Source organism: Nerophis lumbriciformis, linkage group LG11 (genome assembly GCF_033978685.3).
Source record: "Nerophis lumbriciformis linkage group LG11, RoL_Nlum_v2.1, whole genome shotgun sequence".
Classification (NCBI taxonomy): domain Eukaryota; kingdom Metazoa; phylum Chordata; class Actinopteri; order Syngnathiformes; family Syngnathidae; genus Nerophis; species Nerophis lumbriciformis.
Genome location: NC_084558.2, coordinates 48,543,340 through 48,615,428, shown reverse-complemented (window position 1 = coordinate 48,615,428; position 72,089 = coordinate 48,543,340). Strand labels below are relative to the sequence as shown.

The following is a 72,089-nucleotide window of genomic DNA, read 5'->3' as shown; positions in this document are numbered from 1 at the left end:
GAAAAACCACAAAATGTTTGAAGTAACTGGAGCCTTAAATAGGTCAATAATTCATAACATTCATAATTTTTTTGATTTATTATTATTTTTTGAGCAATGATTGTTTAAAAATAAATACATAAATAAAAATCAGACTAAAGGTCACAGGGACCAAAAAGGGTCTCAGTCACTAAAGTGTTAAAAATAAGTCATAAAAAATGTTTTTCTTTCAAATATGCAAACATTTTTCCCCAAAAAATGTTTTCAAAGTGGAATATTTGATGTATAAATAAGTCAATAATTCATATCACGGATTTTGGTTCATTATTTTTTTAGCAATGACTGTTAAAAAAACAAAAAATCTGACTAAAAGTCCCAGGACTCAGCAGGATATCTGTCATTTAAGTGTTAACATTTTTATTTACTTTCAACACTTAAATGTTTGTAGATCAACTGCAAATGTACTTCTTTTTTTTTTTTTTTACATTTTATGCAATTTTGTCAAAACCCTCTAGTTGAAACAGGAAAAACCACAAAATGTTCAAAGTAATTGGAGCCTTAAATAGGTCATTTTCAATAATTCATAACATTCATTATTTTCATTCATTATTATTTTTTCAGCAATAATTGTTTAAAAATAAATCCATAAATAAAAATCAGACTAAAGGTCAAAGGGACCAAAAAGGGTCTCATTCTCTAAAGTGTTAAAAATAAGTCATAAAAAATGTTTTTCTTTCAAATATGCAAACATTTTTCCCCCAAAATTTTTCTCAAAGTGGAATATTTGATGTATATATAAGTCAATAATTCATGACTGATTTTGGTTCATTATTTTTTGAGCAATGATTGTTAAAAAAACAAAAAAATCTGACTAAAAGTCCCAGGACTCAGCAGGATATCTGTCATTTAAGTGTTAACATTTTTATTTACTTTCAACACTTAAATGTTTATAGATCAACTGCAAATCTATTTTTTTTTTTAACATTTTATGCAATTTTGTCAAAACCCTCTAGTTGAAACAGGAAAAACCACAAAATGTTTGAAGTAACTGGAGCCTTAAATAGGTCAATAATTCATAACATTCATAATTTTTTTGATTTATTATTATTTTTTGAGCAATGATTGCTTAAAAATAAATACATAAATAAAAATCAGACTAAAGGTCAAAGGGACCAAAAAGGGTCTCATTCTCTAAAGTGTTAAAAATAAGTCATAAAAAATGTTTTTCTTTCAAATATGCAAACATTTTTCCCCAAAAAATGTTTTCAAAGTGGAATATTTGATGTATAAATAAGTCAATAATTCATATCACGGATTTTGGTTCATTATTTTTTGAGCAATGACTGTTAAAAAAACAAAAAATCTGACTAAAAGTCCCAGGACTCAGCAGGATATCTGTCATTTAAGTGTTAACATTTTTATTTACTTTCAACACTTAAATGTTTATAGATCAACTGCAAATCTATTTTTTTTTTTAACATTTTATGCTATTTTGTCAAAACCCTCTAGTTGAAACAGGAAAAAACTTAACGTTCAAAGTAATTGGAGCCTTAAATAGGTCAATTCATAACATTCATTATTATTTTTTGAGCAATGATTGTTTAAAAATAAATCCATAAATAAAAATCAGACTAAAGGTCAAAGGGACCAAAAAGGGTCTCAGTCTCTAAAGTGTTAAAAATAAGTCATAAAAAATGTTTTTCTTTCAAATATGCAAACATTTTTCCCCAAAATTTTTTCTCAAAGTGGAATATTTGATGTATATATAAGTCAATAATTCATGACTGATTTTGGTTCATTATTTTTTGAGCAATGATTGTTAAAAAAACAAAAAAATCTGACTAAAAGTCCCAGGACTCAGCAGGATATCTGTCATTTAAGTGTTAACATTTTTATTTACTTTCAACACTTAAATGTTTGTAGATCAACTGCAAATCTATTTTTTTTTTAAACATTTTATGCAATTTTGTCAAAACCCTCTAGTTGAAACAGGAAAAACCACAAAATGTTTGAAGTAACTGGAGCCTTAAATAGGTCAATAATTCATAACATTCATAATTTTTTTGATTTATTATTATTTTTTGAGCAATGATTGTTTAAAAATAAATACATAAATAAAAATCAGACTAAAGGTCACAGGGACCAAAAAGGGTCTCAGTCACTAAAGTGTTAAAAATAAGTCATAAAAAATGTTTTTCTTTCAAATATGCAAACATTTTTCCCCAAAAAATGTTTTCAAAGTGGAATATTTGATGTATAAATAAGTCAATAATTCATATCACGGATTTTGGTTCATTATTTTTTTAGCAATGACTGTTAAAAAAACAAAAAATCTGACTAAAAGTCCCAGGACTCAGCAGGATATCTGTCATTTAAGTGTTAACATTTTTATTTACTTTCAACACTTAAATGTTTGTAGATCAACTGCAAATGTACTTCTTTTTTTTTTTTTTACATTTTATGCAATTTTGTCAAAACCCTCTAGTTGAAACAGGAAAAACCACAAAATGTTCAAAGTAATTGGAGCCTTAAATAGGTCAATAATTCATAACATTCATTATTTTCATTCATTATTATTTTTTCAGCAATAATTGTTTAAAAATAAATCCATAAATAAAAATCAGACTAAAGGTCAAAGGGACCAAAAAGGGTCTCATTCTCTAAAGTGTTAAAAATAAGTCATAAAAAATGTTTTTCTTTCAAATATGCAAACATTTTTCCCCAAAAATTTTTCTCAAAGTGGAATATTTGATGTATATATAAGTCAATAATTCATGACTGATTTTGGTTCATTATTTTTTGAGCAATGATTGTTAAAAAAACAAAAAAATCTGACTAAAAGTCCCAGGACTCAGCAGGATATCTGTCATTTAAGTGTTAACATTTTTATTTACTTTCAACACTTAAATGTTTATAGATCAACTGCAAATCTATTTTTTTTTTTAACATTTTATGCAATTTTGTCAAAACCCTCTAGTTGAAACAGGAAAAACCACAAAATGTTTGAAGTAACTGGAGCCTTAAATAGGTCAATAATTCATAACATTCATAATTTTTTTGATTTATTATTATTTTTTGAGCAATGATTGTTTAAAAATAAATACATAAATAAAAATCAGACTAAAGGTCACAGGGACCAAAAAGGGTCTCAGTCACTAAAGTGTTAAAAATAAGTCATAAAAAATGTTTTTCTTTCAAATATGCAAACATTTTTCCCCAAAAAATGTTTTCAAAGTGGAATATTTGATGTATAAATAAGTCAATAATTCATATCACGGATTTTGGTTCATTATTTTTTTAGCAATGACTGTTAAAAAAACAAAAAATCTGACTAAAAGTCCCAGGACTCAGCAGGATATCTGTCATTTAAGTGTTAACATTTTTATTTACTTTCAACACTTAAATGTTTGTAGATCAACTGCAAATGTACTTCTTTTTTTTTTTTTTACATTTTATGCAATTTTGTCAAAACCCTCTAGTTGAAACAGGAAAAACCACAAAATGTTCAAAGTAATTGGAGCCTTAAATAGGTCAATAATTCATAACATTCATTATTTTCATTCATTATTATTTTTTCAGCAATAATTGTTTAAAAATAAATCCATAAATAAAAATCAGACTAAAGGTCAAAGGGACCAAAAAGGGTCTCATTCTCTAAAGTGTTAAAAATAAGTCATAAAAAATGTTTTTCTTTCAAATATGCAAACATTTTTCCCCAAAAATTTTTCTCAAAGTGGAATATTTGATGTATATATAAGTCAATAATTCATGACTGATTTTGGTTCATTATTTTTTGAGCAATGATTGTTAAAAAAACAAAAAAATCTGACTAAAAGTCCCAGGACTCAGCAGGATATCTGTCATTTAAGTGTTAACATTTTTATTTACTTTCAACACTTAAATGTTTATAGATCAACTGCAAATCTATTTTTTTTTTTAACATTTTATGCAATTTTGTCAAAACCCTCTAGTTGAAACAGGAAAAACCACAAAATGTTTGAAGTAACTGGAGCCTTAAATAGGTCAATAATTCATAACATTCATAATTTTTTTGATTTATTATTATTTTTTGAGCAATGATTGCTTAAAAATAAATACATAAATAAAAATCAGACTAAAGGTCAAAGGGACCAAAAAGGGTCTCATTCTCTAAAGTGTTAAAAATAAGTCATAAAAAATGTTTTTCTTTCAAATATGCAAACATTTTTCCCCAAAAAATGTTTTCAAAGTGGAATATTTGATGTATAAATAAGTCAATAATTCATATCACGGATTTTGGTTCATTATTTTTTGAGCAATGACTGTTAAAAAAACAAAAAATCTGACTAAAAGTCCCAGGACTCAGCAGGATATCTGTCATTTAAGTGTTAACATTTTTATTTACTTTCAACACTTAAATGTTTATAGATCAACTGCAAATCTATTTTTTTTTTTAACATTTTATGCTATTTTGTCAAAACCCTCTAGTTGAAACAGGAAAAAACTTAACGTTCAAAGTAATTGGAGCCTTAAATAGGTCAATTCATAACATTCATTATTATTTTTTGAGCAATGATTGTTTAAAAATAAATCCATAAATAAAAATCAGACTAAAGGTCAAAGGGACCAAAAAGGGTCTCAGTCTCTAAAGTGTTAAAAATAAGTCATAAAAAATGTTTTTCTTTCAAATATGCAAACATTTTTCCCCAAAATTTTTTCTCAAAGTGGAATATTTGATGTATATATAAGTCAATAATTCATGACTGATTTTGGTTCATTATTTTTTGAGCAATGATTGTTAAAAAAACAAAAAAATCTGACTAAAAGTCCCAGGACTCAGCAGGATATCTGTCATTTAAGTGTTAACATTTTTATTTACTTTCAACACTTAAATGTTTGTAGATCAACTGCAAATCTATTTTTTTTTTAAACATTTTATGCAATTTTGTCAAAACCCACTAGTTGAAACAGGAAAAACCACAAAATGTTTGAAGTAACTGGAGCCTTAAATAGGTCAATAATTCATAACATTCATAATTTTTTTGATTTATTATTATTTTTTGAGCAATGATTGTTTAAAAATAAATACATAAATAAAAATCAGACTAAAGGTCACAGGGACCAAAAAGGGTCTCAGTCACTAAAGTGTTAAAAATAAGTCATAAAAAATGTTTTTCTTTCAAATATGCAAACATTTTTCCCCAAAAAATGTTTTCAAAGTGGAATATTTGATGTATAAATAAGTCAATAATTCATATCACGGATTTTGGTTCATTATTTTTTTAGCAATGACTGTTAAAAAAACAAAAAATCTGACTAAAAGTCCCAGGACTCAGCAGGATATCTGTCATTTAAGTGTTAACATTTTTATTTACTTTCAACACTTAAATGTTTGTAGATCAACTGCAAATGTACTTCTTTTTTTTTTTTTTACATTTTATGCAATTTTGTCAAAACCCTCTAGTTGAAACAGGAAAAACCACAAAATGTTCAAAGTAATTGGAGCCTTAAATAGGTCAATAATTCATAACATTCATTATTTTCATTCATTATTATTTTTTCAGCAATAATTGTTTAAAAATAAATCCATAAATAAAAATCAGACTAAAGGTCAAAGGGACCAAAAAGGGTCTCATTCTCTAAAGTGTTAAAAATAAGTCATAAAAAATGTTTTTCTTTCAAATATGCAAACATTTTTCCCCAAAAATTTTTCTCAAAGTGGAATATTTGATGTATATATAAGTCAATAATTCATGACTGATTTTGGTTCATTATTTTTTGAGCAATGATTGTTAAAAAAACAAAAAAATCTGACTAAAAGTCCCAGGACTCAGCAGGATATCTGTCATTTAAGTGTTAACATTTTTATTTACTTTCAACACTTAAATGTTTATAGATCAACTGCAAATCTATTTTTTTTTTTAACATTTTATGCAATTTTGTCAAAACCCTCTAGTTGAAACAGGAAAAACCACAAAATGTTTGAAGTAACTGGAGCCTTAAATAGGTCAATAATTCATAACATTCATAATTTTTTTGATTTATTATTATTTTTTGAGCAATGATTGCTTAAAAATAAATACATAAATAAAAATCAGACTAAAGGTCAAAGGGACCAAAAAGGGTCTCATTCTCTAAAGTGTTAAAAATAAGTCATAAAAAATGTTTTTCTTTCAAATATGCAAACATTTTTCCCCAAAAAATGTTTTCAAAGTGGAATATTTGATGTATAAATAAGTCAATAATTCATATCACGGATTTTGGTTCATTATTTTTTGAGCAATGACTGTTAAAAAAACAAAAAATCTGACTAAAAGTCCCAGGACTCAGCAGGATATCTGTCATTTAAGTGTTAACATTTTTATTTACTTTCAACACTTAAATGTTTATAGATCAACTGCAAATCTATTTTTTTTTTTAACATTTTATGCTATTTTGTCAAAACCCTCTAGTTGAAACAGGAAAAAACTTAACGTTCAAAGTAATTGGAGCCTTAAATAGGTCAATTCATAACATTCATTATTATTTTTTGAGCAATGATTGTTTAAAAATAAATCCATAAATAAAAATCAGACTAAAGGTCAAAGGGACCAAAAAGGGTCTCAGTCTCTAAAGTGTTAAAAATAAGTCATAAAAAATGTTTTTCTTTCAAATATGCAAACATTTTTCCCCAAAATTTTTTCTCAAAGTGGAATATTTGATGTATATATAAGTCAATAATTCATGACTGATTTTGGTTCATTATTTTTTGAGCAATGATTGTTAAAAAAACAAAAAAATCTGACTAAAAGTCCCAGGACTCAGCAGGATATCTGTCATTTAAGTGTTAACATTTTTATTTACTTTCAACACTTAAATGTTTGTAGATCAACTGCAAATCTATTTTTTTTTTAAACATTTTATGCAATTTTGTCAAAACCCACTAGTTGAAACAGGAAAAACCACAAAATGTTTGAAGTAACTGGAGCCTTAAATAGGTCAATAATTCATAACATTCATAATTTTTTTGATTTATTATTATTTTTTGAGCAATGATTGTTTAAAAATAAATACATAAATAAAAATCAGACTAAAGGTCACAGGGACCAAAAAGGGTCTCAGTCACTAAAGTGTTAAAAATAAGTCATAAAAAATGTTTTTCTTTCAAATATGCAAACATTTTTCCCCAAAAAATGTTTTCAAAGTGGAATATTTGATGTATAAATAAGTCAATAATTCATATCACGGATTTTGGTTCATTATTTTTTTAGCAATGACTGTTAAAAAAACAAAAAATCTGACTAAAAGTCCCAGGACTCAGCAGGATATCTGTCATTTAAGTGTTAACATTTTTATTTACTTTCAACACTTAAATGTTTGTAGATCAACTGCAAATGTACTTCTTTTTTTTTTTTTTACATTTTATGCAATTTTGTCAAAACCCTCTAGTTGAAACAGGAAAAACCACAAAATGTTCAAAGTAATTGGAGCCTTAAATAGGTCAATAATTCATAACATTCATTATTTTCATTCATTATTATTTTTTCAGCAATAATTGTTTAAAAATAAATCCATAAATAAAAATCAGACTAAAGGTCAAAGGGACCAAAAAGGGTCTCATTCTCTAAAGTGTTAAAAATAAGTCATAAAAAATGTTTTTCTTTCAAATATGCAAACATTTTTCCCCAAAAATTTTTCTCAAAGTGGAATATTTGATGTATATATAAGTCAATAATTCATGACTGATTTTGGTTCATTATTTTTTGAGCAATGATTGTTAAAAAAACAAAAAAATCTGACTAAAAGTCCCAGGACTCAGCAGGATATCTGTCATTTAAGTGTTAACATTTTTATTTACTTTCAACACTTAAATGTTTATAGATCAACTGCAAATCTATTTTTTTTTTTAACATTTTATGCAATTTTGTCAAAACCCTCTAGTTGAAACAGGAAAAACCACAAAATGTTTGAAGTAACTGGAGCCTTAAATAGGTCAATAATTCATAACATTCATAATTTTTTTGATTTATTATTATTTTTTGAGCAATGATTGCTTAAAAATAAATACATAAATAAAAATCAGACTAAAGGTCAAAGGGACCAAAAAGGGTCTCATTCTCTAAAGTGTTAAAAATAAGTCATAAAAAATGTTTTTCTTTCAAATATGCAAACATTTTTCCCCAAAAAATGTTTTCAAAGTGGAATATTTGATGTATAAATAAGTCAATAATTCATATCACGGATTTTGGTTCATTATTTTTTGAGCAATGACTGTTAAAAAAACAAAAAATCTGACTAAAAGTCCCAGGACTCAGCAGGATATCTGTCATTTAAGTGTTAACATTTTTATTTACTTTCAACACTTAAATGTTTATAGATCAACTGCAAATCTATTTTTTTTTTTAACATTTTATGCTATTTTGTCAAAACCCTCTAGTTGAAACAGGAAAAAACTTAACGTTCAAAGTAATTGGAGCCTTAAATAGGTCAATTCATAACATTCATTATTATTTTTTGAGCAATGATTGTTTAAAAATAAATCCATAAATAAAAATCAGACTAAAGGTCAAAGGGACCAAAAAGGGTCTCAGTCTCTAAAGTGTTAAAAATAAGTCATAAAAAATGTTTTTCTTTCAAATATGCAAACATTTTTCCCCAAAATTTTTTCTCAAAGTGGAATATTTGATGTATATATAAGTCAATAATTCATGACTGATTTTGGTTCATTATTTTTTGAGCAATGATTGTTAAAAAAACAAAAAAATCTGACTAAAAGTCCCAGGACTCAGCAGGATATCTGTCATTTAAGTGTTAACATTTTTATTTACTTTCAACACTTAAATGTTTGTAGATCAACTGCAAATCTATTTTTTTTTTAAACATTTTATGCAATTTTGTCAAAACCCACTAGTTGAAACAGGAAAAACCACAAAATGTTTGAAGTAACTGGAGCCTTAAATAGGTCAATAATTCATAACATTCATAATTTTTTTGATTTATTATTATTTTTTGAGCAATGATTGTTTAAAAATAAATACATAAATAAAAATCAGACTAAAGGTCACAGGGACCAAAAAGGGTCTCAGTCACTAAAGTGTTAAAAATAAGTCATAAAAAATGTTTTTCTTTCAAATATGCAAACATTTTTCCCCAAAAAATGTTTTCAAAGTGGAATATTTGATGTATAAATAAGTCAATAATTCATATCACGGATTTTGGTTCATTATTTTTTTAGCAATGACTGTTAAAAAAACAAAAAATCTGACTAAAAGTCCCAGGACTCAGCAGGATATCTGTCATTTAAGTGTTAACATTTTTATTTACTTTCAACACTTAAATGTTTGTAGATCAACTGCAAATGTACTTCTTTTTTTTTTTTTTTACATTTTATGCAATTTTGTCAAAACCCTCTAGTTGAAACAGGAAAAACCACAAAATGTTCAAAGTAATTGGAGCCTTAAATAGGTCAATAATTCATAACATTCATTATTTTCATTCATTATTATTTTTTCAGCAATAATTGTTTAAAAATAAATCCATAAATAAAAATCAGACTAAAGGTCAAAGGGACCAAAAAGGGTCTCATTCTCTAAAGTGTTAAAAATAAGTCATAAAAAATGTTTTTCTTTCAAATATGCAAACATTTTTCCCCCAAAATTTTTCTCAAAGTGGAATATTTGATGTATATATAAGTCAATAATTCATGACTGATTTTGGTTCATTATTTTTTGAGCAATGATTGTTAAAAAAACAAAAAAATCTGACTAAAAGTCCCAGGACTCAGCAGGATATCTGTCATTTAAGTGTTAACATTTTTATTTACTTTCAACACTTAAATGTTTATAGATCAACTGCAAATCTATTTTTTTTTTTAACATTTTATGCAATTTTGTCAAAACCCTCTAGTTGAAACAGGAAAAACCACAAAATGTTTGAAGTAACTGGAGCCTTAAATAGGTCAATAATTCATAACATTCATAATTTTTTTGATTTATTATTATTTTTTGAGCAATGATTGCTTAAAAATAAATACATAAATAAAAATCAGACTAAAGGTCAAAGGGACCAAAAAGGGTCTCATTCTCTAAAGTGTTAAAAATAAGTCATAAAAAATGTTTTTCTTTCAAATATGCAAACATTTTTCCCCAAAAAATGTTTTCAAAGTGGAATATTTGATGTATAAATAAGTCAATAATTCATATCACGGATTTTGGTTCATTATTTTTTGAGCAATGACTGTTAAAAAAACAAAAAATCTGACTAAAAGTCCCAGGACTCAGCAGGATATCTGTCATTTAAGTGTTAACATTTTTATTTACTTTCAACACTTAAATGTTTATAGATCAACTGCAAATCTATTTTTTTTTTTAACATTTTATGCTATTTTGTCAAAACCCTCTAGTTGAAACAGGAAAAAACTTAACGTTCAAAGTAATTGGAGCCTTAAATAGGTCAATTCATAACATTCATTATTATTTTTTGAGCAATGATTGTTTAAAAATAAATCCATAAATAAAAATCAGACTAAAGGTCAAAGGGACCAAAAAGGGTCTCAGTCTCTAAAGTGTTAAAAATAAGTCATAAAAAATGTTTTTCTTTCAAATATGCAAACATTTTTCCCCAAAATTTTTTCTCAAAGTGGAATATTTGATGTATATATAAGTCAATAATTCATGACTGATTTTGGTTCATTATTTTTTGAGCAATGATTGTTAAAAAAACAAAAAAATCTGACTAAAAGTCCCAGGACTCAGCAGGATATCTGTCATTTAAGTGTTAACATTTTTATTTACTTTCAACACTTAAATGTTTGTAGATCAACTGCAAATCTATTTTTTTTTTAAACATTTTATGCAATTTTGTCAAAACCCACTAGTTGAAACAGGAAAAACCACAAAATGTTTGAAGTAACTGGAGCCTTAAATAGGTCAATAATTCATAACATTCATAATTTTTTTGATTTATTATTATTTTTTGAGCAATGATTGTTTAAAAATAAATACATAAATAAAAATCAGACTAAAGGTCACAGGGACCAAAAAGGGTCTCAGTCACTAAAGTGTTAAAAATAAGTCATAAAAAATGTTTTTCTTTCAAATATGCAAACATTTTTCCCCAAAAAATGTTTTCAAAGTGGAATATTTGATGTATAAATAAGTCAATAATTCATATCACGGATTTTGGTTCATTATTTTTTTAGCAATGACTGTTAAAAAAACAAAAAATCTGACTAAAAGTCCCAGGACTCAGCAGGATATCTGTCATTTAAGTGTTAACATTTTTATTTACTTTCAACACTTAAATGTTTGTAGATCAACTGCAAATGTACTTCTTTTTTTTTTTTTTACATTTTATGCAATTTTGTCAAAACCCTCTAGTTGAAACAGGAAAAACCACAAAATGTTCAAAGTAATTGGAGCCTTAAATAGGTCAATAATTCATAACATTCATTATTTTCATTCATTATTATTTTTTCAGCAATAATTGTTTAAAAATAAATCCATAAATAAAAATCAGACTAAAGGTCAAAGGGACCAAAAAGGGTCTCATTCTCTAAAGTGTTAAAAATAAGTCATAAAAAATGTTTTTCTTTCAAATATGCAAACATTTTTCCCCAAAAATTTTTCTCAAAGTGGAATATTTGATGTATATATAAGTCAATAATTCATGACTGATTTTGGTTCATTATTTTTTGAGCAATGATTGTTAAAAAAACAAAAAAATCTGACTAAAAGTCCCAGGACTCAGCAGGATATCTGTCATTTAAGTGTTAACATTTTTATTTACTTTCAACACTTAAATGTTTATAGATCAACTGCAAATCTATTTTTTTTTTTAACATTTTATGCAATTTTGTCAAAACCCTCTAGTTGAAACAGGAAAAACCACAAAATGTTTGAAGTAACTGGAGCCTTAAATAGGTCAATAATTCATAACATTCATAATTTTTTTGATTTATTATTATTTTTTGAGCAATGATTGTTTAAAAATAAATACATAAATAAAAATCAGACTAAAGGTCACAGGGACCAAAAAGGGTCTCAGTCACTAAAGTGTTAAAAATAAGTCATAAAAAATGTTTTTCTTTCAAATATGCAAACATTTTTCCCCAAAAAATGTTTTCAAAGTGGAATATTTGATGTATAAATAAGTCAATAATTCATATCACGGATTTTGGTTCATTATTTTTTTAGCAATGACTGTTAAAAAAACAAAAAATCTGACTAAAAGTCCCAGGACTCAGCAGGATATCTGTCATTTAAGTGTTAACATTTTTATTTACTTTCAACACTTAAATGTTTGTAGATCAACTGCAAATGTACTTCTTTTTTTTTTTTTTACATTTTATGCAATTTTGTCAAAACCCTCTAGTTGAAACAGGAAAAACCACAAAATGTTCAAAGTAATTGGAGCCTTAAATAGGTCAATAATTCATAACATTCATTATTTTCATTCATTATTATTTTTTCAGCAATAATTGTTTAAAAATAAATCCATAAATAAAAATCAGACTAAAGGTCAAAGGGACCAAAAAGGGTCTCATTCTCTAAAGTGTTAAAAATAAGTCATAAAAAATGTTTTTCTTTCAAATATGCAAACATTTTTCCCCAAAAATTTTTCTCAAAGTGGAATATTTGATGTATATATAAGTCAATAATTCATGACTGATTTTGGTTCATTATTTTTTGAGCAATGATTGTTAAAAAAACAAAAAAATCTGACTAAAAGTCCCAGGACTCAGCAGGATATCTGTCATTTAAGTGTTAACATTTTTATTTACTTTCAACACTTAAATGTTTATAGATCAACTGCAAATCTATTTTTTTTTTTAACATTTTATGCAATTTTGTCAAAACCCTCTAGTTGAAACAGGAAAAACCACAAAATGTTTGAAGTAACTGGAGCCTTAAATAGGTCAATAATTCATAACATTCATAATTTTTTTGATTTATTATTATTTTTTGAGCAATGATTGCTTAAAAATAAATACATAAATAAAAATCAGACTAAAGGTCAAAGGGACCAAAAAGGGTCTCATTCTCTAAAGTGTTAAAAATAAGTCATAAAAAATGTTTTTCTTTCAAATATGCAAACATTTTTCCCCAAAAAATGTTTTCAAAGTGGAATATTTGATGTATAAATAAGTCAATAATTCATATCACGGATTTTGGTTCATTATTTTTTGAGCAATGACTGTTAAAAAAACAAAAAATCTGACTAAAAGTCCCAGGACTCAGCAGGATATCTGTCATTTAAGTGTTAACATTTTTATTTACTTTCAACACTTAAATGTTTATAGATCAACTGCAAATCTATTTTTTTTTTTAACATTTTATGCTATTTTGTCAAAACCCTCTAGTTGAAACAGGAAAAAACTTAACGTTCAAAGTAATTGGAGCCTTAAATAGGTCAATTCATAACATTCATTATTATTTTTTGAGCAATGATTGTTTAAAAATAAATCCATAAATAAAAATCAGACTAAAGGTCAAAGGGACCAAAAAGGGTCTCAGTCTCTAAAGTGTTAAAAATAAGTCATAAAAAATGTTTTTCTTTCAAATATGCAAACATTTTTCCCCAAAATTTTTTCTCAAAGTGGAATATTTGATGTATATATAAGTCAATAATTCATGACTGATTTTGGTTCATTATTTTTTGAGCAATGATTGTTAAAAAAACAAAAAAATCTGACTAAAAGTCCCAGGACTCAGCAGGATATCTGTCATTTAAGTGTTAACATTTTTATTTACTTTCAACACTTAAATGTTTGTAGATCAACTGCAAATCTATTTTTTTTTTAAACATTTTATGCAATTTTGTCAAAACCCACTAGTTGAAACAGGAAAAACCACAAAATGTTTGAAGTAACTGGAGCCTTAAATAGGTCAATAATTCATAACATTCATAATTTTTTTGATTTATTATTATTTTTTGAGCAATGATTGTTTAAAAATAAATACATAAATAAAAATCAGACTAAAGGTCACAGGGACCAAAAAGGGTCTCAGTCACTAAAGTGTTAAAAATAAGTCATAAAAAATGTTTTTCTTTCAAATATGCAAACATTTTTCCCCAAAAAATGTTTTCAAAGTGGAATATTTGATGTATAAATAAGTCAATAATTCATATCACGGATTTTGGTTCATTATTTTTTTAGCAATGACTGTTAAAAAAACAAAAAATCTGACTAAAAGTCCCAGGACTCAGCAGGATATCTGTCATTTAAGTGTTAACATTTTTATTTACTTTCAACACTTAAATGTTTGTAGATCAACTGCAAATGTACTTCTTTTTTTTTTTTTTACATTTTATGCAATTTTGTCAAAACCCTCTAGTTGAAACAGGAAAAACCACAAAATGTTCAAAGTAATTGGAGCCTTAAATAGGTCAATAATTCATAACATTCATTATTTTCATTCATTATTATTTTTTCAGCAATAATTGTTTAAAAATAAATCCATAAATAAAAATCAGACTAAAGGTCAAAGGGACCAAAAAGGGTCTCATTCTCTAAAGTGTTAAAAATAAGTCATAAAAAATGTTTTTCTTTCAAATATGCAAACATTTTTCCCCAAAAATTTTTCTCAAAGTGGAATATTTGATGTATATATAAGTCAATAATTCATGACTGATTTTGGTTCATTATTTTTTGAGCAATGATTGTTAAAAAAACAAAAAAATCTGACTAAAAGTCCCAGGACTCAGCAGGATATCTGTCATTTAAGTGTTAACATTTTTATTTACTTTCAACACTTAAATGTTTATAGATCAACTGCAAATCTATTTTTTTTTTTAACATTTTATGCAATTTTGTCAAAACCCTCTAGTTGAAACAGGAAAAACCACAAAATGTTTGAAGTAACTGGAGCCTTAAATAGGTCAATAATTCATAACATTCATAATTTTTTTGATTTATTATTATTTTTTGAGCAATGATTGCTTAAAAATAAATACATAAATAAAAATCAGACTAAAGGTCAAAGGGACCAAAAAGGGTCTCATTCTCTAAAGTGTTAAAAATAAGTCATAAAAAATGTTTTTCTTTCAAATATGCAAACATTTTTCCCCAAAAAATGTTTTCAAAGTGGAATATTTGATGTATAAATAAGTCAATAATTCATATCACGGATTTTGGTTCATTATTTTTTGAGCAATGACTGTTAAAAAAACAAAAAATCTGACTAAAAGTCCCAGGACTCAGCAGGATATCTGTCATTTAAGTGTTAACATTTTTATTTACTTTCAACACTTAAATGTTTATAGATCAACTGCAAATCTATTTTTTTTTTTAACATTTTATGCTATTTTGTCAAAACCCTCTAGTTGAAACAGGAAAAAACTTAACGTTCAAAGTAATTGGAGCCTTAAATAGGTCAATTCATAACATTCATTATTATTTTTTGAGCAATGATTGTTTAAAAATAAATCCATAAATAAAAATCAGACTAAAGGTCAAAGGGACCAAAAAGGGTCTCAGTCTCTAAAGTGTTAAAAATAAGTCATAAAAAATGTTTTTCTTTCAAATATGCAAACATTTTTCCCCAAAATTTTTTCTCAAAGTGGAATATTTGATGTATATATAAGTCAATAATTCATGACTGATTTTGGTTCATTATTTTTTGAGCAATGATTGTTAAAAAAACAAAAAAATCTGACTAAAAGTCCCAGGACTCAGCAGGATATCTGTCATTTAAGTGTTAACATTTTTATTTACTTTCAACACTTAAATGTTTGTAGATCAACTGCAAATCTATTTTTTTTTTAAACATTTTATGCAATTTTGTCAAAACCCACTAGTTGAAACAGGAAAAACCACAAAATGTTTGAAGTAACTGGAGCCTTAAATAGGTCAATAATTCATAACATTCATAATTTTTTTGATTTATTATTATTTTTTGAGCAATGATTGTTTAAAAATAAATACATAAATAAAAATCAGACTAAAGGTCACAGGGACCAAAAAGGGTCTCAGTCACTAAAGTGTTAAAAATAAGTCATAAAAAATGTTTTTCTTTCAAATATGCAAACATTTTTCCCCAAAAAATGTTTTCAAAGTGGAATATTTGATGTATAAATAAGTCAATAATTCATATCACGGATTTTGGTTCATTATTTTTTTAGCAATGACTGTTAAAAAAACAAAAAATCTGACTAAAAGTCCCAGGACTCAGCAGGATATCTGTCATTTAAGTGTTAACATTTTTATTTACTTTCAACACTTAAATGTTTGTAGATCAACTGCAAATGTACTTCTTTTTTTTTTTTTTACATTTTATGCAATTTTGTCAAAACCCTCTAGTTGAAACAGGAAAAACCACAAAATGTTCAAAGTAATTGGAGCCTTAAATAGGTCAATAATTCATAACATTCATTATTTTCATTCATTATTATTTTTTCAGCAATAATTGTTTAAAAATAAATCCATAAATAAAAATCAGACTAAAGGTCAAAGGGACCAAAAAGGGTCTCATTCTCTAAAGTGTTAAAAATAAGTCATAAAAAATGTTTTTCTTTCAAATATGCAAACATTTTTCCCCAAAAATTTTTCTCAAAGTGGAATATTTGATGTATATATAAGTCAATAATTCATGACTGATTTTGGTTCATTATTTTTTGAGCAATGATTGTTAAAAAAACAAAAAAATCTGACTAAAAGTCCCAGGACTCAGCAGGATATCTGTCATTTAAGTGTTAACATTTTTATTTACTTTCAACACTTAAATGTTTATAGATCAACTGCAAATCTATTTTTTTTTTTAACATTTTATGCAATTTTGTCAAAACCCTCTAGTTGAAACAGGAAAAACCACAAAATGTTTGAAGTAACTGGAGCCTTAAATAGGTCAATAATTCATAACATTCATAATTTTTTTGATTTATTATTATTTTTTGAGCAATGATTGCTTAAAAATAAATACATAAATAAAAATCAGACTAAAGGTCAAAGGGACCAAAAAGGGTCTCATTCTCTAAAGTGTTAAAAATAAGTCATAAAAAATGTTTTTCTTTCAAATATGCAAACATTTTTCCCCAAAAAATGTTTTCAAAGTGGAATATTTGATGTATAAATAAGTCAATAATTCATATCACGGATTTTGGTTCATTATTTTTTGAGCAATGACTGTTAAAAAAACAAAAAATCTGACTAAAAGTCCCAGGACTCAGCAGGATATCTGTCATTTAAGTGTTAACATTTTTATTTACTTTCAACACTTAAATGTTTATAGATCAACTGCAAATCTATTTTTTTTTTTAACATTTTATGCTATTTTGTCAAAACCCTCTAGTTGAAACAGGAAAAAACTTAACGTTCAAAGTAATTGGAGCCTTAAATAGGTCAATTCATAACATTCATTATTATTTTTTGAGCAATGATTGTTTAAAAATAAATCCATAAATAAAAATCAGACTAAAGGTCAAAGGGACCAAAAAGGGTCTCAGTCTCTAAAGTGTTAAAAATAAGTCATAAAAAATGTTTTTCTTTCAAATATGCAAACATTTTTCCCCAAAATTTTTTCTCAAAGTGGAATATTTGATGTATATATAAGTCAATAATTCATGACTGATTTTGGTTCATTATTTTTTGAGCAATGATTGTTAAAAAAACAAAAAAATCTGACTAAAAGTCCCAGGACTCAGCAGGATATCTGTCATTTAAGTGTTAACATTTTTATTTACTTTCAACACTTAAATGTTTGTAGATCAACTGCAAATCTATTTTTTTTTTAAACATTTTATGCAATTTTGTCAAAACCCACTAGTTGAAACAGGAAAAACCACAAAATGTTTGAAGTAACTGGAGCCTTAAATAGGTCAATAATTCATAACATTCATAATTTTTTTGATTTATTATTATTTTTTGAGCAATGATTGTTTAAAAATAAATACATAAATAAAAATCAGACTAAAGGTCACAGGGACCAAAAAGGGTCTCAGTCACTAAAGTGTTAAAAATAAGTCATAAAAAATGTTTTTCTTTCAAATATGCAAACATTTTTCCCCAAAAAATGTTTTCAAAGTGGAATATTTGATGTATAAATAAGTCAATAATTCATATCACGGATTTTGGTTCATTATTTTTTTAGCAATGACTGTTAAAAAAACAAAAAATCTGACTAAAAGTCCCAGGACTCAGCAGGATATCTGTCATTTAAGTGTTAACATTTTTATTTACTTTCAACACTTAAATGTTTGTAGATCAACTGCAAATGTACTTCTTTTTTTTTTTTTTTACATTTTATGCAATTTTGTCAAAACCCTCTAGTTGAAACAGGAAAAACCACAAAATGTTCAAAGTAATTGGAGCCTTAAATAGGTCATTTTCAATAATTCATAACATTCATTATTTTCATTCATTATTATTTTTTCAGCAATAATTGTTTAAAAATAAATCCATAAATAAAAATCAGACTAAAGGTCAAAGGGACCAAAAAGGGTCTCATTCTCTAAAGTGTTAAAAATAAGTCATAAAAAATGTTTTTCTTTCAAATATGCAAACATTTTTCCCCAAAAATTTTTCTCAAAGTGGAATATTTGATGTATATATAAGTCAATAATTCATGACTGATTTTGGTTCATTATTTTTTGAGCAATGATTGTTAAAAAAACAAAAAAATCTGACTAAAAGTCCCAGGACTCAGCAGGATATCTGTCATTTAAGTGTTAACATTTTTATTTACTTTCAACACTTAAATGTTTATAGATCAACTGCAAATCTATTTTTTTTTTTAACATTTTATGCAATTTTGTCAAAACCCTCTAGTTGAAACAGGAAAAACCACAAAATGTTTGAAGTAACTGGAGCCTTAAATAGGTCAATAATTCATAACATTCATAATTTTTTTGATTTATTATTATTTTTTGAGCAATGATTGCTTAAAAATAAATACATAAATAAAAATCAGACTAAAGGTCAAAGGGACCAAAAAGGGTCTCATTCTCTAAAGTGTTAAAAATAAGTCATAAAAAATGTTTTTCTTTCAAATATGCAAACATTTTTCCCCAAAAAATGTTTTCAAAGTGGAATATTTGATGTATAAATAAGTCAATAATTCATATCACGGATTTTGGTTCATTATTTTTTGAGCAATGACTGTTAAAAAAACAAAAAATCTGACTAAAAGTCCCAGGACTCAGCAGGATATCTGTCATTTAAGTGTTAACATTTTTATTTACTTTCAACACTTAAATGTTTATAGATCAACTGCAAATCTATTTTTTTTTTTAACATTTTATGCTATTTTGTCAAAACCCTCTAGTTGAAACAGGAAAAAACTTAACGTTCAAAGTAATTGGAGCCTTAAATAGGTCAATTCATAACATTCATTATTATTTTTTGAGCAATGATTGTTTAAAAATAAATCCATAAATAAAAATCAGACTAAAGGTCAAAGGGACCAAAAAGGGTCTCAGTCTCTAAAGTGTTAAAAATAAGTCATAAAAAATGTTTTTCTTTCAAATATGCAAACATTTTTCCCCAAAATTTTTTCTCAAAGTGGAATATTTGATGTATATATAAGTCAATAATTCATGACTGATTTTGGTTCATTATTTTTTGAGCAATGATTGTTAAAAAAACAAAAAAATCTGACTAAAAGTCCCAGGACTCAGCAGGATATCTGTCATTTAAGTGTTAACATTTTTATTTACTTTCAACACTTAAATGTTTGTAGATCAACTGCAAATCTATTTTTTTTTTAAACATTTTATGCAATTTTGTCAAAACCCACTAGTTGAAACAGGAAAAACCACAAAATGTTTGAAGTAACTGGAGCCTTAAATAGGTCAATAATTCATAACATTCATAATTTTTTTGATTTATTATTATTTTTTGAGCAATGATTGTTTAAAAATAAATACATAAATAAAAATCAGACTAAAGGTCACAGGGACCAAAAAGGGTCTCAGTCACTAAAGTGTTAAAAATAAGTCATAAAAAATGTTTTTCTTTCAAATATGCAAACATTTTTCCCCAAAAAATGTTTTCAAAGTGGAATATTTGATGTATAAATAAGTCAATAATTCATATCACGGATTTTGGTTCATTATTTTTTTAGCAATGACTGTTAAAAAAACAAAAAATCTGACTAAAAGTCCCAGGACTCAGCAGGATATCTGTCATTTAAGTGTTAACATTTTTATTTACTTTCAACACTTAAATGTTTGTAGATCAACTGCAAATGTACTTCTTTTTTTTTTTTTTTACATTTTATGCAATTTTGTCAAAACCCTCTAGTTGAAACAGGAAAAACCACAAAATGTTCAAAGTAATTGGAGCCTTAAATAGGTCATTTTCAATAATTCATAACATTCATTATTTTCATTCATTATTATTTTTTCAGCAATAATTGTTTAAAAATAAATCCATAAATAAAAATCAGACTAAAGGTCAAAGGGACCAAAAAGGGTCTCATTCTCTAAAGTGTTAAAAATAAGTCATAAAAAATGTTTTTCTTTCAAATATGCAAACATTTTTCCCCAAAAATTTTTCTCAAAGTGGAATATTTGATGTATATATAAGTCAATAATTCATGACTGATTTTGGTTCATTATTTTTTGAGCAATGATTGTTAAAAAAACAAAAAAATCTGACTAAAAGTCCCAGGACTCAGCAGGATATCTGTCATTTAAGTGTTAACATTTTTATTTACTTTCAACACTTAAATGTTTATAGATCAACTGCAAATCTATTTTTTTTTTTAACATTTTATGCAATTTTGTCAAAACCCTCTAGTTGAAACAGGAAAAACCACAAAATGTTTGAAGTAACTGGAGCCTTAAATAGGTCAATAATTCATAACATTCATAATTTTTTTGATTTATTATTATTTTTTGAGCAATGATTGCTTAAAAATAAATACATAAATAAAAATCAGACTAAAGGTCAAAGGGACCAAAAAGGGTCTCATTCTCTAAAGTGTTAAAAATAAGTCATAAAAAATGTTTTTCTTTCAAATATGCAAACATTTTTCCCCAAAAAATGTTTTCAAAGTGGAATATTTGATGTATAAATAAGTCAATAATTCATATCACGGATTTTGGTTCATTATTTTTTGAGCAATGACTGTTAAAAAAACAAAAAATCTGACTAAAAGTCCCAGGACTCAGCAGGATATCTGTCATTTAAGTGTTAACATTTTTATTTACTTTCAACACTTAAATGTTTATAGATCAACTGCAAATCCACTTTTTTTTTTTTTTAAACATTTTATGCTATTTTGTCAAAACCCTCTAGTTGAAACAGGAAAAACCACAAAATGTTTGAAGTAATTGGAGCCTTAAATAGGTCAATAATTCATAACATTCATTATTATTTTTTGAGCAATGATTGTTTAAAAATAAATCCATAAATAAAAATCAGACTAAAGGTCACACAGACCAAAAAGGGTCTCAGTCTCTAATTTAAGTGTTAAAAATAAGTCATAAAAATTTTTTTTCTTTCAAATATGCAAAAATGTTCCCCCCCAAAAATGATTATATTTGATGTATAAATAAGTCAATAATTCATATCACAGATTTTGGTTCATTATTTTTTGAAAAACATTACAGATCAGACTAAAAGTCCCAGGAGGATCTCTGTCATTTAAGTGTCAACATTTGTTTCACTTTCAACACCTACATGTCTGTAAATCAACTGCAAATCTACATTTTTTTATGTTTTATGCTATATTGTCAAAATACTTGAGTTGAAACAGGAAAAACCACAAAATGTTCAAAGTAATTGGAGCCTTAAATAGGTCAATAATTCATAACATTCATTATTTTCATTCATTATTATTTTTTCAGCAATAATTGCTTAAAAATAAATACATAAATAAAAATCAGACTAAAGGCCACACAGACCAAAAAGGGTCTCATTCTCTAAAGTGTTAAAAATAAGTCATAAAAAATGTTTTTCTTTCAAATATGCAAACATTTTTCCCCAAAAATTTTTCTCAAAGTGGAATATTTGATGTATAAATAAGACAATAATTCATGACTGATTTTGGTTCATTATTTTTTGAGCAATGACTGTTAAAAAAACAAAAAATCTGACTAAAAGTCCCAGGACTCAGCAGGATATCTGTCATTTAAGTGTTAACATTTTTATTTACTTTCAACACTTAAATGTTTGTAGATCAACTGCAAATTTACTTCTTTTTTTTATAAACATTTTATGCAATTTTGTCAAAACCCTCTAGTTGAAACAGGAAAAACCACAAAATGTTTGAAGTAACTGGAGCCTTAAATAGGTCAATAATTCATAACATTCATAATTTTTTTGATTTATTATTATTTTTTGAGCAATGATTGTTTAAAAATAAATTCATAAATAAAAATCAGACTAAAGGTCACAGGGACCAAAAAGGGTCTCAGTCACTAAAGTGTTAAAAATAAGTCATAAAAAATGTTTTTCTTTCAAATATGCAAACATTTTTCCCCAAAAAATGTTTTCAAAGTGGAATATTTGATGTATAAATAAGTCAATAATTCATATCACGGATTTTGGTTCATTATTTTTTGAGCAATGACTGTTAAAAAAACAAAAAAATCTGACTAAAAGTCCCAGGACTCAGCAGGATATCTGTCATTTAAGTGTTAACATTTTTATTTATTTTCAACACTTAAATGTTTATAGATCAACTGCAAATCCACTTTTTTTTTTCTTTTCAACATTTTATGCTATTTTGTCAAAACCCTCGAGTTGAAACAGGAAAAACCACAAAATGTTTGAAGTAATTGGAGCCTTAAATAGGTCAATAATTCATAACATTCATTATTTTTTGAGCAATGATTGTTTAAAAATAAATCCATAAATAAAAATCAGACTAAAGGTCACAGGGACCAAAAAGGGTCTCAGTCTCTAATTTAAGTGTTAAAAATAAGTCATAAAAATGTTTTTCTTTCAAAGATGCAAAAATGTTCCCCCCCCAAAAATATATTGATGTATAAATAAGTCAATAATTCATATCACGGATTTTGGTTCATTATTTTGTGAATCTATCTGTGTTGGCCCTGCGATGAGGTGACGACTTGTCCAGGGTGTACCCCGCCTTCCGCCCGATTGTAGCTGAGATAGGCTCCAGCGACCCCAAAAGGGAATAAGCGGTAGAAAATGGATGGATGGATTTTTTGAGAAATTATTGTTTAAAAAACATTACAAATCAGACTAAAAGTCCCAGAAGGATCTCAGTCATTTAAGTGTTAACATTTGTTTCACTTTCAACACTTAAATGTCAATAGATCAACTGCAAATCTACATTTTTTTTTTAACATTTTATGCTATTTTGTCCAAATCCCTCTAGTTGAAACAGGAAAAACCACAAAATGTTCAAAGTAAAGTAATTGGAGCCTTAAATAGGTCAATAATTCATAACATTCATTTTTTTTGATGAATTATTTTTTGAGCAATGATTGTTTAAAAATAAATCCATAAATAAAAATCAGACTAAAGGTCACAGGGACCAAAAAGGGTCTCAGTCTCTAAAGTGTTAAAATAAGTCATAAAATGTTTTCTTCTTTCAAAAATATGCAAAAATGTTCCCCTCCCAAAAAATGTTCAAAGTGTAATATTTGATGTATAAATAAGTCAATAATTCATATCACGGATTTTGGTTCATTATTTTTTGAGCAATGATTGTTTAAAAAACATTACAAATCAGACAAAAAGTCCCAGGGACCCAGGAGGATCTCAGTCATTTAAGTGTTAACATTTTTTTTTTTTTTACCTTCAACACTTAATTTTGTCTATAGATCAACTGCAAATCTACATTATTTTTTTTCTAACATTTTATGCTATTTTGTCAAAACCCTCTAGTTGAAACAGGAAAAACCACAAAATGTTCAAAGTGGAATATTTGATGTGAAGTAATTGGAGCCTTAAATAGGTCAATAATTCATAACATTCATCTTTTTTTTGATTTATTATTATTTTTTGAGCAATGATTGTTTAAAAATAAATACATAAATAAAAATCAGACTAAAGGTCACAGGGGACCCAGGAGGATCTCGGTCATTTAAGTGTTAAAAATAAGTCATAACTTATTTTTTTGGACTTTCAAATATGCAAAAATGTTCCTTACAAAAATGTTCAAAGTGGAATATTTGATGTATAAATAAGTCAATAGTTTATTATTTTTGGAGCAATGACCGTTAAAAAAAACATTAAAAATCAGACTAAAAGTCCCAGGAGGATCTCAGTCATTTAAGTGTTAAAAATAAGTCATAACTTATTTTTTTAAAGTTTTAAATATGCAAAAATGTTCCCCCACAAAAAATGTCAAAGTGGAATATTTGATGTATAAATAAGTCAATAGTTTATTATTTTTTTGGAGCAATGACAGTTAGTAAAAACATTAAAAATCAGACTAAAAGTCCCAGGAGGATCTCAGTCATTTAAGCGTTAAAAATAAGTTATATATACATATATATACATATATATATATATATATATACATATATATATATTTTTATTTTTTTTTTAATTTATTTTTTTTTACTTTCAACACTTAAATGTCTATAAATTGCAAATCTACATTTTTTAAATGTTTTACAGCACCTCTACCCCCCTGCTATTTTGTCAAAACCCTCTAGTTGAACCAGGAAAAACCACAAAATGTTCAAAGTAAAGTAACTGGAGCCTTAAATGGGTCAATAATTCATAACAACATTCATTATTATTTTTAATTTATTATTCTTTTTTTGAGCAATGATTGTTTAAAAATAAATACATAAATACAGATCAGACTAAAGGTCACCCAGGAGCATCTCAGTCAATAAAGTGTAAAAAAAAAAAAAAAGTCATATATTATTATTTTGACTTTCAACCTTTAATATCCATAAGTCAACTTCACATCTTCCATTGACAGTTTTTTTTGTGTGTTTTATGCCCTTTTTGATGTGAAGTCATGTGAGCCATCAATAATTCATAACAACATTGATTTTGAATCATTATTTTTAAGTAATGACAGTTAAACAAATAAATAAATGAAACTAAATGCACTCATAAAAGTGTTTAGAAATATCAATAAATAAGAAAGCAGCTGAGACAGGATCGAGAGGGGACAAGCGGTAGAAAATGGATGGATGATTTTTACATGGCAGTTTTGTGGTATTAGTGTCAATGTTGCAACATTTTCTGGTGACATTTCACATGTTTGTGTTTTGTAACAGTATTTTGTACATAGTTTGTTCAGAATAAACCCTCGCCGTCTACAACTGATCATTTAATATTCTAGAATAGACGGGACTGTTATGGCTTCGGCTTCCACACTAAACAGCCGCTGCTGGTCTTAGTCTCACAACAAAGGAGACGGCGGAGAGAGAACCTTATTGCCAGGCACTGGAGGAGGAGGAGGAGGTGGAGTCCACAGCAAAGAGGTCGCTCACACGGCGTCTCCACAATTTGCAGACACAGTTTGTGCCAAGTTCAACTTGGACCTGAGAGACGAGAGAGTGGGGGAGGTGAGTGAGACCAGCGATACACCGAGGGGCGGGGTTTGGCGTCTCACCTGTTGTGGGTCATGTGACTCTTGACCAGGTGTCCCGCTTGGAGGGCCGCCATGAGGGAGAGCTCCCCCGCCAGGACTGTGGCGCAGACCACGCGAGCCAGCTGACGAGCGTTCTCTCCCGGCTGCTCGGGCCTGCTGCCTTGCACTCCCAGCATCTGACACACAAAGGTGGCCACAAGAGGGCGCTGTCTTCACAATCTTCACCTACAGCCTTTCTTCTTTTCCATGTCAAATTGTATAAACACGTCATGCTTTTTACACAATAACAAAACAAACGTTAGCCTTTTATTGTGAAATTTGTTTTCACAAGACGTGAGGATGGCTACTTCACATACACTATATTGCCAAAAGTATTTAGCCACCTGCCTTGACTCACATATGAACTTGAAGTGCCATCCCATTCCTAACCCATAGGGTTCAATATGACCTTTTGCAGCTATTACCGCTTCAACTCTTTGGGAAGGCTGTCCACAAGGTTGCAGAGTGTGTTTATAGGGAATTTTCCACCATTCTTCCAAAAGCGCATGTTGGTGGAGAAGGCCTGGCTCTCAGTCTCCGTTCTAATTCATCCCAAAAGGTGTTCTATCGGGTTCAGGTCAGGACTCTGTGCAGGCCAGTCAAGCTCATCCACACCAGACTTCACATTAGGGCTGCAACTAACGATTAATTTGATAATCGATTAATCTGTCGATTTTTACTTCGATTAATCGATTGATAAAGAGACAAACTACATTTCTATCCTTTCCAGTATTTTATTGAAAAAAAAAACATACTTATTTTGATTATTGTTTCTCAGCTGTTTGTACATGTTGCAGTTTATAAATAAAGATTCTATTAAAAAAATAAATAATAATTTAAATAAAATAAAATTGCCTCTGCGCATAGCATAGATCCAACGAATCGATGACTAAATTAATCGCCAACTATTTTTATAATCGATTTTAATCGATTAGTTATTGCAGCCCTACTTCACTTACACTATATTGCCAAAAGTATTTGGCCACCTGCCTTGACTCACATATGAACTTGAAATGCCATCCCATTCCTAACCCATAGGGTTCAATATGATGTCAGTCCACCTTTTGCAGCTATTACCGCTTCAACTCTTCGTGGAAGGCTGTCCACAAGGTCGCGGAGTGTGTTTATAAGGAATTTTCCACCATTCTTCCAAAAGCGCATGTTGGTGGAGAAGGCCTGGCTCTCAGTCTCCGTTCTAATTCATCCCAAAGGTGTTCTATCGGGTTCAGGTCAGGACTCTGTGCAGGCCAGTCAAGCTCATCCACACCAGACTTCACATTAGGGCCGCAACTAACGATTAATTTTATAATCGATTAATCTGTCGATTTTTACTCCGCTTAATCGATTAATAAAGAGACAAACTACATTTCTATCCTTTCCAGTATTTTATTGGGGAAAAAAACAGCATACTGGCACCATACTTATTTTGATTATTGTTTCTCAGCTGTTTGTACATGTTGCAGTTTATAAATAAAGATTTATTTAAAAAAAATAAATAAATAAAATTGCCTCTGCGCATGTGCATAGCATAGATCCAACGAATCGATGACTAAATTAATCGCCAACTATTTTTATAATCGATTTAATTGATTAGTTATTGCAGCCCTACTTCACATACACTATATTGCCAAAAGTATTTGGCCACCTGCCTTGACTCACATATGAAGTTGAAGTGCCATCCCATTCCTAACCCATAGGGTTCAATATGACCTTTTGCAGCTATTACAGCTTCAACTCTTCTGGGAAGGCTGTCCACAAGGTTGCGGAGTGTGTTTATAGGAATGTTCGACCATTCTTCCAAAAGCGCATTGGTGAGGTCACACACTGGTGTTGGTGGAGAAGGCCTGGCTCTCAGTCTCCGTTCTAATTCATCCCAAAAGGTGTTCTATCGGGTTCAGGTCAGGACTCTGTGCAGGCCAGTCAAGTTCATCCACACCAGACTCTGTCATCCATGTCTTTATGGACCTTGCTTTGTGCACTGGGGCACAGTCATGTTGGAAGAGGAAGTGGTCCGCTCCAAACTGTTCTCACAAGGTTGGGAGCATGGAATTGTCCAAAATGTTTTGGTTCCTTTCACTGGAACTAAGGGGCCAAGCCCAACTCCTGGAGCGGGCCCCTTCCTCTTACAACTAGCTTTTTAAAACGACTTTTGAAAAAAAGGAATCAATTTATAATCGGAATGAATTAAAAAAAAGGCAATTCTGGTGTGAATCGATTTTTTGTGCACCCCTCTATTATTTTTTGTGCATGGAGCTAACGCTGTTTGAAAAGTGCTGCTTTTTTGTACATTTCAGCACTTTCTATCAGGCATGCATGAAAAATGACAACATTACACTGACATAGTCAGTGTACCAAATATGGTACTTTTTTTTTTTTTTTTTTTAATTTAACAGTATTTGTGTTTTTGCCTCATTCCTGTGAGAATCCTGACTGAAGCATTAAGGAGTGGAAGTATCTCAGACAAGCGGCAGGTAGCAGATAAAAGGGAAGGTACCTGCAGGCAGGCCTGCTGCGGGGGCAGGTTGGTGCCCCCTCCCACGGTGCCCAGCTGGATGGAGGGCATGGTGCAGGTGATGTAGAGGTCCTGGCCGTCGGGCCCAGCAGCTTCCATCTGAGTGATGCAGTTGGAGCTGCCCACCGTCTGAGCGGGGTCCTGCCGTCAAACAGTTCTCTTCATAAACAACAACTTCTCCCACTGAAGAAAAAGCGCCCATTTGAAAACCAATATTATACATGGAGGGTTTTTTTTTTTACCTTGAGGGCTTCCCGTCTCTAGGAACCGGGATGTTAAAAATAAGTGATTTTATTTTTATGTTTTATGCCCTTTTTGTTAAAGAAAACTTGTTTATGGCAAAACCACAAAATATGCAACAATTCCCCCCAAAACATTTTCAAAGTGTAATATTTGATGCAATGTCATTGAAGCCTTAAATAGTTCAATAATTCATAACAATGTTGATTTATATTTATTATTGTCATTTTTTTAACAATAAAGTTGTTTTTTTAAATCCCACAATAATTCTCAGGGATCCAAAACAGCCCCACATACGTTTTTTTTTTTTGTTTTACTTTCAACACTTTTTCTGGATCAACTGTAAATCAGCTGAGTATAAGTTTTTATTATTATTTTAGTTTGTTTATTTCATGCCGTTTTTTTGTCACAGAAAACTTAATATTCAATATTTTCCCCTTAAAAATATTTCAAAGCGTAATATTTGAAGCAAAGTAATTGAAACCTTAAATAGTTCAATAATTCATAACATTGATTTTAATTCATTATTTTTAATTAAAAAAAACAAACAAAAAAAACAGTAAAATTCTCAGAGATCCAATAGAGGCACACTCAAAATAAGTTAAACATTATTATTATATATATATATTTTTTTTTTTATGCCGTTTTTGTCATCAAAAACTTTATGGCAAACACAAAATAACCAATATTTTCCTTGAAAAAAACATTTCAAAGTGTAACATTAGATGTGAACTAATTGGAGCCTTTAATAGTTCAATAATTCATAACATTGATTTTGATTAATTTTTTTTTTATCCCAGTAAAAACTCACTCACTCAGAAGTGTTAAAAATACGTTTGTTTTTTTAATTTAAACTTTAGTACTGTTGATTATAAGTTTCTTTAATTTTTTTATTGTTTGTTTATTTTATGCCGTTTTTATGGAAGACACAAAATATGCAATACTTTCCCTGAAAAAACATTTCAAAGTGTAATATTCAATGTGAAGTAATTGGAGCCTTTATTAGTTCAATAATTCATAACAACATAAATTTTCATTCATGATTAATTGTTGAACAATGGCAGTTTAAAAAAATCCCACTAAAACTCACTCACTCCCAAGTGTTAAAAATATATTATTTTTACTTTCAACTTTAGTCCTGTTGATTTTAAGTTTATATATATATATATATATATATATATATATATATATATATATATATATTTTTTTTTTTTTTTATTTATTTTTTTTTTTTATTTACTTATTATTTTATGCTGTTTTTGTCATTGAAAACTTTACGGCAAACACAAAACAACCAATATTTCCCCTGAAAAAACATTTCAAAGTGTAATATATTTAATGTGAACTAATTGGAAACTGTAATAGTTCAATAATTCATAACATTGATTTTGATTCATGATTAATTGCTGAACAATGGCAGTTTAAAAAAAATCCTAGTAAAAACTCACTCACTCAGAAGTTTTAAAAATAATTTTTTTTACTTTCAACTTTAGTCCTGTTGATGATAAGTTTTTTTTTTTTTTTTTTTTTTTTTTTAATGTTTTTTTATTTTGTTTATTTTATGCCGTTTTTGTCATCGAAAACTTTATGGCAAACACAAAATATGCAATATTTTCCCTGAAAAAACATTTCAAATTGGAATATTTGATGTTAAGTAATTGGAAACTGTAATAGTTAAATAATTCATAACAAGATTAATTTTGATTCATGATTAATTGCTGAACAATGGCAGTTTAAAAAAATCCCAGTAAAAACTCAGTTAAAAATATATTTTTTTACTTTCAACTTTAGTCCTGTTGATTATAAGTAGTTTTTCATTTATTTTTTTTTATGCTGTTTTTGTCATTGAAAACTTTTTGGCAAACAAAATAACCAATATTTTCCCTTAAAAAACATCTTAAAGTGTAATATTTGATGTGAACTAATTGCAACCTGTAATAGTTCAATAATTCATAACATTGATTTTGATTCATGATTAATTGTTGAACAATGGCAGTTTAAAAAAATCCCACTAAAACTCACTCACTCCCAAGTGTTAAAAATATATTATTTTTACTTTCAACTTTAGTCCTGTTGATTTTAAGTTTACATATATATATATATATATATATATATATTTTTTTTTTTTTTAATTTATTTATTTTTTTTATTTACTTATTATTTTATGCTGTTTTTGTCATTGAAAACTTTACGGCAAACACAAAACAACCAATATTTCCCCTGAAAAAACATTTCAAAGTGTAATATATTTAATGTGAACTAATTGGAAACTGTAATAGTTCAATAATTCATAACATTGATTTTGATTCATGATTAATTGCTGAACAATGGCAGTTTAAAAAAAATCCTAGTAAAAACTCACTCACTCAGAAGTTTTAAAAATAATTGTTTTTACTTTCAACTTTAGTCCTGTTGATGATAAGTTTTTTTTTTTATTTATTTATTTTTTTTAATGTTTTTTTATTTTGTTTATTTTATGCCGTTTTTGTCATCGAAAACTTTATGGCAAACACAAAATATGCAATATTTTCCCTGAAAAAACATTTCAAAGTGGAATATTTGATGTTAAGTAATTGGAAACTGTAATAGTTAAATAATTCATAACAAGATTAATTTTGATTCATGATTAATTGCTGAACAATGGCAGTTTAAAAAAATCCCAGTAAAAACTCAGTTAAAAATAAATTTTTTTACTTTCAACTTTAGTCCTGTTGATTATAAGTAGTTTTTCATTTATTTTTTTTTATGCTGTTTTTGTCATTGAAAACTTTTTGGCAAACAAAATAACCAATATTTTCCCTTAAAAAACATCTTAAAGTGTAATATTTGATGTGAACTAATTGCAACCTGTAATAGTTCAATAATTCATAACATTGATTTTGATTCATGATTAATTGCTGAACAATGGCAGTTTAAAAAAAAATCCCAGTAAAAACTCACTCACTCAGAAGTGTTAAAAATAAAACATTTTAATCTCAACTTTAGTCCTGTTAAGTTTTTGTTTTCTTTATTGTATTTTTTTTAATGTTTTTTTTTATTTTGTTTATTTTATGCCATTTTTGTCATTGAAAACTTTATGGCAAACACAAAATATGCAATATTTTCCCTGAAAAAACATTTCAAAGTGGAATATTTGATATTAAGTAATTGGAAACTGTAATAGTTCAATAATTCATAACAAGATTTATTTTGATTCATGATTAATTGTTGAACAATGGCAGTTTAAAAAAAATCCCACGAAAAACTCACTCACTCAAAAGTGTTAAAAATATATATATTTTTTTTACTTTTAACTTTAGTCCTGTTGATAAGTTTTTTTTTTAATGTATTTTTTAATGTTTTTTATTTAGTTTGTTTATTTTATGCAGTTTTTGTCATCGAAAAACTTCATGGCAAACACAAAATATGCAATATTTTCCCCAAAAAACATTTCAAAGTGTAATATATGATGTGAACTAATTGAAACCTCTAATAGGTCAATACTTCATAACAACATTGATTTTGATTCATGACTAATTGCTGAACAATGGCAGTTTAAAAAAAAAATCCCACTAAAAACTCACTCACAAGTGTTAAAAATACATTCTTTTTACTTTCAACTTTAGTCCCGTTAAGTTTTTATTTTAATATTCTTTAAATGTTTTTTATTTTGTATGTTTATTTTATGCCGTTTTGTCATCGAAAAGTTGGCAAACACACAATATGCATTATTTTTCCAGAAAAAAACATTTCAAAGTGGAATATTCGATGTGAAGTAGGTAGAGCCTTCAATAAGTTAATAATTCATAACAAGATTGATTTTGATTCATTATTATTTTTGGGGACATAACTTTGCGATATTAGAGTCAACATTGCAACTTTTTCTCCTTACATTTCTCCTGCATGCGCTTTTATTCCACTTTTTTTCTGTGATAGTGATTTTAGAACGTTATAAAACTTTGGCGATGACTCACCTGCCCGCAGGCGATGAAGATGGCCGCTACGATGTTTGCGGCGTGCGCGTTGAAGCCGCCGATGCTGCCCGCCATGGCCGAACCCACCAGATTCTTATTGATGTTCAGCTCCACCAAGGAGGCCGTGCTGCTCTTCAGAACCTTGACGCGATGGTACCACGTGTGAGCGGGAGGCCACAAACAATATTCAGGAAGCGGAGGCGTTCCCTTACCTCCCTGACCACCGTGGCGGGGATGGTGGCCTCGCTCACGGTGCACTTGCCGCGGCCCAAGATCCAGTTAATGGCGGCGGACTTCTTGTCGGTGCAGTAGTTGCCGCTGACGGAGAGGACCTCCACGTCGGGGTGGTGCTGCTGGAGCCTGAGCAGAGCCTTCTCGCAGCCCTGAATTTGTAAATAAGCCTTTTTTTAAGCAGGGAAGTCAACTTTTATCCTTGAATATTCATGACAAAAAGTGTATTACTGATCCAAGTCAGACTTGTTGGGTCATTTTGATTCATTCATGATTCAGTCAAGTAAAGACGTTTACAATATTTGGCCAAGTTTATGGTGCCAGCCGGATTGTTGCCCAATAAAAAAAAAAACTAAACCAAAGTACTTATAAAGTCACTACTTTATTGAAAGTGTTTCAAAACTAAGACGGCAATGCTTCAAAATCATTTTGCACAGAAATTTAATAGCAATATCAGCTAAGACAGAGATTCACGAAGGAAACCCAGTCTTCTGGTGAGTCATGTGTAATGAAGTAGGCTAATAAAAAGGCTACAACATACAGTACAGACCCAAAGTTTGGACACACCTTCTCCTCATGCGTTTTCTTTATTTTCATGACTATTTACTAGAGATGTCCGATAATGGCTTTTTTGCCGATATCCGATATTCCGATATTGTCCAACTCTTAATTACCGATTCCGATATCAACCGATACCGATATCAACTGATACCGATATCAACCGATACCGATATATACAGTCATGGAATTAACACATCATTATGCCTAATTTTGTTGTGATGCCCCCGCTGGATGCATTAAACAATGTAACAAGGTTTTCCAAAATAAATCAACTCAAGTTATGGAAAAAAATGCCAACATGGCACTGCCATATTTATTATTGAAGTCACAAAGTGCATTATTTTTTTGAATATGCCTCAAAACAGCAGCTTGGAATTTGGGACATGCGCATGAGGAGGTAAAGGTGGGCGGGGTTGGGGGTGAGGGGGGGGGTGTATATTGGAGCGTCCCGGAAGAGTTAGTGCTGCAAGGGGTTCTGGGTATTTGTTCTGTTGTGTTACGGTGCGGATGTTCTCCCCAAATGTGTTTGTCATTCTTGTTTGGTGTGGGTTCACAGTGTGGCGCATATTTGTAACAGGGTTAAAGTTGTTTATATGGCCACCCTCAGTGTGACCTGTATGGCTGTTGACCAAGTATGATTTGCATTCACTTGTGTGTTAAAAGCCGTAGATATTATGTGACTGGGCCGGCACGCAAAGGCAGTGCCTTTAAAGTTTATTAGCGCCCTGTACTTCTCCCTACGTCCGTGTACACAGCGGCGTTTTAAAAAGTCATACATTTTACTTTTTGAAACCGATACCGATAACTTTGAAACCGATACCGATAATTTCCGATATTACATTTTAAAGCATTTATCGGCCGATAATATTGGCAGCCAGATATTATTGGACATCTGTACTATTTACATAATAGATTGTCACTGAAGGTATCAAAACTATGAATGAACACATGTGGAGTTTTGTACTTAACAAAAAATGGTGAAATACCGGTAGCTGAAAACATGTTTTATATTCTAGTTTCTTCAAAATAGCCACCCTTTGCTTGGATTAGTATTTTCGTACACTCTTGGCATTCTCTCAATGAACTTCACAAGAGGTAGTCACCTGAAATGGTTTTCACTTCACAGGTGTGCTTGAAGCTCATCGAGAAAATGCCAAGAGTATGCAAAGCAGTACGGTAATCAGAGCAAAGGGTGGCTATTTTGAAGAAACTAGAATATAAAACCGGTTTTCAGTTATTTCACCTTTTTTTGTGAAGTACTGTATTTTTCAGATTATAAATCGCAGTTTTTTTTCCATAGTTTGGCCAGGGGTGCGATTTATACTCTGGAGCGACTTATGTGTGAAATTATTATCACATTACCGTAAAATATGGGGTGGATGGATTAAGAAATGATGAACCTATGGCTTACAAAGTGCTACATTAAGCGTCCGGATGGCTTCTTTAGAGCACGCAAAGCTCTGCTTGTGATGGATAGCATGCGAGCGCACATCACGCCACAGTTTAAAAATAAATTAAAAGTTTTAAACTCCATACCTGCCATCATCCCCGGAGGCTTAACCAAAATACTCCAGCTACTTGACATCTACCTTTGTAATTGGCAGAGTTGTTTAGAAGCGACACCGAGGAAGAACATTTCATGGGATTTAGCGATTAGGAGTGACAGATTGTTTGGTAAACGTATAGCATGTTCTATATGTTATAGTTATTTGAATGACTCTTACTATAATATGTTACTTTAACATACCAGTTGGTTATTTATGCCTCATATAACGTACACTTATTCAGCCTGTTGTTCACTATTCTTTATTTATTTTAAATGACCTTTTAAATGTCTATTATTGGTGTTGGCTTTTATCAAATACATTTCCCCAAAAAGTGCGACTTATACTCCAGTGCGACTTATATGTTTTTTTTCTTCTTTATTATGCATTTTCGGCCGGTGCGACTTATACTCCGGAGCGATTTATAATCCGAAAAATACGGTACATACACTGCAAAAAGTCAGTGTTCAAAAACAAGAAAAAAAAATACAAAAATTAGGGGTATTTTATTTGAACTAAGCAAAATTATCTGCCAATAAAACAAGAACATTTGGCTTGTCAAGACTTTCCAAAACAAGTAAAATTAGCTAACCTCAATGAACCCAAAAATACCTTAAAATACGTATATTCTCACTAATAACAACTGTACTACTATACAAGTACGTATTTTCTATTGTTTCATTGAAAATAAAACAGCAAAGTCAATTTGGCTGTCATCTGTTTTAATTATGAGACACAATTGTGTCAAAGTCATGATTTTTTTTTTCATACTTGGAATAAAAAAAGTAATTTTATACTTGTGAGTGTTAAAGACACAGCTTTGCAACAGTTGATATTCTAGTTTCAAGCATGTTTTACTCAATATAGGTCATCAAATCTCAGCAACAAGCTGTAATATCTTACTGAGATCATTTAGGAGCAAAACACTTAAAACAAGTAAAACACTCTAACATCAAATCTGCTTAGTGAGAAGAATTATCTTATCAGACAGAAAATAAGCAAATATCACCCTTATTTGAGATATTTCATCTTACTTAGATTGCAGTTTTTGCAGTGTAACGCCACATGTGTTCATTCATAGTTTTGATGTGACAATCTACAATGTAAATAGTCATGAAAATAAAGAAAACACATTTAATGAGGAGAAGGTGTGTCCAAACTTTTGGCTTGTACTGTATATTTAAAGACACATCTTTGTGTTTCTATTTGTTTTTAATGTCAACATTTCAGCTTTTTCCGTTTTGCTAAATCTTTACCAATTTTTGTTTTGTTTATTATATTTCTACAATGTGCCATAAAAAAAAGGTGTGTTCAACAAATGTCATACTTTGCCTCTCTAGTGAAATAAGTAAAGCATGGGTGTTCAAACGACAGAAGAGTGTTTTCCTAGCACTTATGGAAGGGATAAAGTTTGGCGTATCATGTTGTATACTTGCATGTTCGAAATAAACTCAAACTCAAACTCAAACTCTTCGAGGGGTTTTCTCCCTTCTGTGATAATTCACCCTCTCTGGGCTTGTGGTGGCGGATCTCCGCTCTCACGCAGCAAATACTTTTGTGACCGCTTGTATTTGATTACAGAATGACGCAAAATACACCTCTCATTCTCTTTTAATTACTTGTATTACGTCTGGCTGTTGTGCAGCAAGCAGCGTGTGAACTATCGGAGTACAAAAGAGGCTTAAATCTTCCTGCGAAAAAGCAGATAGAAGCAAATAAATCGGACTATGTAGTGGAATAGATCCATATACTTTTATCAACAAATTATTTGTGGAGTGACATCAAGGATTATACGTTGGTTGTGTTCCCAGACATATGGAACTATTGTGCTCCAGACATCATTCTTCACGACAAAACAGATGAAACTTGTAAAAGCATGGAGGTCTACAACTTCTTTGTGTGTGGCTGAGTCATAGAAATTGGTATCAAGGCACTCCCGGATAAATCATGTTCGGGTAAGGTTGTATTTCATGATTAAACTTCGCGTCTACTGCTATGTTTGTTGTTGTTGTTGTTGTTGTTGCATGCAGCGTTTACGAGTAACGTGTTTGTTCCGGACTATATCAAAATATAACTATTGTGTTTGTGCTGAAAGATTTGTTTATGATTGTTTATCAAAATATAACTATAGATGTCATCATTGTGTATGTGCTGAAAGATTAATTTATGATTGTTTATCAAAATATAACTATAGATGTCAACATTGTGTATGTGCTGAAATATTAATGACAGATGTCAACATTGTGTATGTGCTGAAAGATTAATCTATGACTGTTTATCAAAATATAACTACAGATGTCTACATTGTGTATGTGCTGAAATATTAATGACATATGTCAAAATTGTGTACGTGCTGAAATATTTATGATTGTTTATCAAAATATAAATATAGATGTCAACATTGTGTATGTGCTGAAAGATTCATTTATGATTGTTTATCAAAATATAACTATAGATGTTAACATTGTGTGTGTGCTGAAAGATTCATTTATGATTGTTTATCAAAATATAACTATAGATGTCAACATTATGTGTGTGCTGAAAGATTAATTTATGATTGTTTACCAAAATATAACTATAGATGTCAACATTGTGTATGTACTGAAAGATTGATTTATGATTGTTTATCAAAATATAACTATAGATGTCAACATTGTGTGTGTGCTGAAAGATTAATTTATGATTGTTTATCAAAATATAACTATAGATGTCAACATTGTGTGTGTGCTGAAAGATTAATCTATGACTGTTTGTCAAAATATAACTATAGATGTCAACATTGTGTGTGTGCTGAAAGATTCATTTATGATTGTTTATCAAAATATAACTACAGATGTCTACATTGTGTATGTGCTGAAATATTAATTTATGATTGTTTATCAAAATATAACTATAGATGTCAACATTGTGTACGTGCTGAAAGATTTATGATTGTTTATCAAAATATAACTATAGATGTCAACATTGTGTATGTGCTGAAAGATTAATCTATGACTGTTTATCAAAATATAACTATAGATGTCAACATTGTGTATGTGCTGAAAGGTTCATTTATGATTGTTTATCAAAATATAACTATAGATGTCAACATTGTGTATGTGCTGAAAGATTAATTTATGATTGTTTATCAAAATATAACTATAGATGTCAACATTGTGTATGTGCTGAAAGATTCATTTATGATTGTTTATCAAAATATAACTATAGATGTCAACATTGTGTATGTGCTGAAAAATTAATTTATGGTTGTTTATCAAAATATAACTATAGATGTCAACATTGTGTATGTGCTGAAAGATTAATTTATGATTGTTTATCAAAATATAACTATAGATGTCAACATTGTGTATGTGATGAAAGATTCATTTATGATTGTTTATCAAAATATAACTATAGATGTCAACATTGTGTATGTGCTGAAAGATTAATTTATGGTTGTTTATCAAAATATAACTATAGCTGTCAACATTGTGTGTGTGCTGAAATATTAATTTATGATTGTTTATCAAAATATAACTATAGATGTCAACATTGTGTACGTGCTGAAAGATTTATGATTGTTTATCAAAATAAAACTATAGATGTCAACATAGCGTATGTGCTGAAAGGTTCATTTATGATTGTTTATCAAAATATAACTACAGATGTCTACATTGTGTATGTGCTGAAATATTAATTTATGATTGTTTATCAAAATATAACTATAGATGTCAACATTGTGTACGTACTGAAAGATTTATGATTGTTTATCAAAATATAACTATAGATGTCAACATTGCGTATGTGCTGAAAGGTTCATTTATGATTGTTTATCAAAATATAACTATAGATGTAAACATTGTGTATGTGCTGAAAGATTCATTTATGATTGTTTATCAAAATATAACTATAGATGCCAACATTGTGTATGTGCTGAAATATTAATTTATGATTGTTTATCAAAATATAACTATAGATACCAATGTTGTGTATGTGCTGAAAGATGAATCTATGATTGTTTATCAAAATATAACTATAAATACCAATGTTGTGTATGTGCTGAAAGATGAATCTATGATTGTTTATCAAAATATAACTATAGATGTCAACATTGTGTATGTGCTGAAAGATTCATTTATGACCCGACAAAGTAAAAGAGCCAGAAAAAAACTACGCACCAAGTTTTAGTTTGATACCGTAATACATAATATAATCTATATAACCGTTACATCCCTACTGGATCTTTTTTTTCCCCTTATTCAGCGCTGACTCAGTGCTCAGGCGCCAAAAATTGACGCGGCTCGTCAAGTGTTGTCGAGTATTCGATAATGACGCAAAAAAAAGCAGCTTTCAATGTTTTGCATGTTGGTATCAAAGTAAACAGAAACAAAGTGGTACCTTGGACAGCATGTTCATGCCCATGGCGTCTCCTGTGTGCGACTCAAAGCGGATGTAGAGGTTCCTGCCCGCTAAGCTCACAAGCAATTTATCCAGACGGGCGAACCTGGCAAGGACACGCATTTGTCAGGAGAGGTCCAGTCGAACGAGTGCCGTTAGCAAACCTGCTGGTCTGGTCGAAGGCCTCTTTGACGTCGCAGAAGCCGTCGCTGCTCTCCAACCACGCTTTCACCTCGGCGGCCCGGCAGGCCGAGGGCAGGCGCACCACGGGCCCCCGGGTCATGCGGTCAGCGAGGACCCTGCTGCGGCAGCCCCCGCTCAGCTGGGCAGGAGGTAGCAGAGCGTCAGTAAAAGCCGATAAAAGGCGCGTCAGCAAGAGATTGGTTGGACGCTTACAAAGAGAGCCCTGCAGCCTCTGTTGGTGCTCGCCACCAGGCAGCCTTCTGTGGTCGCCATGGGAACGTAAAACTGCTGGTCATCCAACAAGAGCGGACCGGCCACCCCGACCGGCACCGGCATGTAGCCGATGACGTTTTCACAGCAGGTACCCATCACCTGTCGGACCAGGGGACACAAGTTAACCTGCTTTCTGTAGAACTGGATAACCATCAGAAACAGATCTGGCGTCCACCTTGGCGTAGTCGTAGTCCTTATAAGGAAGTGAAGACAAGGCGGAGGCGACTGGAAGCTTCGATGACAACATTTCCCTCCTGATGGCCACGCCCCTCTCTGGTGTCTCCAGCACAGACTCCAGCTTGTAGTTGAGGATGCCGCGGGACGCCACCAGGCTCATCACCTCGCAGTCGCTCAGGCAACGGGCTCCTAGCTGAAAGGCGACAAGTAAAGCCTTCACTCCCTGACACTAAAAACCAAACCAGAGATCAAAAATGTATTTTTTGATACTTTTCTAAATAAAGGGGATCACGAAAACATTTGCACTATTTTAACAAAAAATCTTATGATACATTAAACATATGTTTCTTATTGAAATCAAAGAACAATTTAGGCAATAAATAATATAGTGAACATACGAGGAAACTTAACTTTTTAGAAGTAGTAAGTAAACAAAGACTCATACTTTGTCTGCTGACGTATGCAGTTAACATATTGTGTCATTTCTCATTCTATTATTTTGTCAAAATTATGAGAGACAAGCTGTAAAAAATGTATTATTATTCTACTTGTTCATTTACTGATAATATCTGGTTATATTCTGTTTTAACATGTTCTATCTACACTTCTGTTAAAAGGTAAGAAACAATTATTCTACTGCTGTTTGATACTTTACATACATTTTGGGTGATAACACAGGGTATCGATCCGATACCGAGTAGTTACAGAGTCATACATTGGTCATATTTAAAGTCCTCATGCGACCAGGCATGTATTTCCTGAGTTTATAGACATAATAAAAAATTTTAAAAAATGAAAGATTTTGTGATGATAAAAAATATTGATGTAATCATTGTATCGACAAGATATGGATCTTGTACTTGATATCGTTACAATCGATATCTGTTTAGACCTACCCTTTTGTTTACATTCAGGAGCGCTAGCCTGCTGTCAGTGATCCGCTATTGTATACCATTACAGTGTGTAGTGAAACATGTTGAGCTATTCCTCGTCGTGCAGGGAGGATATTTGTAAGAAACGTAGTTTACTTGTCACCATGGAGGCGAGGATTAGTCATTTACAAGTTGCTAAAACACTATGGAGAGACCGCAGCCGCTAGCTAGCTATGTTTTAAAGCACCACTTGCAGTGGAGTGCTTCGGTGTTTATAGCTCCACCTTTATCGTTAGGTTTAAAGCCTAAATACGTCCATTCTCCTACTTCACACTGTTTCTGCTTGCATGAAGTGCTGTGTGTGCGTGTGTTGACTAACATGCGCCGCGGCTTGTATGCCAGCATTGTCACAGCAGCGCACATCATGTCGTTGAAAAAAAAAAAAAAAAGTACTGGTATTTTGAAAAAGTAGTATTGTACCGTTTTTGATTAATTAGTACCGTGGTACTTTACTAGCAAACAACCCTTGCAAATACCGATGAAAAAAGGCAGATACCGTTATAGATCCAAATGCCAAATATCGGTGCCAATAATCGGTCGATCTTTAAACCAAACACGTTTTTTTTTCTGCGGAGTTAGAAGCTCACCTGGGGATCAGCGAGGACGTCCAGACATTCCTCCAAAGTCCGTGGTGCTCCATCTGAGATGCTCCGTGCTGTACAATCTTCAGCCGCTGGAGGTCCAATCCTGTCTTCTGTGGACGACCGGGACAGTTAGAGGAATGTCCTCGTTGGTTCATGAGCACAATAAGTAGAGATGTCCGATAATATCGGCATGCTGATACTATCGACCGATAAATGCTTTAAAATGTAATATCGGAAATTATTAGGATCGGTTTCAACCTCCCGATTTTCCCGGGAGACTCCCGAATTTCAGTGCCCCTCCCAAAAATCTCCTGGGGCAACCATTCTCCTGAATTTCTAACGGACAACATTATTGGAGGCATGTCTTAAAGGCACTGCCTTTAGCGTCCTCTACAACCTGTCGTAACGTCCGCTTTTCGGCCCAGTCACATAATATATGCGGCTTTTACACACACCTAAGTGAATGCAATGCATACTTGATCAACAGCCATACAGGTCACACTGAAGGTGGCCGTATAAACAACTTTAACACTGTTACAAATATGCGCCACACTGTGAACACACACCAAACAAGAATGACAAACACATTTCGGGAGAACACCCGCACCGTAACACAACATAAACACAACAGAACAAATACCCAGAACCCCTTGCAGCACTAACTCTTCCGGGACGCTACAATATACACCCCCTGTACCCCCCAACCCCCCGCCCACCCCCATCTCCCAAATTCGGAGGTCTCAAGGTTGGCAAATATGCTCTAGTATACTCTGGACTGAAGCTGTGTGCCTTCATTGTTTTTGTAGCTGTTGTTTTGAGGCATGTTTAAAAAAAATAAAAAAATAATGGACTTTATGAAAGTCAAAGTATAGTATTTCCCATAGTTGTAGTGGGTATTAGGATTATCTCAGGGACAGCATGTCTCAAATTCCAAGCTGCTGTTTTGAGGCATGTTAAAAAAAATAATGCCCTTCGTGACTTCAATAATAAATATGGCAGTGCCATTTTGGCACTTTTTTCCATAACTGGAGTTGAAGTTGTTCTCTTATTTTGGAAAACCTTGTTTTTGATTGATTGATTGAAACTTGTATTAGTAGATTGCACAGTACAGTACATATTCCGTACAATTGACCACTAAATGGTAACACCCGCATAAGTTTTTCCAACTTGTTTAAGTCAGGGTCCACGTTAATCAATTCATGGTAAATTTACATTGTTTAATGCATCCAGCGGGGCATCACAACAAAATTAGGCATAATAATGTGTTAATTCCACGACTGTATATATCGGTTGATATCGGAACCGGTAATTAAGAGTTGGGGAATATCGGATATTGGCAAACAAGCCATTATCGGACATCTCTAACAAAAAGGGTTCACCTGTCTCGCCGCACACACGTTTACACTCTTCTTCTGCAGTGTTGCTGGTGGTCTTCTTGAAGTCCGCCCTGCAGCCGGGACTCTTGATGGACAAGGAGGACTCTGTCTCCGCCTGCTCGAAGAGGACGTACTTGATGGCGAGGAGCAGCGCCAGGCCGAGCGTGATCACCTGCTCCAGGTCCATGCTGGGGGACGACAGGGTTTAAGACACGGACGCCGGCACCCGAGTGACAAGAGGACTTTTTGGACGTTCTACCCGTTCAGCTGCAGTGGACGCATAGAGGCGGCGGACTCCAGTCTCTCCTGCACCGATCCTTCCACGGTGCGGTTGTGTCCGGGATGCTCGGCCGCCAGTCGAGTGTGAGCGTGCACCAGAGCCAAACCCAGAGACTTGATGAAAACAAGACAAGACGTCTTGATTACGAAATGTCTCCGGTAAACATCTGCCGGGCTGAATGCAGACCACTCACCATGATGAGTTTTACCCTCTGCGTCACAGGGTTGGGCTTGTTGTGTTCTTCCTCGGCCAGCACGTGGTCGAAGTGGCTCAGCTGCCAAATAGGGCGACCCTCACGACTCTCCCTAGACAGCTGCTCGCACACACACACACGCACAATAAATGAAAACGCTTTGATTAGCAAAGAAAAGCAATTACTAGCATGGAAGTACAGCAAAATAACACCTCAATTTAAGCAAACCGTCAAATCCATAGCCACAGGGTACGTGGTCGACAAAAGAAAATAATATATCACAAAAAACATTAGTAGTAACTAGGGATGTCCCGATCCGATATTTGGATCGGATCGGCCGCCGATATTTGCAAAAAAATGCGTATCGGCAAGGCATGGGAAAATGCCGATCCAGATCCAGTTAAAAAAAACAACTCTGCTCCGTGTTTTCCAACGCACCTATTTAAATAGTACATTCCACTTTTCTGCTGCTCCCTATAATTTCCGTTCCGCATTTTCCAGCACACCTTCAACACATCCACAGGTCTGTGGATTCTAACGCAGTTGCTTTTAGCTGCTGGCATTACACGACAGGCTCTTCTCACTCTTTTCTGTGTCTCCCTCTCACAGACAGCAAGCGCACCTTCTTACACACGTCACATACTGTCACGTCATACGTCACATAAGTATAAGCCCTCCCCGAGCAGAGAGGTAGCAGCATGGCCAACGTTAGCTGTGATGCTAGCGCAGCCGTGTGACCAACGTTCTCTCTAAGGTGCGCGCTTGTGCAATTGCGCACTGTTTAAACGTCCTCTGCGCATAGCAATTATATGCCACGCACAAAATCAAATAAAAAAATAAGCGCATAACAATTTTCGACACACCGACACGACAGAGAAAATTGTAACGTCTGTCGAGACGCTTATCTCCGTTCGGTGCCACACGCCCACACCATCAAAATGCAGAGGCAAAAATTTACACATCAACACCGTATGAAAAAATTTGTGATTTTTTTAGTTGTGATTTCCTTCTCTGCACGAAAGTTTAAAAGTAGCATATATTAATGCAGTATGAAGAAGAATGTTTTAATGTAGACATGCAAGCCTTAAAAGAAAATGTTGAAAATCAAGACTACATTTCCTGCAAATGGATGCATTTCTACCCTATATTTTAACTTTAGATTTATTCTCATATCAAACTCTTTTGGCTGTCTTTTTGACACTTACCCTCCACACCCTGGATTATAAATAATGTAAATAATTCAATGTGATTATCTTGTGTGATGACTGTATTATGATGATAGTATATATCTGATAGTATATATCTGTATCATGAATCAATTTAAGTGGACCCCGACTTAAACAAGTTGAAAAACTTATTTGGGTGTTACCCTTTAGTGGTCAATTGTACGGAATATGTACTTCACTGTGCAACCTACTAATAAAAGTCTCAATCAATCAATCAAAACACACAGAATCATCATGCTGCTGTGATTATATGCATCAAGTGTTCATTCAAGGCTAAGGCAAAATATCGAGATATATATCGTGTATCGCAATATGGCCTTAAAATATCGCAATATTAAAAAAAGGCCATATTGCCCAGCCCTTGTTTCAATGATGCCATTTCTGTTTGTCATGTATACTTTTGTCTATTTTGTGTTTATCCTTGAATAAACAGGTCAGTTTCTTGTTACCAACCATTGTGTATTATTCAAACTCACCTAATTCAGCTGGCTAGTTGTTATCAAGAGTACTAAAACCCTTTTCAACATGATTCTGACAACTAAGTAGGCTAAATAACTTTAAACTTTAATACATGCTCGGATAGGCCAGTATCTGTATCGGTCAGTATCGGTATCGGATCGGAAGTGCAAAAACAATATCGGTATCGGATCGGAAGTGCAAAAACCTGGATCGGGACATCCCTAGTAGTAACATCTGTGGCTGTAGGCAACCTCTTATTCAGCGACACCTTGTCCAAGAGCACACACATACAGCACATTTATTAAAACAATAACTCACAGAAAAGTATCGAATATTTGTACCATTGAGTACCACTATCGGTTGAAATATTAAAGTTAGTGAGCGTGCTATGGTTGCCATACTTACCTCTAGAACCAGAGAGACACACGCGGGGAAGAAGGTCATGAAGACAAAGTAGTTAGCAAGGACCGACATGCAGCCAAAACAACACATGATCTCCAACTGCGGCACGCCTGCAAAACAAGCACTCAGCTCAGTTAGGTCGGAATCTGTGCCTAACAACCAGCGAAAGAGACTGAAGACGCTCCTACCTGACATGGTGCCAACGCCGATGACCAGACACTCCACCAAGGCGTCCAGGGTGAAGGTGGGGCCCAGGATGGCCATGCCATGTGAGATGTTCTCCCTCACCTCCTCCTACACACACACACACACCACGCATGTACAACTTGTTGGCATTACGAAGATCGTGCATCGTGGCTCGCACGCCTGCACACCTGAGAGTTGGAGCTGAGGGCAAACTTGGCCAGCGTGCAGGCTTTGGACAGGTCGATGAGGAGGAGGAAGAAAGGTAGCGCTTCACTGCAGGAGGAAGAGGAGAACAGTCATTGGGGCGGTCAACGCAGACATGACAACATTAACCGCATGTACATGGCAGCTGTAGAGCTGACGTGAAACGCAACGCAAAAGCGGTTAAACGTTTTAACGCTGATGCAAGCACAAGTAGAAGAGATAACTTCGGATAATATAGGGCTAGGCCAGGGGTCGGCAACCTTTACCAGTCAAAGAGCCATTTTGACCAGTTTCACAAATTAAAGAAAACAATGGGAGCCACAAAAATCTTTGGAAATTTGAAATGAAATAACACTGCACACAAAGTTTTGTTTTTTTGCTTTGTGCTATGTATAAACCAAAGTTCTCACACGCAGCCCACACCTTAATGTGAAAATTGAATGTTGCCCGCGGGTCTTATATGAATGGCGCTAAAAGCGTCATACTTGTCAACCCTCCCGATTTTACCGGCTGACTACGAATTTCAAGGCAACTATTCTCTCGAACGTGCCGTGATGGTACAGCATTTAGCGCCCACTACAACCAGCGTGCCGGCCCAGCTACACGTTGTTTGGGGATTCTGCTTGCTCATGTATGTGACAGCAAGGCATACTTGGTCAACAACCGCACAGGTTACACTGACGGTGGCGGTATAAAAAACTTTAACACTCTTACTAATAATGCGCCACACTGTGAACCCACACCAAACAAGAATGACAAACACATTTCGGGAGAACATCTGCACCGTAACACAACATAAACACAACAGAACAAATACCCAGAATCCCATGCAGCCCTAACTCTTCCGGGCTACATTATACACCCCCGCTACCAAAGCCCGCCCACCTCAACCGACGCCCAGAGGGGTGGAGGGGGGGTTTGGTGTTGTGTTTATGTTGTGTTAAGGTGCAGATGTTCTCCCGAAATGTGTTTGTCATTCTTGTTTGGTTTTGGTTCAAAGTGTGGCGCATTATTAGTAAGAGTGTTAAAGTTGTTTTATATTGCCACCGTCAGTGTAACCTGTGTGGCTGTTGACCAAGTATGCCTTGCTGTCTCTAACGTGTGCAAGCAGAAGATGCATATAAAAGAAGCTGGGCTGGCACGCTGTTTATACAGATTGTAAAGAGTGCTAAATGCCGTACCATCATGGCACGTCCTTATTATTATTGCAAGGGTGAAAATCGGAGAATATTAATCCCGGGAGTTTTCTGCGAGAGGCACTGAAATCCGGAAGTCTCCCGGGAAAATTGGAGGGGTCGGGAAGTATGCAGCTGAGCCGCATCAGAGTGATCAAAGAGCCGCATGTGGCTCCGGAGCCGCGGGTTGCCGACCCCTGGGCTAGGCGATATGGCTGAAAACTGTATCGCAATATACCGTATTTTCCGCACTATAAGGCGCACCGGATTATTAGCCGCACCTTCAATGAATTACATATTTCATAACTTTGTCCACCAATAAGCCGCCCCGGATTATAAGCCGCGCCTACGCTGCGCTAAAGGGAATGTCAAAAAAACAGTCAGATAGTTCAGTCAAACTTTAATAATATATTGAAAACCAGCGTTCTAACAACTCTGTCCCAAAATGTACGCAAATGTGCAATCACAAACATAGTAAAATTCAAAATGGTGTAGAGCAATAGCAACATAATGTTGCTCGAACGTTAATGTCACAACACACAAAATAAACATAGCGCTCACTTTCTGAAGTTATTCTTCATTCGTAAATCCTTCGAATTCTTCGTCTTCGGTGTCCGAATTGAAAAGTTGCGCAAGCGTGGGATCCAAAATGGCCGGTTCCGTCTCGTCGAAGTCATCGGAGTCAGTGTCGCTGTTGTTGTCCAGTAGTTCTGTGAATCCTGCCTTCCGGAAAGCTCGGACCACAGTTGTGACCGAAATATCTGCCCAGGCATTTACGATCCACTGGCAAATGTTGGCGTATGTCGTCCGGCGCTGTCTGCCCGTCTTAGTGAAGGTGTGTTCGCCTTCGGTCATCCATTGTTCCCACGCCGTTCGCAGTCGTGATTTGAATGCCCTGTTGACACCAATATCCAGCGGTTGGAGTTCTTTGGTTAATCCACCCGGAATGACGGCGAGTGTTGTATTTGTGTGCTTCACTTGTTTTTTGACACCATCTGTGATGTGGGCGCGCATAGAGTCGTATATCAACATGGACGGAGCTGTGTGAAAAAAGCCACCCGGCCTCTTCGCGTAAACTTCCCTTAACCACTCGCTCATCTTTTCTTCATCCATCCATCCCTTCGAGTTAGCTTTTATGATGACGCCGGCTGGAAAGGTCTCTTTTGGCAAGGTCTTCCTTTTGAATATCACCATGGGTGGAAGTTAGCATAGCAAGCTAGAACCACAGTGAAGGATGACTTCTCATTCCCTGTGGTGCGAATATTCACCGTACGTGCTCCCGTTCCACAGTGCGGTTCACAGGAATATCAGTTGCTGTGAAATACGGTAGTAATCCGTGTGCGGATGGAGAGATTGCGTCTTTTTATGAACCGGATCCTTGTCGCTTAGTAGGAGCCATTTTGTGGTCTTTACAGATGTAAACAGGAAATGAAACGTACGGTGATATCCGCGCGTTTTTTCTTCTTCTTCCGGGGGCGGGTGGTTGCTTACAGTAGAAGAAGAAGCGCTTCCTGTTCTATGGGGGCGGGTGCTTTCCTTGGCGGTTGCTTGCGTAGAAGAAGAAGCGCTTCCTGTTCTACCGGGAAAAAAGATGGCGGCTGTTTACCGAAGTTGCGAGATCGAAACTTTATGAAAATGAATCGTAATAAAGCGCACCGGGTTATAAGGCGCACTGTCAGCTTTTGAGAAAATTTGTGGTTTTTAGGTGCGCCTTATAGTGCGGAAAATACGGTAAGTGTTTTATATCGGTCGATATAGATAATTATTAGGGCTGTGAATCTTTGGGTACCCGACGGTATGATTCGATTCTTGGGTAACCATTCGATTCAGAATCGATTCTTGATTTATCATTTAATACTTTTCTTAATAACATTGGGTGCCAGTTCTATGATTAACTACATTCCTCCTTAAAATAGATAACAGCTCTAATAAATGTATCCATTACTTCGAAGAAAACTGGTTATGTTTAATAAAATTCTAGCCAAACATTTAATAAAGTCAAATACAAATAAGGCAACAAGATAAGTATCCAACACTTCTCTTTTGTAAAGTAAATCTGTACAGCAGATATAGATCATCTACATCAACTATATGATTTGTCTGAGAGGCTGGACAGGTTAAAGAATAAAAATAAAAATAAAGTTTTATTTTTTATTTTATACAATTAAGAATCTTTACAGGCAGTGTTGGGACTAACACGTTACAAAGGGAGAGCATGTCCCAAATTCCAAACTGCTGTTTTGAGGCATGTTAAAAAAAAAAAATGCACTTTGTGACTTCAATAGTAAATATGGCAGTGCCATGTTGGCATTTTTTTCCCATAACTTGAGTTGATTTATTTTGGAAAACCTTGTTACATTGTTTAATGCATCCAGCGGGGCATCAAGACAAAATTAGGCATAATAACGTGTTGATTCCACGACTGTATATATCGGTATCGTTTGATATCGGAATCGGTAATAAAGACTTGGACAATATCGGCAAAAAAGCCATTATCGGACATCTCTACTGAAGACTTACTTGAGGCCTGTCAGCTCTCTGCCAAAAAAATGGATGACGACTGAACTGAAAACAAAGCTGGAGAAGAGCGTGAATAACCCTGCGATGCCTGCGAGAGAGAGAGAGAGAGAGAGAGAGACAGGGAGTCAAAGCCACATAAGGGGAGCTTTAATGGTGGCGCACATGTCTTCAAACATGGCATCCTACTGACCCAGTATGTATTTGGAGCCCAGTTGTCTGAGGTTCTTGAACTGGAAGTAGATGTAAACGATGGCGATGCAGCGTGTGACAGTTAGGATGATTACGTCGCTGCTCTGGACTTGCTAAAAGGGGACACACATGCGAGGTTGTGTGTTGAAAAATGTCATGTCTGTGTTATGTAGTGACAATTGGCAATAGGTGCATTTCACAGTGAGCAGGTCTTTCGCACATTAAAGAAAACCAAGTGAACCGCACACATGCAAGAACTTGGTGACAGAGGCGAGGTAAAAAAAAAAATCCCACTCGGATGATATGTCATTAACATAAAAGGAACCGCCTTAAATTGGTTTAAATGCTATTTTTCCAATCGCTAACAGTTAGTATCTATTGTTAACAAAGATGTTAGCCATGGCATCACACAGGGATCCATGCTTGGACCATTACTGTTTAGCTTCCAGTTATGAAAACAACACATAACTGTATCTGTCAATAAAAACAAATACAACTAAGTCTAGGTAGGTCTTGAACATATTATTGGAAACAAAAACACGTGTCGTCTTCTCACCTCGTCGACTTTGGGACAGTTGTTCCAGCTGCACATGTGGCCGCCGGCGGCCAGGCTGTTCATGGACATGAGGCAGACGGTGAGCGCCAGCGTGCCGATGATCACCTCCCACGGGTGGGCGGCCACCAGCAGGCCGTGGAGCCTGAACAGTCTCGCCAACATGGTCTTTGCTGTCATGTAGAAGGAAAAGACAGAAAAATCACTAACAATAAGCAAAAAACAATTTCTCCATATGAGTTGGGAAATTGTGTTAGATGTAAATATAAACGGAATACAATGATTTGCAAATCATTTTCAACCCATATTCTGCTACAAAGACAACATATTTGATGTTCAAACTGATAAATATAATAATCATTAACTTTAGAATTTGATGCCAGCAACACGTGACAAAGGAGTTGGGAAAGGCGGCAATAAATAAAGTTGAGGAATGCTCATCAAACACTTATTTGGAACATCCCACAGGTGAACAGGCAAATTGGGAACAGGTGGGTGCCATGATTGGGTATAAAAGTAGATTCCATGAAATGCTCAGTCATTCACAAACAAGGATGGGGCGAGGGTCACCACTTTGTCAACAAATGCCTGAGCAAATTGTTGAACAGTTTAAGAAAAACCTTTCTCAACCAGCTATTGCAAGGAATTTAGGGGTTACACCATCTACGGTCCGTAATATCATCAAAGGGTTCAGAGAATCTAGAGAAATCACTGCACGTAAGCAGCTAAGCCCGTGACCTTCGATTCCTAAGGCTGTACTGCATCCAAGCGACATCAGTGTGTAAAGGATATCACCACATGGGCTCAGGAACACTTCAGAAACCCACTGTCAGTAACTACAGTTGGTCGCTACATCTGTAAGTGCAAGTTAAAACTCTCCTATGCAAGGCGAAAACCGTTTATCAACAACACCCAGAAACGCCGTCGGCTTCGCTGGGCCTGAGCTCATCTAAGATGGACTGATACAATGTGGAAAAGTGTTCTGTGGTCTGACGAGTCCACATTTCAAATTGTTTTTGGAAACTGTGGACGTCGTGTCCGGACCAAAGAGGAAAAGAACCATCCGGATTGTTATAGGCGCAAAGTTGAAAAGCCAGCATGTGTGATGGTATGGGGGTGTATTAGTGCCCAAGACATGGGTAACTTACACATCTGTGAAGGCGCCATTAATGCTGAAAGGTACATACAGGTTTTGGAGCAACATATGTTGCCATCCAAGCAACGTTACCATGGACGCCCCTGCTTATTTCAGCAAGACAATGCCAAGTCACGTGTTACATCAACGTGGCTTCATAGTAAAAGAGTGCAGGTACTAGACTGGCCTGCCTGTAGTCCAGACCTGTCTCCCATTGAGAATGTGTGGCGCATTATGAAGCCTAAAATACCACAACGGAGACCCCCGGACTGTTGAACAACTTAAGCTGAACATCAAGCAAGAATGGGAAAGAATTCCACCTGAGAAGCTTAAAAAATGTGTCTCCTCAGTTCCCAAACGTTTACTGAGTGTTGTTAAAAGGAAAGGCCATGTAACACAGTGGTGAACATGCCCTTTCCCAACTACTTTGGCAAGTGTTGCAGCCATGAAATTCTAAGTTAATTATTATTTGCAAAAAAAAATCAAGTTTATGAGTTTTAACATCAAATATCTTGTCTTTGTAGTGCATTCAATTGAATAAGGGTTGACAATGATTTGCAAATCATTGTATTCCGTTTATATTTACATCTAACACAATTTCCCAACTCATATGGAAACAGGGTTTGTACAAGACTGATTGTAATATAGTACAATTAGGAGAGCTGTTGCCCGTGAATTGAGAGGCCTTTCAGATCATTTGGCAGTACATCCAACCGGCCTCACATACAATTTTGTGAGCAATATTTGAAAGGAATAGGTCTTTTGTGTATATAGTAAAAGTTTCACAACTTTGAGTTGAACTCATGAAAAATGGGAGCACAAACAAAAGTGTTGAGCTGATGATTTTGTTCAGTGTATACAAATATATATATATACATTTATACACATGTACACAATTAATAACACTGTATATTTATATCGATGTTAGCAACGGCGGATTCAGCCAACAGCTGAAACAGCGTTTGATTAAGAGTTTAGACAAAAATAAACACTCACCCTAGACACAAAAACAAGAGTAGAATCTTATTTAACGCGTCAACACAAACAAATAAGATTGCGTTTACGATCAGGGGCTGTGTAGCATTAGCTTGCCGTTAGCTTGAAGCATTAGCATTAGCAGTCACGCCCATATTACGCCAGTCCGGCTGTAGAGAAAATGTGCTTAGTCAGAGAGGAAGTAGTATATTTGTACAAAAAGCATAACACCACCCTTACGTGCCTCGTTTCCAAGTGGTCAGAGACGTACTTCCATGACAGGAATATGTTGTCCCCTCCGCGGAGGAGCTGTAGTGTAAAGTAACCAATGGCTGCTGTGTCAAAGTGTGGCAAACCGGAAGTGACGATCATTTGTCGTCATGAATCAGTAAGTGTATGTTTTGGAGAATTTTATTTTTATTGGAGTATTTATGAATGAGAATTAAAAAACAGAAAATTAAATGAGCAGTTAGTAGAAACGAAAAAAAAAACTGACCAAAAACAGTTTTTGTGTCATATGCCAACACCGGAATCGGAAGTTGATAATTATACCTTGTATTGCGTCACGTGACTTCTTTCCGAAAGTAAAACAACGGGGCGGGCAACCAACCAAAGAGACTGTGCTGAAAGTCGATCGCCAGCCAGGCATAAAAAAAATAGACCTAAAAATGAGCAATCATCAATCTACATTATGACGTCACTTTCGTCACTTGGTCGTTGAAAAAAAAAAACGACCGCCAGGAAGGCGAGAAAGACACTTTATTTTCAACAGACTCTCACCCACAAGTCATAACCGACCGCACAGTTCCTGTCTTCACAATAAAAGCGGCGCTCCATCCTGCATGCGCTAACAAAATAAGAGTCTCAGAAAGCTAGCCAGCTACAGACTTTGCCGTTTGTGTATTTAAAAACACGCATTTTTCAAAATTTGTCCCGGAATTCATAGTATTGGAGAACAGGTGTATAACAAAAAACGATTTTCGAATTAATCGCGATTCTTATTTGAAGCGATTTTTAATCGATGAAAAAAAAGAAATCGATTTAAAAAAAACAACATTTTAAAAAAATCTGTCTTGGAATTCATAGTATTTGAGGATAGGGGTGTAAAAAAAAAAAAAAAAAAGATTTTCGAAGTAATCGCGATTCTTATTTGTAACGGTTTTTAATGAAAAAAAAAACAGATAAAAAACCCCAGTAATTTTCAAAAAAATCTGTCCTGGAATTCTTAGTATTGGAGGATATGGGTGTAAAAAAAAAAAAGATTTTCGAATTAATCGCAATTCATATTTGTAACGATTCTTAATCGATGAAAAAAAAATGTATTTAGAAAAACACAAATTAAAGAAAAATTCATAGTATTGGAGAACAGGCGTGTAACAAAAAACGATGTTCGAATTAATCGCGATTCTTATTTGTAACGATTCTTAATCAATGAAGAAAAGAAAAAAGATTTTAAAAAAAACACTAATTTTCCAGAAATCTGTCCTGGAATTCCTAGTATTGAAGGGTAGGGGTGTAAAAAAAATTTTTTTTTTAATTAATCGTGATTCTTATTTGTAACGATTCTTAATCCATGAAAAAAAACTGATTTAAAAAACACACATTTTTAAAAATTTGTCCTGGAATTCATAGTATTGGAGAACAGGCGCGTAACAAAAAACGATTTTCGAATTAATCGCGATTCTTATTTGAAGCGATTTTTAATCGATGAAAAAAAAGAAATCGATTTAAAAAAAAAAACATTTTTTAAAAATCTGTCTTGGAATTCATAGTATTTGAGGATAGGGGTGTAAAAAAAAAAAAAAAAAAGATTTTCGAATTAATCGCGATTCTTATTTGTAACGGTTTTTAATGAAAAAAAAAACAGATAAAAAACCCCAGTAATTTTCAAAAAAATCTGTCCTGGAATTCTTAGTATTGGAGGATATGGGTGTAAAAAAAAAAAAAGATTTTCGAATTAATCGCAATTCATATTTGTAACGATTCTTAATCGATGAAAAAAAAATGTATTTAGAAAAACACAAATTAAAGAAAAATTCATAGTATTGGAGAACAGGCGTGTAACAAAAAACGATGTTCGAATTAATCGCGATTCTTATTTGTAACGATTCTTAATCAATGAAGAAAAGAAAAAAGATTTTAAAAAAAACACTAATTTTCCAGAAATCTGTCCTGGAATTGGAGGGTAGGGGTGTAAAAAAATTTTTTTTTTTTAAATTAATCGTGATTCTTATTTGTAACGATTCTTAATCCATGAAAAAAAACTGATTTAAAAAACACACATTTTAAAAAATTTGTCCTGGAATTCATAGTATTGGAGAACAGGCGCGTAACAAAAAACGATTTTCGAAATAATCGCGATTCTTATTTGAAGCGATTTTTAATCGATGAAAAAAAAGAAATCGATTTAAAAAAAAAACATTTTTTTTAAATCTGTCTTGGAATTCATAGTATTTGAGGATAGGAGTGTAAAAAAAAAAAAAGATTTTCGAATTATTCGCGATTCTTATTTGTAACGATTCTTAATGAAAAAAAAAGAGATAAAAAACCCCCCACTAATTTTCAAAAAATCTGTCCTGGAATTCATAGTATTGGAGGGTAGGGGTGTAAAAAAATAGATTTTCAAATTAAACGCGATTCTTATTTGTAACGATTCTTAATCGATGAAAAGAAAATGTTTTAAAAAAAACACAAATTAAAAAAAAAAATCCTGGAATTCATAGTATTGGAGAACAGGCGTGTAACAAAAAACGATTTTCGAATTAACCGCGATTCTTATTTGTAGCGATTCTTAATCAATGAAGAAAAAAAAAAGAAAAAAAAACCCCCACTAATTTTCCAAAAATCTGTCCTGGAATTCACAGTATTGGCGGATAGGGGTGTAAAAAAATAGATTTTCGAATTAATCGCGATTCTTATTTGTAACGATTTTTAATCGATGAAAAAAAAAAGTATTTAAAAAAACACACATTTAAAAAAAATTGTCCTGAAATTCATAGTATTGGAGAACAGGCATGTAACAAAAAACGATTTTGTAATTTATCGCAATTCTTATTTTGTAGCGATTTTTAATCAATGAAAAAAAAAATTATATTTAAAAAAACAATTAAAAAAAAAAAAAATGTCTTGGAATTCATAGTATTTGAGGATAGGGGTGTAAAAAAAAAAGATTTTCGAATTATTCGCGATTCTTATTTGTAACGATTCTTAATGAAAAAAAAAAGAGATAAAAAACCCCCCACTAATTTTCAAAAAATCTGTCCTGGAATTCATAGTATTGGAGGGTAGGGGTGTAAAAAAATAGATTTTCAAATTAAACGCGATTCTTATTTGTAACGATTCTTAATCGATGAAAAGAAAATGTTTAAAAAAAAACACAAATAAAAAAAAAAAATCCTGGAATTCATATTATTGGAGAACAGGCGTGTAACAAAAAACGATTTTCGAATTAACCGCGATTCTTATTTGTAGCGATTCTTAATCAATGAAGAAAAAAAAAAGAAAAAAAAAAACCCACTAATTTTCCAAAAATCTGTCCTGGAATTCACAGTATTGGTGGATAGGGGTGTAAAAAAATAGATTTTCGAATTAATCGCGATTCTTATTTGTAACGATTTTTAATCGATGAAAAAAAAAAGTATTTAAAAAAACACACATTTAAAAAAAATTGTCCTGAAATTCATAGTATTGGAGAACAGGCATGTAACAAAAACGATTTTGTAATTTATCGCAATTCTTATTTTGTAGCGATTTTTAATCAATGAAAAAAAAAATTATATTTAAAAAAACAATTAAAAAAAAAAATGTCTTGGAATTCATAGTATTTGAGGATAGGGGTGTAAAAAAAAAAGATTTTCGAATTATTCGCGATTCTTATTTGTAACGATTCTTAATGAAAAAAAAAAGAGATAAAAAACCCCCCACTAATTTTCAAAAAATCTGTCCTGGAATTCATAGTATTGGAGGGTAGGGGTGTAAAAAAATAGATTTTCAAATTAAACGCGATTCTTATTTGTAACGATTCTTAATCGATGAAAAGAAAATGTTTAAAAAAAAACACAAATAAAAAAAAAAAATCCTGGAATTCATATTATTGGAGAACAGGCGTGTAACAAAAAACGATTTTCGAATTAACCGCGATTCTTATTTGTAGCGATTCTTAATCAATGAAGAAAAAAAAAAGAAAAAAAAACCCCACTAATTTTCCAAAAATCTGTCCTGGAATTCACAGTATTGGCGGATAGGGGTGTAAAAAAATAGATTTTCGAATTAATCGCGATTCTTATTTGTAACGATTTTTAATCGATGAAAAAAAAAAGTATTTATAAAAACACACATTTAAAAAAAATTGTCCTGAAATTCATAGTATTGGAGAACAGGCATGTAACAAAAAACGATTTTGTAATTTATCGCAATTCTTATTTTGTAGCGATTTTTAATCAATGAAAAAAAAAATTATATTTAAAAAAACAATTAAAAAAAAAAAAATGTCTTGGAATTCATAGTATTTGAGGATAGGGGTGTAAAAAAAAAGATTTTCGAATTATTCGCGATTCTTATTTGTAACGATTCTTAATGAAAAAAAAAAGAGATTAAAAAACCCCCCACTAATTTTCAAAAAATCTGTCCTGGAATTCATAGTATTGGAGGGTAGGGGTGTAAAAAAATAGATTTTCAAATTAAACGCGATTCTTATTTGTAACGATTCTTAATCGATGAAAAGAAAATGTTTAAAAAAAAACACAAATAAAAAAAAAAAATCCTGGAATTCATATTATTGGAGAACAGGCGTGTAACAAAAAACGATTTTCGAATTAACCGCGATTCTTATTTGTAGCGATTCTTAATCAATGAAGAAAAAAAAAAGAAAAAAAACCCCCACTAATTTTCCAAAAATCTGTCCTGGAATTCACAGTATTGGCGGATAGGGGTGTAAAAAAATAGATTTTCGAATTAATCGCGATTCTTATTTGTAACGATTTTTAATCGATGAAAAAAAAAAGTATTTAAAAAAACACACATTTAAAAAAAATTGTCCTGAAATTCATAGTATTGGAGAACAGGCATGTAACAAAAAACGATTTTGTAATTTATCGCAATTCTTATTTTGTAGCGATTTTTAATCAATGAAAAAAAAAATTATATTTAAAAAAACAATAAAAAAAAAAAAATGTCTTGGAATTCATAGTATTTGAGGATAGGGGTGTAAAAAAAAAAGATTTTCGAATTAGTCGCGATTCTTATTTGTAACGATTCTTAATGAAAAAAAAAAGAGATAAAAAACCCCCCACTAATTTTCAAAAAATCTGTCCTGGAATTCATAGTATTGGAGGGTAGGGGTGTAAAAAAATAGATTTTCAAATTAAACGCGATTCTTATTTGTAACGATTCTTAATCGATGAAAAGAAAATGTTTAAAAAAAAACACAAATAAAAAAAAAAAATCCTGGAATTCATATTATTGGAGAACAGGCGTGTAACAAAAAACGATTTTCGAATTAACCGCGATTCTTATTTGTAGCGATTCTTAATCAATGAAGAAAAAAAAAAGAGAAAAAAAACCCCCACTAATTTTCCAAAAATCTGTCCTGGAATTCACAGTATTGGCGGATAGGGGTGTAAAAAAATAGATTTTCGAATTAATCGCGATTCTTATTTGTAACGATTTTTAATCGATGAAAAAAAAAAGTATTTAAAAAAACACACATTTAAAAAAAATTGTCCTGAAATTCATAGTATTGGAGAACAGGCATGTAACAAAAAACGATTTTGTAATTTATCGCAATTCTTATTTTGTAGCGATTTTTAATCAATGAAAAAAAAAATTATATTTAAAAAAACAATTAAAAAAAAAAAATGTCTTGGAATTCATAGTATTTGAGGATAGGGGTGTAAAAAAAAAGATTTTCGAATTATTCGCGATTCTTATTTGTAACGATTCTTAATGAAAAAAAAAAGAGATTAAAAAACCCCCCACTAATTTTCAAAAAATCTGTCCTGGAATTCATAGTATTGGAGGGTAGGGGTGTAAAAAAATAGATTTTCAAATTAAACGCGATTCTTATTTGTAACGATTCTTAATCGATGAAAAGAAAATGTTTAAAAAAAAACACAAATAAAAAAAAAAAATCCTGGAATTCATATTATTGGAGAACAGGCGTGTAACAAAAAACGATTTTCGAATTAACCGCGATTCTTATTTGTAGCGATTCTTAATCAATGAAGAAAAAAAAAAGAAAAAAACCCCCCACTAATTTTCCAAAAATCTGTCCTGGAATTCACAGTATTGGCGGATAGGGGTGTAAAAAAATAGATTTTCGAATTAATCGCGATTCTTATTTGTAACGATTTTTAATCGATGAAAAAAAAAAGTATTTAAAAAAACACACATTTAAAAAAAATTGTCCTGAAATTCATAGTATTGGAGAACAGGCATGTAACAAAAAACGATTTTGTAATTTATCGCAATTCTTATTTTGTAGCGATTTTTAATCAATGAAAAAAAAAATTATATTTAAAAAAACAATTAAAAAAAAAAAAATGTCTTGGAATTCATAGTATTTGAGGATAGGGGTGTAAAAAAAAAAAAGATTTTCGAAATAGTCGCAATTCTTATTTGTAGTGATTCTAATCGATAAAAAAAAAAAAAATCAACAACATTTTATTTAATTTTAATTTTAATTTTTTTAATCTGTCCTGTCCTTACCTTACTTAGGGACGGCGTGGCGCTGTGGGAGAGTGGCCGTGCGCAACCCGAGGGTCCCTGGTTCAATCCCCACCTAGTACCAACCTCGTCATGTCCGTTGTGTCCTGAGCAAGACACTTCACCCTTGCTCCTGATGGGTGCTGGTTAGCGCCTTGCATGGCAGCTCCCTCCATCAGTGTGTGAATGTGTGTGTGAATGGGTAAAATGTGGAAGTAGTGTCAAAGCGCTTTGAGTACCTTAAAAGGTAGAAAAGCGCTATACAAGTACAACCCATTTATTTATTTATTTACCAGCCACTCAGACAAATCATAATGTTGATGTAGATTATCTATATCTGCTGTACAGATTGACTTTAGAAAAGAGAAGTGTGAGATACTTCTCTTGTTGTCTTATTTGTATTTGACTTTATTACATTTTTGGGTAGAATTTTATTTAAACAAAACAAGTTTTCCTTTACGCAATAAAAACATTTATTAGAGCGGTTTATTTAATTTTATGGAGGAATGTAGTAAATCTTAGAACTGGCACTCAATGTCACTGGCACCTGTATGAACCATGTATGTACCGTGAATGCAATCTTACAACCCTGACTTTACTCAGTGACTCACTAGTTCAACAAAATATTTAAGTTTTACAATGGGAATATTTGTCATCAAATATGGCCGTCATATCTCATGTATTCATAAAAGGCCTTTTCGTGTTGGAGTGAAGGGATTTTCTCAAACAAAACATTGAACTAATGAAATAAACTACGGATGTAATAATAAATGGACTCAACAGGATAAGAGAATGTTTTGGTTTTTTGCAATGTTCTTTTTTTTTGTGACCTATTCCAAAGAGCACCACTTTTTTTTGATGACTGCTACATTTTTTGGAGGTTTTGGCAGCTTTCCTCTTAAATCCTTTTTTTAACATTGTGAAGGGTTGTTGGTGGGTGAACTCATTTAATCATTGTCACTAGTACAGCGACATTTTAACCCATTCTCTTGAGGGGCAGTGGGCCGTAACTGGCTGGTTTCGGTTCAACACCTTGGTCGGTGAAGTATCGCCCTACGTGGGGGACTGAGTGGGCAATGTGGGCGAAGTGTCCAGCTCATTGAGATTTGAGTACCCGTAGTGTATGAAATGGTGCAAGAGTATATGGGAAGTGGTTATAAGTGTGTGTGGAGAGCTTACAAAGACTTTAAATTAGGGCTGTCAAACAAATTAAATCTTTTTTTGTGAATAATTATATTTTGTCTGTCGCCAACTCATAATTACTGTATTTTCTGGACTATAGAGCACAAAATTTTACAACAAATAGATATTTCCCATATATTAGCCACATTTGACCATAAGCTGCAGATATGTATGTTGTAAAATTAGTTATTTACATATATTTTGTAATTGTTTATTTACATACCATAACTGTTTCCAAACATTGTCTGTAACACGGCAGTAAAACGGCTGATCAAACAAAACAGAAGTCATCGTCATGGACCCACTAGCGGCGGAACCTAGCTCTCCAATCAGCTAAACAGACGCAATACTCTTAATAATAATTTTGTGAATCTAAAACAATACAAGCCCTGCGATGAGGTCGCGACTTGTCCAGGGTGTACCCCGCCTTCCGCCCGATTGTAGCTGAGATAGGCTCCAGCGCCCCCCGCGACCCCAAAGGGAATAAGCGGTAGAAAATGGATGGATGGATGGATGTTGTACTTTTTGGAATGGTGAAACTATTTTCCCTACAAAAACAATGAACTATTGCTGCTGTGTGGCAGTCATGAAAAAGAGGGTGTGGCTTTCAAATTATAGCATAGTGAAGTTGTCACGTTGTGTAAATGGTAAATAAAAACAGAATACAATGATTTGCTAATCCTTTTCAACTTATATTCAATTGAATAGACTGCAAAGACAAGATACTTAACGTTCGAACTGGAAAACGTTGTTATTTTTTGCAATTATTAGCTCTTTTGGAATTTGATGCCTGCAACATGTTTCAAAAAAGCTGGCACAAGTGGCAAAAAAGACTGAGGAATGCTCATCAAACACTTATTTGGAACATCCCACAGGTGAACAGGCTAATTGGGAACAGGTAGGTGCATGATTGGGTATAAAAGCAGCTTCCATGAAATGCTCAGTCATTCACAAACAAGGATGGGGGCGTGGGTCACCACTTTGTGAACAAATGCGTGAGCAAATTAATTAAGAACAACATTTCTCAACCAGCTATTGCAAGGAATTTAGGGATTTCACCATCTACGCTCCGTAATATCATCAAAAGGTTCACTGCACGTGAGCGGCAATGCGATTCCTCGGGCGGTACTGCATCACAAATCGACATCAGTGTGTAAATGATATCACCACATGGGCTCAGGAACACTTCAGAAAACCACTGTTAGTAACTACAATTTGTCGCTACATCTGTAAGTGCAAGTTAAAACTCTACTAGGCAAAGCCAAAGCCATTTATCAACAACACCCAGAAACGCCCAGTGGTAAAAACAGTGGTAAAAATGCCCCTGTGCCAGCTTTTTTGCAATGTGTTGCTGCCAATAAATTCTAAGTTAATGATTGCTTGCCAAAAAAAAAAAAGTTTTTCAGTTCAAACATTGACTATATTGTCTTTGCAGTCTATTCAATTGAATATAAGTTGAAAAGGATGTTTTTATTTACCATTTACACAACGTGACAACTTCACTGGTTTTGGGGTTTTGTAATAGAAAGAAAACATCTGTAAGTTTTCTTTTGCATTTTTACATAATTTCTATGTAGGAAATGCCTTCCAAGGCATCTTAAAAATGGTTAAATCTGCCCCATGCGCCCCCAAAAGGGCCGCTGTGACCCCCAGCTGATAATTGTCAATTCCTCTATTATTTTGACTTTACTGGGATCCCTGGTTTGGATAGAAATCTGAATTTGATTTTTTTACAGGATTCTGTATTTGTCAAGACTTGGACTATGGCGTGGTTTGTTCTCCCGTGGTGCAAATGAACATTTGGACCAGACATGGCGTGAAGGTGAAGACATTATTTATTTTACACTAACAAAGGAACAAAAAGCGCGCTCAAGGCGGAAATACAAACTTGACTAACGAAACAAAAAGACTTGCACGTGGGCAAAAAACTATGGACATGAACAAAAGTCGCTTGAATAGAAAAAAACTTACTTGACATGGCATGAAGTGCGCAGAGGTAAACAGAGTGAGAAGCAGAAAGTCAGGGGTATGATGTCGCCAGGGAGGCTTCCTGGCAACAATGGGTTTAAATAATAGTGACATGATTAAAGACAGGTGCGTGAGTCGTGAGGGCAGGTGAAAACTAATGGGTTGCTATGGTGACAAACAAGAGTGCACAATGAGTCCAAACGTGGAACAGGTGAAACTAATGGGTAACCATGGAAACAAGACAAGGGAGTGAAAAGCCAGAAACTAAAGAGTCCAATAACTAAACAAAACAAAACATGATTACACAGACATGACAGTATTATTATACATTTGTTATTTTACAAGCTACGGTTGCATCCATTTCCCGGATTCTTATGACATCATTGTTATTATTCATATTTACAGAGTCCAATTGGACCTGTGGCAACTAAGGAGCAGCGGCTGGAGAAAGCGGTCGCTGGTTTGACGCCCGAAAGCAAACCGAAGAACACCAAATCTTGTCCACCAGTGCTACCTGGTTCCCAAGAACGTGACCATTTTTTCAAATAATTAAGTCAGAACTGTCTAGGAAGTAAAGTTTTGTTGCTGAAGAACCCTTACCTTTATCCCCAAATCCACAACATAGGAGCCCAGTCGCAGATTCCCGGGTTGCCCTGACAAGAATCAACGACAACAAAGTTTAAGTTCGGTTATTATTGAGCATACGTGAAAAATGAAAGTCTTATACAAACAATACCAAGACCTACCACAGGGATATTCAACTTGCGGCCCGGGAATGACACCATACCGACCCCCGAGTTCAGTTCAAAACTTGGGAGACAAACATTTTTTCAGCAAATTCCTAAAAAATACGAGAGTGCTCCTGTTGTTTAGAGGAACTTGGACCATGGTAACACATTGGCAGAACCCAGCATTGACATTTTAACCTTGCTAGTGTTGTATGTTTGTTGGTCAAGAGCCAAGAAGATTCCAACGAGGAATCGTCGAACAAAAAGATTTATTTGTTTCAGTGAGCCTCAGACTGGAACTGCAGCTCCAGGGGAAAGACATTGTCTTGATGAAATAAGCAAAGGCGTCTATGATAATGTTGCTTGGATGGCAACATATGTTGCTCCAAAACCTGTATGTACTTTTCAGCATTAATGGTGCCTTCACAGATGTGTAAGTTACCCATGCCTTGGGCACTAATACACCCCCATACCATCACACATGCGGGCTTTTGAACTTTGCGCCTATAACAGTCCGGATGGTTCTTTTCCTCTTTGGTCCACAGGAAACAACGTCGACATCCCACAGGTGAACAGGCCATGATTGGGTATAAACAAGGATGGGGCGAGGGTCACCACTTTGTCAACAAATGCGTGAGCAAATTGTTGAACAGTTTAAGAAAAACCTTTCTCAACAAGCTATTGCAAGGAATTTAGGGATTTCACCATCTACGGTCCGTAATATCATCAAAGGGTTCAGAGAATCTGGAGAAATCACTGCACGTAAGCAGCTAAGCCCGTGACCTTCGATCCCTCAGGCTGTACTGCATCAACAAGCGACATCAGTGTGTAAAGGATATCACCACATGGGCTCAGGAACACTTCAGAAACCCACTGTCAGTAACTACAGTTGGTCGCTACATCTGTAAGTGCAAGTTAAAACTCTCCTATGCAAGGCAAAAACCGTTTATCAACAACACCCAGAAACGCAGTCGGCTTTGCTGGGCCTGAATTCATCTAAGATGGACTGATACAAAGTGGAAAAGTGTTCTGTGGTCTGACGAGTCCACATTTCAAATTGTTTTTGGAAACAGTGGACGTCGTGTCTTCCGGACCAAAGAGGAAAAGAACCATCCAGATTGTTATAGGCGCAAAGTTGAAAAGCCAGCATGTGTGATGGTATGGGGGTGTATTTGTGCCCAAGACATGGGTAACTTACACATCTGTGAAGGCGCCATTAATGCTGAAAGGTACATACAGGTTTTGGAGCAACATATGTTGCCATCCAAGCAACGTTACCATGGACGCCCCTGCTTATTTCAGCAAGACAATGCCAAGCCACGTGTTACATCAACGTGGCTTCATAGTAAAAGAGTGCGGGTACTAGACTGGCCTGCCTGTAGTCCAGACCTGTCTCCCATTGAAAATGTGTGGTGCATTATGAAGCCTAAAATAGCACAACGGAGACCCCCGGACTGTTGAACAACTTAAGCTGTACATCAAGCAAGAATGGGAAAGAATTCCACCTGAGAAGCTTCAAAAATGTGTCTCCTCAGTTCCCAAACGTTTACTGAGTGTTGTTAAAAGGAAAGGCCATGTAACACAGTGGTGAACATGCCCTTTCCCAACTACTTTGGCACGTGTTGCAGCCATGAAATTCTAAGTTAATTATTATTTGCAAAACAAATAAAGTTTATGAGTTTGAACATCAAATATGTTGTCTTTGTAGTGCATTCAATTGAATATGGGTTGAAAAGGATTTGCAAATCATTGTATTCCGTTTATATTTACATCTAACACAATTTCCCAACTCATATGGAAACGGGGTTTGTACATTCTGGGTGTCTCAATCAGTAAAAAAATAAAAAATTCCATTACGTTTTTAGGTAAATAAACTCAAACTTAAGATTTAAGCTCTGAGTATGTTGAACCTTCCTGGTGTATAAATAATACACACCGATGTAGAACTTTCTAATCAGGATTTGTTTTGTCACGTTAATAAACCACATCTTGTTAAAAATCAACAGAGTTTACTTCATGTGTGCTTTCGCTTCCTTTGACTCACATGATTCAGTCCGCCTTTTATTGAATAAGTCAATAACTCGGCAGTCCCTCAGAGGTCTGAGAAGTAGTAAGTTAAGTGTCACAATCAAACAGAAATAGAACTTTTCTTTTCAGCTTCCTGAGCTCTTTCCGGATCTTTCTATGAGCGTTTCTTCCTGTTACCTCCTCACCCTGGTTAATGTCTGAATCTACTGCTGTAGATTTCCAGATGAACGGGACCAGGTACCGTCGGATGGTTCAAGGTATGTGAAAGGGTTACACTTCCTCTTGAACAACCTTTGCAGCCTTCTTAGTCAATCATTGACTATTTTAGTGGCTCGTTTTGCAACAGGATATGTGGAGATAATATTAGCAGTCTGCTTCCTCGCAGAATGAACGTGAGATGTTCTCTGCTGAGAAGGAAGACGTTTCCCCGCCGGCTGGTGCTACTGGCCGTCCTGTGCGTCTGCATCTACGTCGCTCACAATCTACGTCGCCCGGCGCCAACGCCGCCGCCTCCACGCCACGCGCCGACGTTTCGCAAGTACAACGTGAGCTGCTCGGCCGTATACGACCTGGACCCGGTGGAGGTGGGGCGGTCGCTGGTGATCAGGAGGAAGGAAGTCTCAGAGGACCCGGATGAGACTCTGCGCGACCTCACAGCCGACTGCTCGCTCTTCCTTCAGGTCCGGGGTTACGACGACGTGTGCGCCACCGAGCAGGAGAGACATTTCCAATTGGCGTACTCGCTGGTGGTGCACAAGTCTGCCTGGATGGTGGAGCGGCTGATCAGGGCGCTGTACTCGCCGAGTAACATCTTCTGCATCCACTACGACCAGAAGTCCTCAGCTACGTTTGGGTCGGCAATGGAAGGTTTAGCTCGCTGCTTACCCAACGTCTTCATCGCCTCCAAGCGCGAGTACGTCATTTACGCCGGCATGAGTCGCCTGAAAGCCGACCTCAACTGTCTCTCAGATCTCCTCGAGGTGGACATCTCCTGGAAGTACGTCATCAACCTCTGCGGGCAGGACTTCCCCCTGAGGACCAACATGGAGCTGGTGTCAGAGCTGGCCGGTCTAAAGGGCGCCAACATGCTGGAGACGTCCCGACCTAGCGAGTACAAGAAGCAGAGGTTCACCTTCCACCACGAGCAGAAGGACCGGACGTCGCCAAAGAAAACGGAGCTGGCCAAGAGCGCCCCGCCTCACGGCATTGAGATGTTCATTGGCAACGCCTACTTCGTGCTCTCGCGTGACTTTGTTGTCTACATGAGCACCTCCGCCGTGGTCAAAGACTTTCTGACCTGGTCAGAGGACACGTACTCGCCCGACGAACACTTCTGGGCCACGCTGATGAGACTGCCGGGCGTACCGGGCGAGGTGCCCAGGAGCGAGCCGGACATCACCGACCTGATGAGCAAGACCCGTTTGGTCAAATGGCACTACCTGGAGGAGGCTCTCTACCCGCCCTGCACGGGGAAACACGTCCGCAGCGTTTGCATCTACGGCGCGGCCGAAGTGCGCTGGTTGCTAAACAGCCGCCATTGGTTCGCCAACAAGTTTGACCCCAAAGTGGACCCGGTAGCCATCCAGTGCCTGGAGGAGATACTGCAGGAAAAACAAAAGTTCCTACAATCCAAAGCAACGTCCACTTGTGACTAATGACTTCTTCACCAAGTCTGAAGGCTTTTTACACCACGAACGAACGGACTCCTTTGGTGTCCCACAGGGATCAATCCACAGTCCATCTTCCCTCATTCATCTTAACCCTTTATTGCAACAAGGAAATCATACCTGCCATATTTGGTAACTTGAGTGGTTGACCAGCAGTGCCATTTTTGGTTCTTGGGATGGATTAATTCATTGAGGCCTGTAGGCATACTTGCCAACCTTGAGACCTCCGATTTCGGGAGGTGGGGGTTGGGGGGGGGGGGGGGGGGGGGGGCGTGGCCGGGGGAATGCGGGGCGTGGTTGGGGGCGGGGCTAAGAGGGGAGGAGTATATTTACAGCTAGAATTCACCAAGTCAAGTATTTCATATATATATATATATATATATATATATATATATATATATATATATATATATATATATATATATATATATATATATATATATATATAAATAAAAGAAATACTTGAATTTCAGTGTTCATTTCTTTACGCATATACACACACATAACACTCATCTACTCATTGTTGAGTTAAGGGTTGAATTGTCCATCCTTGTTCTATTCTCTGTCACTATTTTTCTAACCATGCTGAACACCCTTTCGCAGGTACCCAGAAAGGTTTCGAGTACCACCAAAAAAACTGAATCTCTGAAGACAGTATAAAAATCTGTGTTAAAGGTGTACAAATACTGTTTGTATAATATGCATGTTATTTTTTTACAAATGAGGGTTAAGAGTTCAGTACTAAAAAAAGAAAAGAAAAGAATGTGGCTTAAGTACAGTTTTTTAATTGAGCTGCTGCATTTTTTGGTTGGGTTGTTTATTTATTTTGAGTAACTTCTATACATTTCTAAAAGGGGAATAATGTAATAGAGTGATCTATGTTTGTCTGTTGCCATCTCCTGGTGAATGTTGGCTATAGCGTACTGGGGTTACTTTTTGGTTGGCCAACGATTTACGTGGTGTTGCGCACCTGACGTCACTCAGGTCCGCATGGAGCTGGAGGGGGCGTGGCTTCCAGCTCCGCCTGAATTTCGGGAGATTTTCGGGAGAAAATTTGTCCCGGGAGGTTTTCGGGAGAGGCGTTGAATTTCGGGAGTCTCCCGGAAAATCCGGGAGGGTTGGCAAGTATGCCTGTAGGGACTCCGGGGAAATAAATGTACAAACCCCGTTTCCATATGAGTTGGGAAATTGTGTTAGATGTAAATATAAACGGAATACAATGATTTGCAAATCCTTTTCAACCCATTTTCAGTTGAATGCACTTTGATGATCAAACTCATAAACTTTTTTTTTTTTTGCAAATAATAATTAACTTAGAATTTCATGGCTGCAACACGTGCCAAAGTAGTTGGGAAAGGGCATGTTCACCACTGTGTTACATGGCCTTTCCTTTTAACAACACTCAGTAAACATTTGGGAACTGAGGAGACACATTTTTGAAGCTTCTCAGGTGGAATTCTTTCCCATTCTTGCTTGATGTACAGCTTAAGTTGTTCAACAGTCCGGGGGTCTCCGTTGTGGTATTTTAGGCTTTGTAATGCGCCACACATTTTCAATGGGAGACAGGTCTGGACTACAGGCAGGCCAGTCTAGTACCCACACTCTTTTACTATGAAGCCACGTTGATGTAACACGTGTCTTGCTGAAATAAGCAGGGGCGTCCATGGTAACGTTGCTTGGATGGCAACATATGTTGCTCCAAAACCTGTATGTACCTTTCAGCATTAATGGTGCCTTCACAGATGTGTAAGTTACCCATGTCTTGGGCACTAATACACCCCCATACCATCACACATGCTGGCTTTTACACTTTGCGCCTATAACAATCCGGATGGTTCTTTTCCTCTTTGGTACGGAGGACACGACGTCCACAGTTTCCAAAAACATTTTGAAATGTGGACTCGTCAGACCACAGAACACTTTCCCACTTTGCATCAGTCCATCTTAGATGAGCTCAGGCCAAGCGAAGCCGACGGCGTTTCTGGGTGTTGTTGATGAACAGTTTTTGCCTTGCATAGGAGAGTTTTAACTTGCACTTACAGATGTAGCGACCAACTGTAGTTACTGACAGTGGGTTTCCGAAGTGTTCCTGAGCCCATGTGGTGATATCCTTTACACACTGCTGGCTTTTACACTTTGCGCCTATAACAATCCGGATGGTTCTTTTCCTCTTTGGTCCGGAGGACACGACGTCCACAGTTTCCAAAAAAAATTTGAAATGTGGACTCGTCAGACCACAGAACACTTTCCCACTTTGCATCAGTCCATCTTAGATGAGCTCAGGCCCAGCGAAGCAGACGGCGTTTCTGGGTGTTGTTGATAAACGGTTTTCGCCTTGCATAGGAGAGTTTTAACTTGCACTTAAAGATGTAGCGACCAACTCTAGTTACTGACAGTGGGTTTCTGAAGTGTTCCTGAGCCCATGTGGTGATATCCTTTACACACTGATGTCGCTTGTTGATGCAGTTTAGCCTGAGGGATCGAAGGTCACAGGCTTAGCTGCTTACGTGCAGTGATTTCTCCAGATTCTCTGAACCCTTTGATGATATTACGGACCGTAGATGGTGAAATCCCTAAATTCCTTGCAATAGCTGGTTGAGAAAGGTTTTTCTTAAACTGTTCAACAATTTGCTCACGCATTTGTTGACAAAGTGGTGACCCTCGCCCCCATCCTTGTTTGTGAATGACTGAGCATTTCATGGAATCTACTTTTATACCCAATCATGGCACCCACCTGTTCCCAATCAGCCTGTTCACCTGTGGGATGTTCCAAATAAGTGTTTGATGAGCATTCCTCAACTTTATCAGTGTTTATTGCCACCTTTCCCAACTTCTTTGTCACGTGTTGCTGGCATCAAATTCTAAAGTTAATGATTATTCGCAAATGTTTATCAGTTTGAACATCAAATATCTTGTCTTTGTAGCATATTCAACTGGGTTGAAAATGATTTGCAAATCATTGTATGCCGTTTATATTTACATCTAACACAATTTCCCAACTCATATGGAAACGGGGTTTGTAGGACCTGGTCGTCATGCAGTGCCCTGGACGAGAAACTGGAATTCTTACAAAGTTCTTACCAACATTGTTACTGCTGATCAGTTGACATTTTCCTGTATGAACAGAGCAGAAGTGCCATTTCTGATTCTCAGGGGTGAACCGTTCCATAGTCGCCATCGTAAAAACACAACATTAGAACACTCCACTTGTCAGGTAACTTATGTGTGTTACATGGTTGACCTTTTTTTGATATGGAATGGTGTGAAATAAAGTGTTTTGTTCACAATGGATGCACGCTGAACTCTAATATAGTCTCCTACTGTGTCCTTACCGGGCTACTTTGTCCACATGAGGGCAGCTCACGGATGAATAGAGCAGGTTATCATCGTTAAACATTCATGTTTACATATAGTACGTGTCAGCGCCAATGGCCTTTGCTGGTGTAAGGTTAATGATTCATTTAGTGTTGTTATTATAGTTGTCTGCTGGTTATTAGAGTTGTGAAGTAGTTAAAATAGTTGTTATTGTGTGAATGCTCCAAAGCATTCACACATATGGTTTTTCTTCTTCTTCTTCTTCTTCTTCTCCAGATTTTGGCACGCTCTACTTTCCACATTTTTCGCCCGATTCAAACCGTTCCAACTTCAAACTGTTCAGCCTATTCGGGAATCGCAGGCTTTCCGTTAAAACATTCCCAAAATTCCCAGATTTCCCAGAATTCCAGGTTTTCCGGGACCTTTTTTCCCGTTCAAAAAGAATTGGTCGTTTTTCAAACTTCTACCATTCCCACATTTTTCAACCGATTCAAACCATTCCACCTTTGACACATTCCACCATTCTGGAAATCCAAACTACCCGTTTGAACAATTCCAACACCAACTCATTCAGAACATTCACATTTTCAAAAAAAAAAACGCTTTCCCCAAAATTTCCAGGAAGTTCTTATTGAAAAAAATGGGCCATTTTTCCAAGTTGCACAATTCCCACATTTTCAACCTATTCAAACCATTCCAACATCAACACATTCCACTCATTCTGGACATTCAAAAAATTATTTTCCAAATTAAATTTTTTTTCCAGGAATTCTCAGAAATCTCGTTTTTTCAAACCCTTTTTTCAAACCCTTTTTTCTGTCAACAACTCCTTCCACATGTTTCAACCCACTTCAACCGTTCCACCGTCAAAACATTCCTCTTAATCAGGACCAAAAAAAAGAAGTTGATTTTTGAACTGGAAAAATTCCCGGTGTTCCCGAAATTCCAGGAATTCCGTAATACCATTTCTCAATTCAACATGTTACTACTTCAACATTTCTCGACCGATTTGAAAATTTTCAACACCAACCATTTCAACTCATTCAGACCATTCAATATTTTTTTACCATTTCCCCAAAATTTTTTAATTTTGGGGAAATGTTTATTTAAATCAATGGGACATTCTTCAAAGTTCCACAACTCCCACATTTTTCATCTGATTCAAACTGTTCCAACTTCAAAATATTCAGCTTATTCAGGAATGGTGTGCTCTACTTTAACAATTCTAAAAAAATTCCAGGATTTCAGTTCAACTTCAGCATTGGAGCATTCACACGCACTTCCTTCAGGAATTGCCTCATCTAGTTCTTTTTCTTCTTCTTCTCCAGATTTTGGCGCGCTCCACCTTCCACATTTTTCACCCGATTCAAACCATCCCAACTTCAAACTGTTCAGCCTATTCGGGAATCGCAGGCTTTCCGTTAAAAAATTCCCAGATTTCCCAGAATTCCAGGTTTTCCGGGACCTTTTTTCCCGTTCAAAAAGAATTGGTCGTTTTTCAAACTTCTACCATTCCCACATTTTTCAACCGATTCAAACCATTCCACCTTCGACACATTCCACCATTCTGGAAATCCAAACTACCCTTTTCCAAGTTCCAAAAAATTCCAGGATTTTCCAGAATTCATGGTTTTCCAAAGCCCTATTTCCACCTTTTTTTCTGGCAACTACTCCTCACACATTTTTCAACCGTACCACCGTTAAAACATTCCTCTTAATCAGGAAAAAAAAACAAAGTTGTTTTTTGAACTGGAAAAATTCCCAGTTTTCCCGAAATTCCAGGAATTCCGTAATACCATTTCTCAATTCAACATGTTACTACTTTAACATTTCTCGACAGATTCGAAAAATTTCAACACCAACCATTTCAACTTATTCAGACAATTCAAGTTTTTTTCCATTTAAAAAAAAAAATCCCACATTTCTAAAAAAATTCCAGGAATTCAGTTCAATTTCAGCATTGGAGCATTCACACACACTTCCTTCAGGAATTGCCTCATCTAGTTCTTCTTCTTCTTCTTCTCCAGATTTTGGCGCACTCTACTTTCCACATTTTTCACCCGATTCAAACCGTCCCAACTTCAAACTGTTCAGCCTATTCGGGAATCGCAGGTTTTCCGTTAAAAAATTCCCAGATTTCCCAGAATTCCAGGTTTTCCGGGACCTTTTTTCCCGTTCAAAAGAATTGGTCGTTTTTCAAACTTCTACCATTCCCACATTTTTCAACCGATTCAAACCATTCCACCTTCGACATATTCCACCATTCTGGAAATCCAAACTACCCTTTTCCAAGTTCAAAAAAATTCCAGGATTTTCCAGAATTCATGGTTTTCCAAAGCCCTATTTCCACCTTTTTTTCTGGTGACTACTCCTCCCACATTTGTCAACCGTTCCAACGTTAAAACATTCCTCTTAATTAGGACAAAAAACTAAGTTGTTTTTTGAACTACAAAAATTCCCGGTTTTCCCGAAATTCCAGGAATTCCATAATACCATTTCTCAATTCAACATGGTACTACTTCAACATTTCTCGACAGATTCGAAAAATATCAACACCAACCATTTCAACTTATTCAGACAATTCAAGTTTTTTTTTCCATTTAAAAAAAAAATT

At 33.9% G+C, this 72,089-nt stretch overlaps 2 protein-coding genes across 6 annotated transcripts; one reads left to right on the top strand and one right to left on the bottom strand.

Annotated features, from left to right (window-relative positions):
- Nucleotides 1–24,489: 24,489 nt before the first annotated feature.
- LOC133610287 (3-hydroxy-3-methylglutaryl-coenzyme A reductase-like) lies at nucleotides 24,490–52,272 on the bottom strand. 4 transcript variants are annotated; one of them, XM_072914160.1, is made up of 21 exons: nucleotides 52,130–52,235; nucleotides 51,907–52,055; nucleotides 49,779–49,948; nucleotides 49,224–49,335; nucleotides 49,034–49,121; nucleotides 45,323–45,407; nucleotides 45,137–45,242; nucleotides 44,952–45,058; nucleotides 42,862–42,981; nucleotides 42,648–42,781; nucleotides 42,392–42,576; nucleotides 41,016–41,122; nucleotides 39,495–39,689; nucleotides 39,260–39,418; nucleotides 39,028–39,185; nucleotides 38,864–38,969; nucleotides 32,363–32,533; nucleotides 32,151–32,291; nucleotides 27,940–28,098; nucleotides 25,428–25,582; nucleotides 24,491–25,356 (listed from the first exon to the last, which is right to left on the bottom strand). In XM_072914160.1, the coding sequence occupies exons 3-21, from the start codon at nucleotides 49,938–49,940 to the stop codon at nucleotides 25,302–25,304; spliced, it is 2,505 nt and encodes an 834-aa protein (XP_072770261.1). In that variant the 5' UTR covers nucleotides 49,941–49,948; nucleotides 51,907–52,055; nucleotides 52,130–52,235; the 3' UTR covers nucleotides 24,491–25,301. The 4 variants fall into 4 exon arrangements, with proteins under 4 accessions (XP_061822251.1, XP_072770261.1, XP_061822421.1 ...); XM_061966267.2 differs by lacking the exon at nucleotides 51,907–52,055 and having other exon boundaries at nucleotides 24,490–25,356; nucleotides 41,016–41,119; nucleotides 52,130–52,272; XM_061966437.2 differs by lacking the exon at nucleotides 51,907–52,055 and having other exon boundaries at nucleotides 52,130–52,272.
- A 12,306-nt stretch (nucleotides 52,273–64,578) lies between these two features.
- LOC133610180 (beta-1,3-galactosyl-O-glycosyl-glycoprotein beta-1,6-N-acetylglucosaminyltransferase 4-like) lies at nucleotides 64,579–66,383 on the top strand. 2 transcript variants are annotated; one of them, XM_061966269.1, is made up of 2 exons: nucleotides 64,579–64,750; nucleotides 64,879–66,383. In XM_061966269.1, the coding sequence occupies exon 2, from the start codon at nucleotides 64,880–64,882 to the stop codon at nucleotides 66,146–66,148; it is 1,269 nt and encodes a 422-aa protein (XP_061822253.1). In that variant the 5' UTR covers nucleotides 64,579–64,750; nucleotide 64,879; the 3' UTR covers nucleotides 66,149–66,383. The 2 variants fall into 2 exon arrangements, with proteins under 2 accessions (XP_061822253.1, XP_061822254.1); XM_061966270.1 differs by having other exon boundaries at nucleotides 64,864–66,383.
- Nucleotides 66,384–72,089: the final 5,706 nt, after the last annotated feature.

What these genes read in the sequence shown, in the direction of transcription:
- LOC133610287 (XM_061966437.2), bottom strand. Translation starts at nt 49,940, where the DNA reads ATGTTGGCGAGACTGTTCAGGCTCCACGGCCTGCTGGTGGCCGCCCAC. An exon ending in CGTCCACTGCAGCTGAACGG is followed by an intron (nt 42,577 to 42,647) that starts GTAGAACGTCCA and finishes GTCGTCCCCCAG; the next exon opens with CATGGACCTGGAGCAGGTGA. An exon ending in CGCAGCAGGCCTGCCTGCAG is followed by an intron (nt 25,583 to 27,939) that starts GTACCTTCCCTT and finishes TTTGTGTGTCAG; the next exon opens with ATGCTGGGAGTGCAAGGCAG.
- LOC133610180 (XM_061966269.1), top strand. Translation starts at nt 64,880, where the DNA reads ATGAACGTGAGATGTTCTCTGCTGAGAAGGAAGACGTTTCCCCGCCGG.